General features: G+C 55.1%; 5 protein-coding genes across 27 annotated transcripts in view; 1 reads left to right on the forward strand and 4 right to left on the reverse strand.

Annotated features, from left to right (window-relative positions):
• Positions 1–572, reverse strand: part of LOC118881914 (nuclear factor of activated T cells 2 interacting protein) — a 9,511-nt gene extending 8,939 nt beyond the window's left edge. Inside the window, exon 1 of the mRNA XM_036827267.1 lies at positions 63–572. Coding sequence (XP_036683162.1) covers positions 63–449 — 387 coding nt within the window. The 5' untranslated portion in view covers positions 450–572. The remainder of the gene's footprint in view (positions 1–62) is intronic.
• Positions 573–6,653: 6,081 nt separating this feature from the next.
• Positions 6,654–13,166, reverse strand: CD19 (CD19 molecule). The gene is made up of 15 exons (XM_036826370.1): positions 13,045–13,166; positions 12,508–12,795; positions 11,981–12,184; positions 11,570–11,863; positions 10,425–10,532; positions 10,106–10,154; positions 9,694–9,782; positions 9,193–9,306; positions 8,966–9,070; positions 8,815–8,883; positions 8,651–8,710; positions 8,499–8,555; positions 7,836–7,928; positions 7,631–7,733; positions 6,654–6,772 (listed from the first exon to the last, which is right to left on the reverse strand). Exons 1-14 carry the CDS (start codon positions 13,133–13,135, stop codon positions 7,645–7,647), a joined length of 1,710 nt encoding a protein of 569 aa, XP_036682265.1. The 5' UTR covers positions 13,136–13,166; the 3' UTR covers positions 6,654–6,772; positions 7,631–7,644.
• Positions 13,167–17,586: 4,420 nt separating this feature from the next.
• On the forward strand, positions 17,587–29,402 carry RABEP2 (rabaptin, RAB GTPase binding effector protein 2). 10 transcript variants are annotated; one of them, XM_036826511.1, is made up of 15 exons: positions 17,592–18,191; positions 18,697–18,906; positions 20,950–21,173; positions 21,805–21,852; positions 23,630–23,740; positions 23,828–24,175; positions 25,108–25,203; positions 25,289–25,387; positions 26,231–26,515; positions 27,333–27,510; positions 27,661–27,672; positions 27,770–27,825; positions 27,922–27,975; positions 28,046–28,183; positions 28,626–29,402. In XM_036826511.1, the coding sequence occupies exons 1-15, from the start codon at positions 18,131–18,133 to the stop codon at positions 28,725–28,727; spliced, it is 2,022 nt and encodes a 673-aa protein (XP_036682406.1). In that variant the 5' UTR covers positions 17,592–18,130; the 3' UTR covers positions 28,728–29,402. The 10 variants fall into 10 exon arrangements, 9 of the variants coding, with proteins under 9 accessions (XP_036682406.1, XP_036682409.1, XP_036682408.1 ...); XM_036826514.1 differs by having other exon boundaries at positions 17,593–18,191; positions 20,950–21,107; XM_036826512.1 differs by having other exon boundaries at positions 17,594–18,191; positions 28,067–28,183.
• On the reverse strand, positions 29,241–45,684 carry ATP2A1 (ATPase sarcoplasmic/endoplasmic reticulum Ca2+ transporting 1). Of its 2 annotated transcripts, XM_036826496.1 has the most exons (23): positions 45,380–45,684; positions 45,030–45,047; positions 44,610–44,692; positions 43,120–43,224; positions 42,277–42,415; positions 40,265–40,345; positions 39,292–39,377; positions 38,849–39,146; positions 38,490–38,656; positions 35,578–35,666; positions 35,182–35,284; positions 34,802–34,933; positions 33,387–33,509; positions 33,043–33,261; positions 32,043–32,378; positions 31,625–31,845; positions 31,321–31,523; positions 31,043–31,128; positions 30,811–30,944; positions 30,581–30,698; positions 30,304–30,421; positions 29,973–30,017; positions 29,241–29,533 (listed from the first exon to the last, which is right to left on the reverse strand). In XM_036826496.1, the coding sequence occupies exons 1-22, from the start codon at positions 45,495–45,497 to the stop codon at positions 30,013–30,015; spliced, it is 2,982 nt and encodes a 993-aa protein (XP_036682391.1). In that variant the 5' UTR covers positions 45,498–45,684; the 3' UTR covers positions 29,241–29,533; positions 29,973–30,012. The 2 variants fall into 2 exon arrangements, with proteins under 2 accessions (XP_036682391.1, XP_036682390.1); XM_036826495.1 differs by lacking the exon at positions 29,973–30,017.
• A 4,034-nt stretch (positions 45,685–49,718) lies between these two features.
• Positions 49,719–57,934, reverse strand: SH2B1 (SH2B adaptor protein 1). 13 transcript variants are annotated; one of them, XM_036826510.1, is made up of 10 exons: positions 57,850–57,934; positions 54,855–55,882; positions 54,496–54,597; positions 54,177–54,268; positions 53,889–54,064; positions 51,985–52,188; positions 51,563–51,774; positions 51,251–51,422; positions 50,691–50,790; positions 49,719–50,511 (listed from the first exon to the last, which is right to left on the reverse strand). In XM_036826510.1, exons 2-10 carry the CDS (start codon positions 55,791–55,793, stop codon positions 50,493–50,495), a joined length of 2,016 nt encoding a protein of 671 aa, XP_036682405.1. In that variant the 5' UTR covers positions 55,794–55,882; positions 57,850–57,934; the 3' UTR covers positions 49,719–50,492. The 13 variants fall into 13 exon arrangements, with proteins under 13 accessions (XP_036682405.1, XP_036682401.1, XP_036682402.1 ...); XM_036826506.1 differs by lacking the exon at positions 50,691–50,790 and having other exon boundaries at positions 49,722–50,511; positions 51,976–52,188; positions 57,850–57,926; XM_036826507.1 differs by lacking the exons at positions 50,691–50,790; positions 57,850–57,934 and adding an exon at positions 57,455–57,773 and having other exon boundaries at positions 49,722–50,511; positions 51,976–52,188.
• Positions 57,935–58,516: the final 582 nt, after the last annotated feature.

Genomic DNA, 58,516 nt, shown 5'->3' on the forward strand with positions numbered 1-58,516 from the left:
CTACCCTCAACATTTCTAAACCCAGCCCTTCCGCGCTAGCCCTCTCGGGGACCCGCGGGCACCTTCTCAGAGTACACTGGAACCGCCGGTGCCTCCCCGGGATCCAGCAGCAACCGCCGCCGCCGCCTGACCAAGACCCGAGGGGTTTCAGCCGGCCGTGCGTCCGCCCCTTCGCTGTCACTGTCGCTGTCGTCCCGGGGCGCGGCCGGCACGGGGGGTTCCGGGAGCGGGACCTCGGCCGGGTCCGCAGCGCCGCGCGCCGTTGCGACCTCCAAGACATCCTCATCGCTGTCGCTGACCAAGTCCACAAGCACCGAGTCCAGGGTGCGCCGGGCTGGCGACCGTTGAGCGCCAGGACGCCGGCCACGGCCGCCCCGGGATCCCCGAGCCCCTCGGCCGACACCGCCGCCTCTGGACCGCCGGCCCTGTTTCCTCACTGGCTCCGCCATGGCACACACCCGGCTGCCACAGTCGCCCACCTCTAGCCAACTCGCCTGGCCCCCTCCAGCGGCTTCCGCCCTTCATTGGGCGAACTGCCTGCTAGTCAGCACCTCTCCCCGCCCACACCCTCTGGATCCACCTCTCCGCCTTTTCACTGGTCGCTGAACCCGGCCATCACACATTCACCACTGAAACCAAGGCGCCAAAGATTCCAGTCAGACTCGGCGCAATCGGCGTAGGTTTCGACTCGTCCCGGCTCATCCATTGGCCTGACCCTCCTTCTTCAAGCCCCGCCCACTGAGGAGAGTCTTTTTCCTGGTTGGTGGAGGAGCAGGGCATCCTGGGAATTGTAGTCTGCAAGCCCTCAGGCTAGAGTGGAGGGAGGAGTCCGGCTGGGAATTGCTTTTAGAAACCGCAGACCTCACGGGTATCCCGTTTATTCTTTCCCCCAACTGCTTGGTGGGCTGAGTAATTCCGCTCGACGCCGACGCCTCGCACACGACCCCTCCTCACGTGCAGAATCCTCACAATACGCCCCTGGACCAACACTTCAATACCACGCAACTCTCCGCATAACCTCCGACAGCATACATACCCTCCCTCACACTGGAGGTCCCGACAGACACTTTTCACGGGCAAAATCAACCCAACATACACTCTTGAAACACCCTCCCACAACGTACACCTAAGCACAACCCGCCTCACAAACAACACCTGGAAGGGCAAATACAAGTGAAAAATAAGAGGCTTGATTCTCCCTGTTGAAAATAAGGGACATGACTTCTCCCCCTTCTCCCTTTTCTTTCAGAATTTCTTTCTTGGAACTTTTCAAAATGTATGTAAATCTTTGTAATGGCTAACTAAGCCTCTTGCCAGTCTCATAACTCAGGAACTCCAGGACCTGGGAGACATTTTCTTTTTAATTGAAGTATAGTTGATTTACAATGTTGTGTTAGTTTCTGGTGTACAGCAAAGTGATTCAGTTTTCTATATATTTTCTTTCTCAGATTCTTTTCCATTATAGTTTATTACAAGATACTGAATATAGTTCCCTGTGCTATGCAATAGGACCTTGTTGTTTATCTATTTTATATTTAGTAGTTTGTATCTGCTAATCCCAAACTCCTAATTTATTCCTCCCCCCACCCCACTCCCTTTCCCCTTTGGTAACCATAAGTTTGTTTTCTATGTCTGTGAGTCTGTTCCTCTTTTGTAAATAAGTTCTGGAGCCATCTTTTTGAAATGCAAGCATCATGGGAAATAGCTCCCAATCTCTCCATCTCCCAGCTCCAGCGGGAGAATAACAGCCTAACTTCATGGAGGCTCTGCTGCAATATACAAAACCACCTCCCATCAAAAATACTGTAAAGCAACTATACTCCAATAAAAATTTTTAAAAAAAGAAAAGAAAGAAAACTAGATAAATCAGACTCTAGGAAAAAAAAAAAAAAGATGCCAGAAGATTGTCTTGCCCTTGGATAAAAGCCAATCACCATGATAAAGTTAGGATTATCTACGTGTGCCTAAAGGTGGTGTCAAGTCCTCTTACTTGAGGCCTAGTCATTGTTTATCTTGAAAACAAGATATGGGTTTTGAAATTTTATCTTGAAAACAGGATAATGGGTGGTACCTGCTTGGCTATATAAAATGGTGAGATTTCTTTCTGCTTTTGCAATCCATCTCTCAGGGGATTGCCTGTAATGTGCCTGGCATTCTGTTTAATGCTTATTCAATAATAAAACTGTTCTCTCAAACGTATGGACACCAAGGGGGGAAAGTGGCGGCGGAGGGTGGTGGGGGGGTGGGGTGGCAGTGGGATGAAGTGGGAGATTGGGATTGACACATATACATTAATATGTATAAAATAGATAACTAATAAGAACGTGCTGTATAAAAAAATAAATAAAATAAAATTCAACAACTCAAAAAAAAAAATAATAAAACTGTTTTCTGTCTCTACTACCTCTGTGTAGAGGTTTTCTGGGTTGGAAGAAGGTTTTGTTTTTCCATTATATTTCCCCAACACACCCACCAACGACATTGCATACCTCAGAGGCTACATATCCTCCACACATCTACTGTATCCACAACTCCTATACAACATGCACCCCGACGCAGCACAGATGTAACCGATCAGGACCCTATGAGACCTTCCCGGGACAGGCCCTTCCCCCATATCCTCTGCTTTAGCTCCTCTCTGAAGTATTGATACCTAGATAACAATATTTGATGCACACTTCCTAAGTTGTTTTACAGATGTGAAAACCCCCCACCAGGACTTCCCTGGTGGCGCAGTGGTTAAGAATCCGCCTGCCAATGCAGGGGACACGGGTTCGAGCCCTGGTCCGGGAAGATCCCACATGCCGTGGAGCAACTAAGCCCGTGCACCACAACTACTGAGCCTGCGCTCTAGGGGGCCGCGAGCCACAACTACTGAGCCCACGCGCCTAGAGCCCGTGCTCCGCAACAAGAGAAGCCACAGCAATGAGAAGCCCACGCACAGCAACGAAGAGTAGCCCCTGCTCAGCCCCCGCTCGCTGCAACTAAAGAAAGCCCGTGTGCAGCAACGAAGACCCAACGCAGCCAAAAGTAAATAAATAAATAAATAAATATTTAAAACGATGCTTTGCCGAAACCGTTTGGGGAGCTCCGGGCTTTTTAGTGCATGAGCCACCTGTCTCCTTGCAGGGCCCTGCAATAAACCTTTCTCTGCTCCCAACCTCAATGTTTTGGTTTGTTTGGCGTCACTGTGCGTTGGGCACACAAACTTGCGCACTAACACAGACACACCCCTCCTACACTTCACACCTCCCATATTGCCTCCAACTGCATGACCCCCATTGGCCTTAGAAATAAAAGTCAGTTATTTTACCAGCAAGAATGGGTTTATTCAGGAATGGCAGAGGAATTGCAATTTGGGACAAGGAAGCTATAGTGAAAGCCATAGGCAAATCCAACAAAGGTTATTTTATAGAGAAAAGGGAGGACATTGGGAGGGGTCGTTTTGAAGGAAAGTCCATTGGAGAAACGTGAGAGTTCAGGGTGATGATGGTTTCTCATTGCCTGAGTTGCTCTGGTAGTGGATTTCTTGTAGGAGATGCAATGTACATCTTTTCTTGTTGGGACCTGTAATTGATGATTCTTTCCTGTCCATGATTCTTCTGTTGGGGTCTTTAACTGACAGTTCTTCCTGTAATTGATGACAAGTGGTACAGCATGAAAGCTCCCCCTTCAGACTCCATTTTAGTGAGGTTTCCTTTTATTAATTTTCACTTCCCTGACACCTCACACTGTACATGCCACACCATACTTCACACATAACACCCACACAGCATACACCCAATACCACCTGTCTCTCACACACATAACATTCACATAACTTGTACTTCACACATCCATCCAGTACAGCATCTTTTTTTTTTTTTTTTTTTACAAATTAATTAATTTATTTATCTATTTTTGGCTGTGTTGGGTCTTCATTGCTGCACGCGGGATTTCTCTAGTTGCGGCGAGCGGGGGCTAATCTTCGCTGCAGTGCGTGGGCTTCTCATTGCGGTGGCTTCTCTTGTTGCAGACAACAGGTTCTAGGCGCTCGGGCTTCTGTAGTTGTGGCACATGGGCTTAGTTGCTCGCGGCATGTGGGATCATCCCGGACCAGGGCTCGAACCCATGTCCCCTGCATTGGCAGGTGGATTCTTAACCACTGCGCCACCAGGGAAGTCCCCCCAGTACAGCATCTTGATGACCACCCACATCCCATCCCATCCCCCTCCTCTGCTACACTGATATCCTCTACACACACACCCCAACTCAGCCCACACTTCAAGTCCTCCAAGTAGACTCAGCCAAGGTCAAGACTGAAAGCACACAACCCCAGCAGGTGAGGCTGCTTCCCAAGGAACAAAGACTCTGGACTTGGCAGAGTGGACTCCAAGGACCTCCTAGCCCTGGGAACTCTTCATCCACTCTTTATAGTAAGGCTGGAAGCATAGAGATTGCACCAAAAGCCCTTCTGCAGCCTTGGTCCCTACCTGGGAGGCCCCTGCAAACTAGGGGTGACCGTGGGGGCCTGAAACCTCTCTCAAGCCTCCTTCTCCCTAAATCTTGTTCAGGAACTATAAGTGGTCCAGTCCCTGCCAAAGAAACAGGTCATGGGGTGGGAATTTGTGAAGCTTTGGAGTGTGGCTTTCTTCTGAGCAGGTCCCTGCACTGGAGGAGTTCCTAATCCAAATATTCTGTGTGCCCTCTGGCTCCTGGGACACAGTAGGCCCTTAATAAATGCCAAATAATAATAATAGCTAATGTTCCAGTGCCTACTAAGCTACTGTCATGTGCTTTACATCTCATTTAAGATTCACTTAAGGTAGCTATCATTATTATCCCTATTCTACAGACCAGGAAACTGCAGCACAGAGAGTTTGAGTCACACAGCCAGAAAGGGTTGGAGCTGGCATTCAAACTCAGGTAGTCTGATTCCAGAGCACTGGGCTGGAGTTAGCACACCTCTGTTCCTCATCTTCTCCCAAGACTTCGCTGGGTAGCAGAGCTCACAGGATTAGCTCCAGCCTCTGGCCCCTGAATCTCAGGACCTGGCACAGTCCTTCATTCACTCCTCCTTCCCCACTCATTTCCTGAGCTCCTGATCTCTGCCATCCCCCGGCTGGGTACCAGGGGCACAGAGAAGACCCAGACATGGATTCACCCTTGAGAAGGTAGGATGTTTTCACCAGGAGTGTCATGTTCAAATGATTCAGGCACAGGCAGGAGACCTACATGAATGAAGCAGCCTGGGTGAAAGGCAATAGGGATTGGTGGGAACTTTGGCGATATGGAAAGCTTACATTAGCTGAAGGGTAAGTTCGGGGTGTGAATCCTGAGCTAGATCTAGGATATTTATTTATTTTTTTATTTTGTTTCTGCCACATGGACTGTGTCCAAGATGGAAGCCCAAGGAAATGCTGAAGGTTCACTTCCCATCCCCCGCATTCCAAGCATACATTATGCAAATATAACAAGAGGCATCGCTTTCTTTCTTTTCTTTTTCGTAATAGATACTTGAGCTCAAAGCAGGACAGAATCTCCCTGGTGCTAGAAATAACAAGGAAATCAAAGCCACAACATTGAGAGGGCAGCGCATGGGAATGCTGGGATCCCTAGGATTGGAGTTTTAATGCCCCCATGGGGACAGAGGTTAAGGCTGAGTCCCCAGGAAGAGCAGAGAGCTGAAACTAAGCCCCATGCACAAAGCTGGGAGCTGAGAAAGGACTGTCTCTTCTGGGCACAGAAGACAGAGGGGAAAAAAATCCATCCACAGGCCTTGGGATGCAGTTTGGAAAAAGTCACCACAGGAAATCAGAATCCCCAGGGTCACCAGAGTATGGGCTTGTAGTCAGACCAAACCCCTAGGGCAAAAGCCTGCTCTGAATAAAATGGTCAGAAACCTGTGTAGCCTGTAAGACTGTGGCAGAAGCCAAAGCAAGCTGGCCCCAGAAGATGTGAGTGGGGCAAAGGACTCCTGCAGGAGAAACACAAAGAAACTCCTGCAGGAGAAACACCCCATTGTACAGATGATGATAATCACCTCCTCCCCAATGTTACTTTATAACTGGGAACACTGAAGGTCATTGAGCTTGAGTAAGTTGCCTAAAGTCAGCTAGCAACTGAAGTATTGAATTTCTCTGTGCCTCAGTCTTCTCAGCTCCAAGGTGATAATAATTTTAGCGTACCTTTTTCATAGAATTGTCATGAAGATGAAATGAGATGTTACTTGTAAAGTATTTATTAGAACAATGCCTGGCACATCATAATAGCATTAATACAGTTAAAGTAAGTTTTAAAGGTTCAGAGATAAAGAAGGAATAGAGTCTCAAAAACAAACACAGGACATTATGAAGAAAGAACAGGTGCGTTAAGAAAAGGAATTCTAGAAATAAAAATATAGGTACTGAAAAAGTCTAGGCAATCTTACAGAGAGCATTGAAACTTCTGGAGCAGGAGAGGGACAAGGTTTCAGATGCCAGTCCTGGGTTTCAGAAGAGCACTGGAGCTGGGGAGACCAGGCAGATGACACCAAGACTATCAATGACTGAGTCCACCTCTGCCTGAGACAGGCAGGAATTTGGGTGTGGTAGAGCTTGCTACATAATGGTTTCAGGGCCTGGAGACTTTTAGCTCTGAAGTCTTTGTGTTTGTGGTTTATATCATAGGCAGTTTACCAGGCAGTAGGTACAATGGCTAGAACAGCAGCCAGATTTCTGGATTCAGCTCTGTGAAGTGCTAAGTGCATGACTTGGCCTCTCTGACCCTCGGTTTTCCATCTACACAACTGCACCTAGGAAGGGAGAGTGTCAAGAATGATATAGGCTCTGGAATTAGATGGCCAGAGTTCAAGTTCTGACCCCAGCATTTATTATCTAGGTAAGCCTTGGGCATGTAATTTAGGGTCTCTGCCTCAGTCTCCTCATCTATGAAATAGGGTTGTTTGTGAAGATAAAATGAGCTAATATATATAAACATACACACACTTAAAGTATACATAAAATACTCTGGTACAATCCTGGCACATAAGAGATGATTAGAAAGGTTAAATGCCTTCATTAATGTTAGAACATAGTAGATGCTCAATAAATGGCAGTGATGACTGCCAATTCCTGGATTGCTTCGTCTTCACTGGGCACCACGAATACAACTGCTGAATGAACAATGATTGAATGACTGGCTGGCGGGAATGGCAGGCAAGTGAGGGAGATGAGTGCAGGCCAAGCCCCAGGCGGGGAAAAGGCCCTGTGGTTCCGGAGATGCAGTTCTCCCTCCTCCGCTGGATTCAAGAGGGGATGGGAATACACGCATCCTCACCTTCCCTTCCCCTCCCACACAAGGGCACTATGTCACAGGATTGGAAGAGCTCACTGAGTTTATTTGGGGAGTGCAAAGGGGGCCGAAGTTTCACTTGTGTACACTGTGTGTGTACACAGATAACACGCATCCTGAGTAACACTGCTCCAGAGGCTGGCGCCATCTGCTGGGGGTCCCAGATTTCAGAGTCAGATGTGGATCTCAGGGGCCTGAGGAGGCCCATGCTATGCAGAAGAAATGGTAATGGGGAGCAGGCCAGGAGCCAGCACCCCACTTCCATCCCTATTCATCTCCCGTCTTCTTTCCCATCCCTGGAGGGCAGTTCCCAGCTCACCTGAAGGGAATCACCTAGTTGCTCCAGGTGCCCATGTGGCCCCCTCCTCGCCATGCTGGTTCTGGTCCATCGGGATTATCCATATTCTCGTAAGAGTCTGCATCTGGTCAGGACCAGGAAGGAGTAAGATATAAGTGGAGCTGAAAGTCAGCTGGGAGGGAGGAAGCCTCAGAGGACAATGGGAGACAGCAGGAGAAGCACCCACCTTCTTCATGACTGGGACCAGGCTGGGCTTGAACAAAGCGGAGCTGGGGGGCTGCATACAGGATCCCTCTCATATCCTCATAAGACTGGGACCCTGCTTGGCCAGGGGATGGAGAGTTGGAAGCCTGGGAGCCATGCTTGGGGAAGGGAAGTGCAGCCTAAGATACTGAGGGAGTCTTAGGGGCAGAGGAAAGTGGAAGGCTTGAACAATATTGTATTAGGAAGGAGTGACAGGGGTAGCATCAGGTTCTGGGCCCTTGTTTGTTGTAGGGTTTGATCACATGTGGTTAGATTATGGTCGTGGTCAGAGAAAAAGTGAAGAACGGAATTGGAAGGAGTCAAAGTCAGAGTTGTGTGGAGGTTGTAGAGACAGCTCAGGTCAAAGCTGAGGTCTGCATTGGGGCTGAGGTGAGCTGGAGGTCAAAGTCCAGGCTGGAACTGGGTTGGGGTTGGGGCTGATGTTGATGATGAGGGATGGGGTGAATACTGGGCGTCAGGATGGGCATTGGGGTCAGCGTTGAGGTTAGAGTTAGGAGTCAAATCTAAGGTCAGGATTGGGCTTGGGTTTGGGGTCAGAACCAAGGTCAAGGTCGGGCCTGACATTAGAACCGAGGCCACATCAACCCAATCTGGACAAGACAGGCAGGTCCCAAGCACTTCTCACCAAGGGAGGTTGCCTCCCTGCTGGGGTCCCAGGCTGACCCATGGGGGCTCAGGAAGTCTGGAGAAGGAAGAGGGAAGTCACTCCCAGCCTTCGCGTCACACACACCACCACCACCACCCACCCCGCAGGAATGTGACCATCCTCACACACACCTGTTGTCCTGGCAACTGGCTGGGCCAGTTCTTCATCCTCATTCTCATAAGACTCAGCTGCTGCCGAAAAAAGAGAACTCCAGGGACCACTCTGGCCCTGTAGGGGATCCACAGCCCTGTGGGTTCTCCCAAGTCTATGAGGCCCCACGAGTACCCCAGATTACCGTTGGAGAAGGAGTCTTCATCCTCAGGACCCAAGACCCCTTCCTCAGGGTTCTCATAGCCGCTGCCATCTGGTGGAGAAGGAGGGGGATCCAGGGAGGGCCCACAGCCCACCCCGGCTGAGAAGGTGAGGATGAGGGAGGGCAGTCTTACCCTGGGAGAGCTGGTCCTGCCCAAGGTTGGAGTCGTTCTCGTAGAACTCGGAGCCCTCCTCACTGTCCGGCTCCTCATAGGCCTCCGCTTCCTCTTCTTCTGGGCCTGGGGTTTGGGGATGGGGGTGGGAACCGGGTCACGGCCCCCCTCCTCCAGGCCCCAGTCCACTATTCCCGCCACAGACCGCTCCAACACCTCCCATGTGAGTAACCACCCCCCTCGATCACCGGTTCCTGGTGGGCTCCGGGACCCCGCGGCTCTGGCCTCCTGGACGTCGCTGCGCGGATTTCCGTAGGACGGCACGGTGGCTCCCAGGCCCGCAGCCCACCGCAGGGCGCGTCCTGGCGGGTGAGAGGAGATGGGGGCGGTCAGGGCTACGGGCAGAGGATGCTTCAGGGCCTGCTGGAGGACTCCGGGTCTAGGTACCCAGCCTTGAGCCAGCGGGGCGGGATCTAAATCTAGAGGCGTGGCCTGAAGTCTCGGGCGAGGTTCTGGGGTCAGAACCGGACTTCAGGTCCCGAGTCTGGGGGCGGGGATACGAGTTCTGGGGGCGGGTCTTGGTCCTGGGGGCGGGGCTCAAGTCTGGGCGGGACTCCGCACCATGGGGCGGGCTCTTTTCTGAAGGCGGAGCTCCGAGCTCGGGAAGGCTTGGAGCTCAGGGGTCTAGAAGGATGAGAAAAATGGGTGGGGCTCTAGCTCTGGGTCAGGGACCTGGCGGTGCCTCCTACCCGTGCCTGAGTGGGGAGTGGAGAGGGAGAGCATGTTCCCGTACTGGTTCTGGGCCCCGTTTCCAGGGGGAGGTGTCACTTTGAAGAACCTGGCGGAGGAAGGGGAATTGCACGGTGAGGCCAGGCCTGGAGGGGACTGGAGGGGACACTCAAGATTCAGGCTAGACCCTCAGAGGTTAAAATGTGGTCACTTGTTATGAGCACCTCTGTTCTGCCACAGCCTACAGAGGGGTCTGCGATCACTCGAAGGAGGACTTCACAGAGGAGGTAGCTTTGGTGCTGGGCTTTGAAGGTTGGGCAGTATTTCAACCATAGAGATGGAGAAAAGACACCCTGAGCAGAGGAAACAGCAAGTGCAAAGCATAAGGTGAAAGTGCAGGAGTGGGAGCCTGGAGGGCGCTGGCATCATTACCTTCTAGTGGGATCTGTCATTCGCTTTCTTTTCCTCCTCAGGATCAGGGCTGGTGGGAGTTAAAGGGAATGATCAGAGGAGGGACTCAAGAATGAAGATTTGGGGGATGCTGGGAAAGTCACTTGGAGGAGATGGGATTTCAAATTCCAAAGAGCTCGGGTAGTTTGGGGGAGGGGGTAGAAAAGGAGTGGGGGCAGGATTCTGAGGTCTGTGGGGGAGGTGTGGGAGGAGAAACAGATGGTTGTCAGACTGGCCAGTGTGGCCTCTCCTGAGGAGGGAGGGGTAAGTTTGGGAAGACCAGCTGGGGGACATGACTCACCTCTTCGAAGATGAAGAAAGCCCACCAGGCAACCCAGGCAGAAGATCAGATAAACTAAAGTCACAACAGGGACTATCCAGCAACCAGTCTCCAGTAGCCAATGCCATACTGCTAGGGGGAAGGAGCTATGAGTTGAAGACCCCGGGCTGGCATCTTGCTGTCCAGCCTCAAGACCTCAAAGGGCCATAAGTCTGGAGGGCTGGGGCAAGACACAGATCCTCAACATCCCAAGCTACAGGGAGGGCTCTCCTCCCTCCCTCTGAGGACCCGGAGCCTGGCACGGGACCTGGAGTGGCATCTGTTAAGCAAACCATGAACAAACTATGACTATAGTCAGACACAATGTTAGGATTAAGGGGAGCATAATGATCAGCTTCCTGCTGCAGTTAAGGACAGCCATGGTCAACGTAAAGGGCAGAGTTGAGTTCACAAGGTTAGAGGTGAGACGCGGCAATGTGCTGCTGAGGTCGAGTTTGGAGGGAAAGTTCAGGATGAGTTTGAGAATTGTGGTTGCAGTAGCATGGTAGGATTGAAAGAAGGGAGACAGAATGGGCAGAACATTATGGCCAATTTGATGGACAGGTGAGGAAAGGAAGGATGCCCAGGTTGCTGGCTTGGGCACATGGGCAGGTGGTAGTGCCCTTCACTTCTAGGGCCACCTAGAAGACTGTGCTTGAGGAAGATATCAAGTTTGATTTTGTACATGTTGAGCCTGCAATGTCCATGGGACATCAAATGGCAATGCCAGGAGTTGGTTGGGTGTGGGGTGTATGGAACTGAGTCACCAAGGCATGGTGGCCTAAGGAGCCATGGGAGTAAAGGAGGTCAAACAGGAAGAGTGTGTAATCAAGGGTGAGAGAGTGTAGACAGGGATAAGAAGAGGGCTCAAGGCTCCAACAGTGAGGAATGAGGGAGGAAGGAAGCCTCTCCCAAAGTTGATGGGAAGGAACAACCAGTGGTAAAAGACCCAGAAAAGTAATGTCTTGGAAGCAAGGGAGGAAAAAGTTGGGGTCAGTGTTCAGTGTAGAGGTTGGGGCTCGGGATGAGGCTGCTACTAGCCCTCAGGTTGGGGAACCAAGGTTGCCGTGCTTCCGGTTCTTCCCAGTAGCCCCACTCAGATGCCCCACAATTGGGAGAAACTCTACCTGACTGGGCAGTAACCTTCAGCTGCACCTGGGTGGTCACGTTGCCATGGTTACAATGATAGATGCCAGCATCTTGAGCTGTGGTCTCGGGCAGCAACAGAACAGCCTTTCCCCCGAGGGTGCCCATGACCCACATCTCTCTGAGTTGGGCATCCTCACTCAGGTTTAGGCTCAGCAATTTGATGCTAGGCTTCTTGGGACGCACATGGATCCAGGAGATGGGGCCTCTGGCCAATGAGGTACGGGATGCCCCACAGGACAGCGAGAGTGTGGAGCCAGGGGCCACAGTGAGGTCTGGGGCAAGGAGAGCCAAGGCTAGGAAAGTGTAGTCCTTGGGGGTCTCCTCCCCTGCACACCCTCCAGTTCCCAGTTACCATCCCCCCACTTCCTGGCATCTCCCCAGCACCTTACCATGGTTGTTGCTCTGGTTCAAAGTGCCGTTAGGTGGGGCACAGGCAGAGTCTGTGTGTAAGATCTCAGGGCGGTCCTTGGCCCACACATAGAGCTGGGACCTTGTGGGGTGACCAGAAGAGGGCCTGGGGCCCTCTGAGGACCTGTCCCCCAGGCCACAGCTTGGGTCATTTAGGTCTGAAGCATTCCACCGGAACAGTTCTCCTGGGAAGATACCCAGAACCAGATACAGAGACATCTAGGAGAGGCAGAGAGATACAGAGACCCAGAAAGGCAGAGGCAAAGACCCAGAGAGAGACAGAGAAACGGCGACTCAGAGAAAAGAGTGAAAGACAAATACAGAGCAGCGCAGTGTTGACGTCACGAAGCCACAGCAGTTTTTAGAAGCCACCTAAAACTGGCTCCCAGCTTGTCCCTCGGACCCTCCAGCCCCTCCCTCCAGATCCATTTCAGCTGCTGGACCTCCTCCATCTACGGTGGGCCTCCCTCTTCTCATCCAGCCCTCCCTGCCCCAGCCCGGACCTCACCGCTGCCCTTCACGCTGACCGTCCAGCCAGGCTGCCAGGCTTGCTCAGAAGAGGGGCCTGGCTGGCACAGGTAGAAGCCCCCCATCTGGTCGGAGACATTGAAGATGAACAGCAAGGTTCCCTGGGGCTCCTTCAGGGTGCCCAGGGGCCCTACATGGATGCCCAGGCCTGGTAACCCTAGGCTCAGCTCTAAGAAGGGTGTTGATTGGGAGCCCCGAAACCAGGCCAGCTGCTCAGGGGGACCATCTGAGAGACCTTCAAGGCATGGCAGCACAGCATTGCCTCCCTCTGTGGAGAGAGAGAAGGATGGGGGTGGGGAGTGAGGAGCCCCTAGCCCCCTTCACGCCTCACACTGGGTTATAAAGCCGACGACCCCACCAGCTGGGAGTGGATACGTCCTCAGAGTCCTTGCAGTCCTCCCCTGAATTTTACAAATAACAAAATGGAGGCTCAGAGAGGGTAAGTGACTTGCCCAAGGGCACCCAACCGGAACCCAGGTTTCCAGCCCTTCCATCCATCTCTGCCCTCCGGACATACCTTTAGCCTCCAGTAGGTGTGTTTCCTGGGGCCCGACTCCCATGGGGGTAAGGAACAGGAGGAGGAAGAAGAGGAGGAGAGGAGGTGGCATGGTGGCCAGACTCCCCGGGACACCCAGCTTCGCCGCGCGGGGGATGCTGGGGCAGGCGGGGACCTGGTGGGCACTGAACCATGGACGTCTGTGGGGGAGGACGGGCAGTCCCCCCGGAGAGGAAGGGGTGGTCATGCCTCAGGCCCTTTCTCCATGCACCCCTCCAGAACCACAAAACTCGCCTCCTCCCCGCTACCGTGTTTTATTTTCATCACAGCACTTACCACCATGTGAGATGATCTTATTTGTATGTCTCCTTTCTTGATGGATTTCTGTTTCCCCACTAGAAAGCCCCTTGTGGCAGAGACTTTGTCCTGTTCACAACTGTACACACAGTGCCCTGGAACAGTGCTTGGCACGTTATAGTGTAGGCACCAAGGAATATTTGTTGAATGACTGGGTCCAGGCTCTCTCCTTCTCCCCCTCCTCCCTCCTTCAACCCCAGGCTCTTAGTTCATTTCCCTTCACACACACACCCCCTTCATTCATTCAACCAACATCTCTTGGGCCCTTCTCCACCTCCGTACAACCAGCCCATCACACATACGGTGGGATCTGGCAGACCTGAGTTTGAATCCTCCACCTCCGCCACTTGGCTAAATGTCTTCATCTTTCTAAGCCTTAGTTTCTTTCTCTGTAAACTGGGGATAATAACCGTAGTCTCAAAATATGGTTTGTGCTCTCAGGTCCCTGGGGCCAGGACGACACCTCCACACTGTGACAGTGTATGGCCTGTTCTTAATTGCTGCTAATTCGATGATGACCCCTGTCCCCGTTTCCCCAAAGTATCAGCCAGGCCAGAGTGACGTGTTACAGATGAGTGAAAGAGGAGTCCCTGCTTCCCTCAGAGATAAAGGGAGCCGAGCTGCAGTGCTGCATTGGGCTTCTCAGCCTCCAAGATCTCCTCCCACTTCCAGAATCCAGACATAACTTTGCATGTTCCCCTTCCCCAGAGAAAAACAACTGTCAGAAGGGGAGACACACTGCCCCCTCGCCCTTCTTCACCTGAGATGGATCCTGGCTTTTCCTCATCCTGCTCTACAGTGCCCGGTAGACAAGTGCTATGTTGAATACAGACCTTGTTAAGACTTGTCCTGTAGCTTGGTATTACAGATGTGCTATCAGTGCAGTAAGGTGAAGGCTGTCTACCCAGAGAAATTCATAATTTATATAAGAAAATAAATTTCATAAATTAAAAAAATATATATTGTTGTGGAGATTAAACAGGATGATATACATACGGCACTTGTAGCCCAGCACAGCACATAGCAAGCGCTCTCAGTTCATGAGAGACAGTGTCCATTAATAGCTAAGGGTTCAAGCCATTCTGCCACTGGGGCTCCTTTGCAGCGGTACTGAGGAATGACTGATGGTTAATGCCCCTTTGTCTCCCAGTTCTTCCCCAGGAAGCCCCTGCTTCAGTTATGGAAGGAACCCATTTAGAAGTGGGAAAATCGAGCCCTCCCCCGCCACCAAAGGCAGGGTGTTGCCTGAGATCACACACTGGGCTGGTGGTACAACCGGGCACCAGAACCCAGGCGTCCTGACTCTTCAATGTGTTCTTCTGCCACATACCCCTCCATGTCTCCTCTCTCTCTCTCTCTCCTCCCCCCCACCCTGCCCCACCCCCTCCATGTGAATCTCTGTGTCTGTCACTGCTGCAGTCACGGAAGGAAAAGGGCCAGGGACCCAGGAGACCTGCTTTCTCAGTTGCTGGTTCCCAGGCCCGTCTCACTGGGCTGTGGCTTCCTGTTTGCCTTAGGCAAACCCCAGGGGACCCTCCGGCTGGCAGGGCCCCCACCTCCCTTTGGGGGTGTTGGGGTGGCTGGGGTGGGGGGAAGAGAATGGAGCCGGTGAGGGGGCAGGACCCCATCTGCCTTTCCTTCAACAGAATCTCTCTCATCCCTTCACTAGCTTCCCAGCTGCCTCACAAGCAGAGCCTTCTTGCTAGAGCATGTCAGCTCCCTGCTTAGAACATTCCAGCGACTGTTATCTGCCTAAAATAAATATTCCAAAGGCCTGGGGGAGGCTGCCCGTGACTACATTTCCTACCTCAACTCTCCGCCACTCTGCCCCTGACTCAGGGCCTTTGCACTTGCTGCCCTTCTTCCTGGATCTACTCTTGGCTCTTTGCTCCACTGGCTCCTTTCCATTGCTCAACTCTCAGTTCAAACATTGCTTCCTCAGAGAGGCCTTTCCTGACACCCCAGGTACTTTGAAATTAACCTCACACGCCTGTTTTATTTCCTTCCCAGCATTTGCCCCAGTCCCAAAGTCTGCTTGTTTATTTTTTAGTCTTCTCATTGGCCTCCTGCCCTAGATTATTCATTGTGCTACAACAGGGGTCTTTACTGCCTGGTTCACTGGCATCCAGTAGGTGCTCAATAAGTGTTTGTTGTATAAATGAAGGAAGTTAGTTATGGTTTCCGAAGGGGAAATGAACGGGGTTGGGGGGGGATAAATTAGGAGTACGCAATTAACAGATACAAATTACTATACATAAAATAGATAAGCAACAAGGATTTAGTGTATAACACAGGAAACTATCTTCAATATCTTGTAATAACCTATAATGGAAAATAATCTGAAAAAATATATATATATATACAACCGAATCACTCTGCTGTACACCTGAAACTAACATAATATTGTAAATCAACTAAAATAAATAAATAAATAAATAAATAAAAAGGGAAGGAAGTTAGGAAGAGTGACAGAAAACTTTCTTTTCTCTTTCCCCCACGTACTCAGTCACCAAAGCTAGTTCATTTTCTATCCTCAATATTTCTAGAGTCAATTTTCTCTTGTTTTGGACTCTTCTCAACCAGAACCATTTCAACAGCTTCTTTCGTGGGCTCTCTGTCCTCTACCTCCTTTACTTCCCACCCACATTCCTCACAGAGAGTGTTTCCTTGGAATCAGCCGTGTGCTTCCACTGCTCAACAGCCTTCAATGACTCCCAGGGTCTCTCGGGTTAAAATCCAAGCCTGATAGTTGACCGGAACCTATTTACAGGCAACATTTCATTGCCCTTCCCAAGAAACCCTGCCACATATCCAGGGAGTCTGGACTTTATTCTGAGGGCAAGAAGCTCTTGGGGATTTATAATCTAGGAGTTGACCTGGTCAGATTTGCATTTTCTAAACTACCCAGGCTGCCGTGGGGTGGGGAGGGGAGGGGGTTGGAGGGAGGCCAGAGAGTAGACAGTAAGTAGGAAAGTGTCATTCATTCATTCACCAAATATTTATTTACTACTGTTTATTTACCCGGCACTGTGCTAGGTGCTGGGAAAATAACAGGGTACAAGAAAGACAACGCTCTTAATCTCATGGAGCTCTGATTCAAGTCTTGGGGCACAGAAGGCTAAGGGGGTAATAAACAAGTTAACCAGTAAACAATTGGTTAACCCATTGTTAATAAACAATAATAAGTTAACCAATAATCAATTTCAGGTGGTGAGAAGTCTCTATGCGATCTAATGGTGGACAGGTGATAGAAGTGGCTACTTTAGACAGGGTGGTCAGGGAAGGCTCACTGAGAAGGTGACTTCGGAGCCAAGACCTGGGGTGGGGAAAAGCTTGATGTGTTCAGGTAAGGTCATGTTTAGTTTGTAAAGAAACTGTCGTACCCTTTTCCAAGTAGCTATACCGTTTTTACATTCCCATCAGGAATACATGAGAAACTCAGTTTCTCCATCCTATTCACCCGCATTTGGTATTATCACTTTTTAAATTTTAGCTGTCCTGGTAGGTGTGCAAATAGGAAATCTGCACTTCCCTAATGGCTAATGATGTTGGATATCTTCTTTCATGCACATATTTGCCATCTATGACATCAATGAAATGTCTATTCCTGTCCTTCGCCCATTTTTAAATGAGACATGACCTGTTTTACAAAGATCACTCTTAATTGCTTTGAGAATTAACTAAAGGGGCCAAATGGCAACACAGGGGGAGCCTCTGGCAGCGTGGAAGTTCAGGAAAGAGATGATGGGGACTGGGCTAGTGGGGACTAGTGATGGTGGGACTGGGGCTAGGTGTCAGAGCTGAAGATGAAGAAAAGGGACCCGTTCTGGAATATTCAGTCTTTTGGAGGTAGAGCTTACAGGACTTGCAGAAAGACACGAAGAACCAAGGACTTGCAGGCTTCTGGAATGACTTTCCAGAGGGAGAAACGGGTTTGGGAGAAAGGGAATCAAGGGCTCTAGACTGAAGTTGAGTTACCTGTCACCGTCCAAGGGAGAAGAAGTCAGGTCGGCTGTTGGAGGGGAGAGGTCACAGATAATGAGAGCTTGACCTAGGCAGCGGCCGACAGAGGAAAGGAGGGATTTGAGAGGCACTGGGAGGTGGAGGGAAGATTAGCAGGAAGCGGTGACCGGCTTTGAATATCAAATGGGGGTGGGACATGGACGTTTCTGACTTCTACGGACTGACTACGCGGGGGACCCAGCGCCCAGAAAAGTGAAGTCGACCCAGCAGCCCTGTCCCGAGGGACGCTCCACGAAAGCGGAGGTGCAGGGAGGCCAGACCACAATTCGCTGTAACGTGAGCCAAGCTCTGGCGGAAGGGCAGCCAGTGACCGATCAAAGGGGTCAGCTCCGGGGCTTGGGAGAGACCGCGAGAGCTTCGCCCTCCTTAGGCTGAGGCAGTGGGCGTCCCGGAGGAGGTGTAATTTGAGCAAAGCTTCCAAGGTCACGCGGAGACGCCCAAAGGCCTTTGACGAAAGAACTACTTCGGGGTTTGAAGGGCAGTCGTCCTTCTCGAGCACCGCTGCCCAACAAAGAAGGCGGGGAGGGGCGGGACCTGCGGCCGCGGCCGGGAGTCCACTCGGAAATCTTCGGCCGAGGCTCGGCCACCCCTCCCCAACTCCGGCCTCAGCCTCGAGCCCAGGGCCGATCCGGAAACAGCCGAGCGGATCCGGAAACAGCCGAGAGGACCCGGAAGCGGTGAGCGCCGTCACCAGGGAGTGCGGGAACCCGCCGTTTGAGCGGAGGCGATGGCGGCACCTGCGCGCCCGGCCGCGGGCGAGGATGGCCGGCGGCGGCAGCCGGAGGCCGGTATGTGAGGACGCGTCCATACACGCGAGGGGCGGCGAGGCCGGAGGCGGGGCCGAGCTCCGCGTCGGTGGGTGGGGGGTGGTGGGGGGAGCCTGGAGAAAGGGGCGGGACCACGCCGCCGGGGGGGGGGGGCGGGGAAGACGGAGGGGGCGTGGTCTAGCGATTCTAGGGAGAGGGCCAGTGCCAGGTTAGAGGTGGGGCCCAGTGTGGGAGGGGAGGAGCCAGGTGGACAAGGGGCGAGCCACTAGAAGGGAGGGGTCGTGTCAGAGGAAAGAGGGGATTGGGTGAACCGAGGGAGGAAGAGGCGGGGCTCTATGCAACACTAGGCAGAGCTAGGTGAGGAGGAGTCGGGGAAGGGGAGGGGCCAGGTGAGTGGGGCGGGGCTAGGTAAAGGTGCAGGGACCTTGGCTGCTGTACCAAGTTGCAGAAGTTGAGGATTTGATGCCCTGGGAATATTGGGAATCCGAGAGTGATGAGGAAAGAGGCTGATCCCTGTCCTTCACAGCGCTGGACCCCCAGCCCCCGGAGGGGGCAAAAGTTGAGGCCGAGTCAGCGGAGCTCGACCGGCTTCGGGCTGAGCTGGCAGGCGCCCTGGCAGAAATGGAAACCATGAAGGCTGTGGCCGAGGTGAGCGAGAGCACGAAGGCCGAGGCTGTGGCTGCAGTGCAGCGGCAATGCCAAGAGGAGGTGGCCTCGCTGCAGGCCATCCTGAAAGGTGAGGCAGGCACTCCTCCCAGACTCCCTCAGCCCCATAAGGGGGAGTGCATGACAAGAAAGGGGTCAGGGGGCATAACCTACACCTGTGGGGTAGATTAGCAGGGCTGCCTAGCGCAGGGCAGACCCAGGGGCTCAGAGGGAGACGCGCCCTTTTCTGATTTGCATAGCGGCGCTGCCTGCGCTAGCAGCAGCTCTGTCAGTTCCAGCTAAGTTTAGCTCGGAGCTGCTACCTGTTCCCTGGCCCCATGTCGTGTCATTTCTTGTCCCTCACTGATGACTGATCAACCCTGAAAGTGAGCAGCTTCTCAGTTCCCTGAGAACTCGTTTGAGCCTCTGGCCTTCAGACTTGGCCCTGGGCCTAGGCTCTGTAAGTCTCATCTGGTTTCCTTTCCTCCCCAAACACCCCTACATCTGCGCACAACCTCCCCGCCACCCCGCCCCACATGCACCGACTTCTCTCCCTCTCATCCTCTGTACTTGGGATGCATCCGCTCCCCTTGTCCCAGATCCCCCAGCTTCTTTTCCTCCATTCCCCTTCTCCTCTAGTCCAAGGCCAGAGTCTCTGCAATAGCTCCCAGTTGCATCCCACCCCTTTGCTTCCACTGCCACTGCTGTAGCAAAGCTCTCGTCAACTCCCCCGGACTGTTGTCCCAGCCTTCTTACAAGTCTCCCTCTATAATCTGTCCTTGACATTGACTTCCAGAGTAAACTTCCTACAATTCCCATCCCACCATGTCATTTCCCTTTCTAACAACTGCTCCTGGCTCCAGACTTCTCTGGGGCCATGGTTCCCCACATTTCAGGCATCCCTGTGCCATCTGTGCAACATGGTTGTCCTTGTATGACTTACCCTGTCATCTACTTAATATTGTTCTTTAAATAGATCCACTTTTTAAAAACCTATATACATTTATTTTAAAGGGAACTTCCTGTCCCTATAAGGAACTGTGTCCTAAATAATAATAATAGTAATAATAATAATAACTAACACTTATTGAGTGCCAGGCACTGAACTAAATGCTTTATGAGTATTTAATCTTCATAATAATCTCTATGAGTTACGCACTATTATCCATCTCCATTTTACAGAGGAAGCTCTGAGGCCCAGAGAGGTTAGATAACTTGCCTAAGGTCATACAGATAGAAAGGAGGTTTGAACTCAGGCAGTCTGGCAACAGAACCCTTACTTCTAATGTTAGTACGTGTTAAAATAAATAACTATGCAAATGAAAAATGACCATGTTCCGCCCAGCATCCCTTTACCTCCCACTGACATGTAGGATAAATCCCAAACTCCTTGGTGTGGCATTCAAGGCCTTAGCAGCCATTCACGGCCACCCTCTCCACCCTTCCCAGCATCTCCTCCTACATCTTCACTCCAGTTTTTCCAATGTGCCCACCATGCCCCAGCCACACCATCCACCTTCCCACCTGTGAGCCTTTGCTCCTATTACTTAATGTGTCCTTTCCATCCTTCACCACTTGCTGGTGTCTCTCCTGGACAGGCAGGCAGAGCGAGGGGCTCTTTCCTTTGGGATCCGCAAGCCCAGGAGTGGTCCTTTCACGAGCTCTCCTCACACTGCTTCGTAACTATTTCCACGGCTGTCTTCCTCATTGGACTGTGGGCTCCTGGTGTCAGGGTTTGTGTTTGATTAATTTCTCTATTTCCAGAGCCCAGCTCAGAGTCTAGTCCAGAGTGAATATTTATGACCCTTATTAGATATTGATTGTTATTGGTATGTATTAATAGCAACAGATAGCCTATCTTTAGCATTTATTATGTACCAGGAAGAGGGCTGAACCCCTTCCAGATATCATGTCATTTGATCCTGTAACAAGCCAGTGGGATAATCCCTGGCCGAGGACATTATGCAGAGAGGCTAACTGATTGCCCAGGACCATCCCACCACAAAGTCCACTGTCATCACTGCTATGGTAAATTGGCTTGCAGAGAGCGGCAGTGATGGCGCGCCCCCCGCTCGCCCCCAGGTAGGGCTGGCGCACTGACCCTCCCTCTCCTCTGCCCTTCCTGTCTCGCCAGACTCCATCAGCAGCTATGAAGCCCAGATTGCGTCTCTGAAGCAGGAGCGGCAGCAGCAGCAGCAGGACCGTGAGGAGAAGGAGCGGGAGCTGGGGCGCCTGAAGCAGCTGCTGTCCAGGGCTCACCCCCTGGATTCCTTGGAGAAGCAGATGGAAAAGGTTGGGGTTGGGACAGCCTACCCGCCCCCTCCTCCGGGATTTGGAAATATGTTGAAGCAGCCAAAGGTGACCGTGGGGCAGAGGGATTATCTGTGTCCCACTGCCACATCACTGGGAGCAGGGCACCCAGTAATAATTCTAGGTATAACATACACGAGACCTGTACTCAGCATGGTCCTGGCTTGCCACTTACTAGTGGGATGGCCAGGTGTGTTTACCTCCCAAATTAAGAAGAGTCATGTAGGGAATTCCCTGGCGGTCCAGTGGTTAGGACTTGTGCTTTCACTGCAGGGGCCCAGGTTCGATCCCTGGTCAGGGAACTAAAATCCTGCAAGCCACGTGGCGCAGCCAAAAAAAAGAAAAAAGTCATGTCATGTAGAGGGGAGGGAGCTAACATTTAAGGATACCTCTCATGCACTAGGCATTGCAATACTTGCTTGACAGACTCAAGTCTCCCCAGTCTTTCCCCTAAAAGAGGGGCCCATTAGATCCATTTGACAGATGAGTAAGGTGAGGCTCAGAGAAGTTTAGTAATTCTCCCCAGGTTATGCACATAAAAAGGAGCAGATCTGGGATTTTCAAATCTAGGCAGTCTGGTTCTAAAGCTTTGCTCTTAATCTCTGTGGTATATTGCCTCCATTATTCTTGTCATGAACAATTGTAGGAAGCACATACTACCAAACTCTTCATCTTTCAGAGCAAATTCACATCTTCCCTCATTGGATCCACACAGCTGCCCTGTGAGGTAGGTACTTACCTCACTTTATACGTGAGGAAACTGCGGCTCAGGCAGATGGAGTAAGTCGCCTGGTTAGAAGGACAAAGATCAAAACAGGAGCCCAAGAAAGGAAGGTTCCAACCCATAGTTTGCCAGCAGAGGGTTGCCAGCAGTAGCAACTTACTTGCATTCAGAGTGTTCCTCAGGGAGCGGTTACACAGGGTGGTGAAGGAGAGGGCTCCGCTGAATTAAGACTACCTGGTACGGTGGAAGGAGCCACAGGCCCAGAGTCGGGAAGTTTCAGTCCTGGCCTTGCGTCCATCTACTGCGTGGGCATCTGCAGAGCATGCAGGCTTACCCTACCTGTTGCCACTGTGCACGTAAGAGATTTGGAGGGTCAAACTGAACTTGTCTGAGACGGGTTTTTGAATGATTCAAGAGGTAGAAATGGCATGACTTGGAAGAGGATGGATGACTGGCAGATTTCTGCCTCAGACAGCTGGGTGGATAGCAGGGTCATTCTCGCCAACCTAGCGTTTATGGGAGGAGAAACGGCATCATGAGTTGGTTCAGATTTGGCTGTACTTGGACAGAGGAGCCTGTGCAACATCCAGGTGGAGGTGTCCAGAGGCTGTTGGCTGTGCAAGTTCAACAGGATCCCAAACCTGAAAAGACTGAAAAGAAGTGGCCAGAAATATGCCGGTGATGGGAATATGGGAAGACATATTGATTAGGACAAAGTTTGAAAACCCAAATCAACAGTGGCTTAAATAAGATAGAAGTCTGTTTTTCTTAGAACCAGAGGTAGACATTCCAGGACTGATGTGGCAGCTCAATAAGTCAATAGGAACCCAGACTCCTCCTATGTTGCTGTTTTGCCATAGGTAGCCTACTGCCTCATGGTCCAAGATGACTGCTTGAGCACCAGCCATCACGTCCACATTTTAGCCAGCAAGAAGGAGGAGGAGGAGTAAAGAAAAACACACCCTCTCCCTTTGAGGAGTTGTCCTGGAAGTTGCACCTGACACATATGCCTACATCTCATAGCTGGAACTTAGTCATATGACCATGCTTAGTTATAGGGAAGCTGAGACATGTAGATGGTATTCTAGAATTTAGGTCATGAGCCCAACTAAAAATGTGACGTTCTATGATAAAAGAAAAAAGGATACATGATGTTGGGGAAGAAAAGTATGTCACGCTACAAGTGGGCAACAGGAAGGTAGTTATGACTTTGGCTCTGTACCGTGTGACCTGGGGCAAGTCATGTAAGCTCTCAGAACCTCTGTGTTCCTCTCTCTAAAATGGGGGTGGGAACTTCCCTGGTGGTGCAGTGGTTAAGAATCTGCCTGCCAATGCAGGGGACATGGGTTCGAGCCCTGGTCCTGGAGGATCCCACATGCTGTGGAGCAACGAAGCCCATGCGCCACAACTACTGAGCCTGCGCCCTAGAGCCCGCGAGCCACAACTACTGAGCCCGTGTGCCGCAACCGCTGAAGCCTGCGCGCCTAGAGCCCGTGCTCCACAGCAAGAGAAGCCACTGCGATAAGAAGCCTGTGCACTGCAACGAAGAGTAGCCCCCGCTCGCCGCAACGAGAGAAAGCCCGCGCGCAGCAATGAAGACCCAACACAGCCAAAAATAAATAAATAAAATATTTAAAAATTAAATAAATAAAATGGGGGTGGACGGTGCCTTCTTGGGAGGATTAGAAGAGCTGACGTGCTTGGAGGGAAAGCTCTGAACAGTCCTGAGGGTCCTGCAGTCGGGAGGGGGGACAGTCACTGCCCAATCCCCCTTCCTCAGGCCCACGAGGACTCGGAGAAGCTGCGGGAGATCGTGTTGCCCATGGAGCAGGAGATTGAGGAGCTGAAGGCGAAATTGCTGAGGGCAGAGGAGCTGATCCAAGAGATCCAGGTGAGGGGGTGGCCAGGGGGCGCTGAGGGAAGAAGGGGCGCCGCAGGACCCTGGCCCCCCAGCCTCTTCCCTGCCCCCTCTCCCTAGAGACGTCCCCGGCATCCCCCTTCCCTGCACGGCTCCACGGAGTTGCTCCTGTCCCGGGACCCATCTCCCCCACTGGAGCCTCTCGAGGAGCTGAGTGGAGACGGGGGCGCGGCGGCCGAGGCCTTCGCCCACAACTGTGATGACAGCGCCTCCATCTCCTCCTTCTCCCTCGGCGGTGGGGCCAGCGGCAGCGCCTCCCTGCCCCGCAGCCGCCATGGCCTGAGCCCCGAGCAGGAGGAGACAGCCTCTCTGGTGTCCACGGGCACCCTGGTCCCCGAGGGCATCTACCTGCCCCCTCCCGGTTACCAGCTTGTCCCAGACAACCAGTGGGAGCAGCTGCAGGTGGAGGTGAGTGGAGTGGGCGGAGTGGGCTGCCGACGTGCACCCATCCGTCTCTTGCTTCAAGTACTTACTGAGCACCTACTATGTCCAGGCCCTGAGCTAGAGCTGGGGATCCTACGGTAAAGAAGAAAACTCCCACCCTCTTGGAGCTTCCTCTAGTGAGGGAGCCAGGCCCAAACATGCACATGGGCACATGAGGAAGACAGTGTCACAGGGTGAGACACCCAGGACAAGACTTAATAGGGTCGTGGGGTAGAGACTGGCAATGCAGGAGACCATCCTGGCTGGAAAAAGAGGTGCTTTTTGAAGATCGGGGACCAAAGGAACTGCAGGTTCCAAGGCCCAGGGGACGGACAGACCACAGTGTGTCTGAGGAACAGGAAGGCCACAGAGGAGGGGAAGAGATATGAGGTCAGAAAGGCAGGCGGGGGTCACAGGAGGTCGGCCTTGGCCTTGGGGCCAGCCATGGAGTTTGCATCTTAGAGGAGAAGCTGTAGGAAGCCTCTGTGGCATGTCAGGCAGGGAGAAGCCTTCTCTGCTCTAGGCTTTTAACAGGTCACTGAGGCCTTTGGGTAGGAATGGACTGCAGTTGGGGGAGGGGGCAACGGGAGAAGCAGGGTGGTGACCCGTTGGGAGGGCAATGCTTGACATAGTTTAGAGAAAGGTAGTGACTGAGACCAGGAGATGGCAGCAGAGGTGGAGAGAAATGGGTGGACTTGGAATCTACTTTGGAGGCCGCCGGGCAGGGCCGGCTGGTGGGTTGGAGCTGGGGAGTGGAGGACTTAGAAGAGTCAGCATCCACTCCTGGGCTTTTGGCTTGAACGACTGGGTGGATGATGGCACTGCCCACCGAGGTGCAGGGGGCAAGGCGTGAGAGGTCTGGTGAGGAGGGAAGGCCTCCCCTTGGCGGTCGAGGCTGAGGCCGGCGTCTGTGGCAGGGGCGGCAGCTGCAGAAGGACCTGGAGAGCATCAGCCGGGAGCGGGACGAGCTGCAAGAGGGCCTGAGACGGAGCAACGAGGACTGCGCCAAGCAGGTGGGTTCAGCCTCTGCTCCGCAGGGCCTCCGCTCCCTGCCTCCTCCTGGCCCGGCCTCACCCTCGCCCCCCCTTCCACCCACAGATGCAGGTGCTCCTGGCCCAGGTCCAGAACTCAGAGCAGCTGCTGCGGACCCTGCAGGGGACCGTGAGCCAGGCCCAGGAGCGGGTTCAGCTGCAGATGGTGAGGGCTGGGGGCCGGGACGGGAGCGAGAGGAGTGGGGTGGGAATTGGTTGAGGGGGGCACGTGGAAGGTTGAGGCACCTGTTCTGCCTTGCCACCTGCCCCTCCCGCCCCACCAGCCGTTCTGGCTTTGCCCTGGAGTTGGTGCCAGGTGGGTAAAAGGGTTTCAAGGGCACCTGGTACTGATTCAGAAGAACCCACCACGCACTCACTCTGTGGTCTTGAGCTAATCCCACAAGCCCAGAGCCTCAGCCTTGATGCCTTGAAATTGAGATAATGCGTCCTAGCTTGCAGAGTTGTGAGAATGAAAAGCAGGGATTGCAAAATCAGATACTTCCTGAGACCAGACAGGAGAGGCAGATGATTGAACTGGGCCACGCGTGAGGCAGGAAGGAGCAGCAGGGCAAACCAAGAGACCCTGTAAAGGGAGCTAGTGCCCCTTGACTTGCTGCCCGTGGCGCGTAGGAGTGCAGGCTTGATGCTGCCTGGTTTTCTCATCTATCAGGAGAAGCCAGAGATCCGGATGTTTGTGTGTAGTCTCCCAGTTTTTAATGTTGCACTTGTTTAAGGTTTAAAAACACCCATATGGACCAAATAAAACACCCGATGTGGCCTGTGGCTGCCGCTGTGTGACCTCCAAGTCATCGAGGAGGGTGTAGAAAGAGCTTGAGGGAGTTCCCTGGCGGTCCAGTGGTTAAGACTCTGCGCTTCCACTGCAGGGGGCCCAGGTTCGATCCCTGGTCAGGGAACTAAGATCCCGTGAGCCACGTGGTGTGGCCAAAAAAAAAAAAAAAGAGCTTGGGAGGCAAAGATGCTTACTAAAGGGTGTTTCTTTCTTTCTCAGCCTAGAAGGAGGGCGTGGGCTTCCTGGCTCTCCTTCCTGAACACTGGGAGGAGTGTTCAGGCTTTGGCCTCACGGGAGACTGGAGACCCCCTGTCCCCTCATCGCCTCGTCCTAACTGTCCATCCCCAGGCAGAGCTGGCCACCTCGCACAAGTGCCTGAGCCACGAGGTAAAGCGACTGACTGAGGAAAACCAAGGGCTCCGGGCTGAGCAGCCTCCGTCTTCAGCCCCCCGGGGCCTGGAGCAGGATGAGGGCCAGGAGGACTCGCTGCCCAGCTCGCTGCTGGTAAGGGCGGGGACAGGCCCTTCCTCTCCACGCACAGCAAAGCATTGGCCTGGGGCCACGGGAATCGGGGATGGACCCAGGCTGCTGTGTATTAGCTGCGTCACCATGGCCAACTCACTCAACTTTTCTAAGGCTCAGTTTCCTCCTCTGCCAAATGGGACCACACCCCGTCCCAGCATCAGCACGGAGAGAAAATGAGTTAACAGAATGCTTGACGCAAAGGAAGCAGTAATTTGGCTTGTTATTTTTAAGTGATGTGAGATCCACAAAATTGAATTCATCATAATCTTTGGTTCATAACAAGCTGTCATCGTTGATCTGTGCGTGGCCTCTGCTGATTGAATTTATTAAAAATATGAACATCAGCCGGAACCCTTGCCCACCTTGAGAACTGTAACTGACATCGCCTTCCATGCGCCCCGCCCCGTGTTCCTTGGCTCTGTTTCTGCCGTCCTGAGCTTTATCATTCCCTTGCCCTTCTTTGGGATTGTTTTTATTACATATACACGTCTGCCTAAACCGTGGAGTGCTAACTTTAGTTGTTTTTAGTTATAAAAACTCAGAATCTTGCTCTGGGTAGTCTCTTGGAGCTTTCACTCAGCACCGCTCCTGAGGGTCCTCCACCCCGGGTTGTGCTGCGGGAAAATATTCACTGCCGTCCCAGGGTATTTGTCCAGTCTCCCCACGATGGTTGTTCGGGTTGTTTCCTCTGTTATGTTTTCTTCCTTCTTTCCTTCCTTTCCCCTCCCCACAATCCCCTTCTAGCCGCTGGCCCCCAGCTGGCCCCGCACCCAGCCCGTGACTTGCATCCTTCCAGGAGCTGCGGCAGCTCGTGCGCCGCACGCAGCAGGAGGCGCGGGCCCACCAGCAGGCCCAGGAGCATGAGGCCGAGCGGCTGCGGATTGAGATTGTGACCCTGCGGGAGGCACTGGAGGAAGAGACGGCGGCGAGGGCCAGCCTGGAGGGGCAGCTGAGGGTGCAGCGGGAGGAGACAGGTGAGGGAGGAGGCGGCGAGCCACCCCACCCTCGCTCCCCGGGAGGCTGAGTCCCCACCCCCTCGGGGACTGCCTGGGCACCAGGAGGGGAGAGAGGACGCAGTGCGAGAATGATGAGCCTTGACCTCTCTTTCTTTCCTTTCCGCACAGAGGTGTTAGAGGGTGAGTATGGGCTGGAGCCTGTGCCGGACCGGGCGGGGCGGGGCGGGGAAGGAGAGAGGGCGTGGGCCTGACGTCTTGGCCCTGCCTGACTTCCCAGCCTCCCTGTGCAGCCTGAGGATGGAGATGGAGCGGGTCCAGCAGGAGCAGAGCAAGGTGAGGCAGGACCTGGGCCGGGCCGGGATGGCGGAGGAGGGTGGCAGCGTGGAGAAGACCCTCACCAGCCCCTGCTGCCCTTTATGTCTCCCTTAGGCCAGGCAGCAGGAAGTCCTGAGGCAGCCACCGGGCTCGGGCCGCACAGAAGAGGTGAGGATCGGGGCGATATTGAAGGGGTTACCCTGTCCAGACATCCTGTTTCTTCAGCCCAGGGCCCCAGCTCTATGTCCTGTGCCCCCAGGCCCAGCTCACAGACCTCCTCTCGGAACAGAGGGCAAAGATGCTGCGGCTGCAGGCTGAGCTGGAGACCAGTGAGCAAGTGCAGAGGGATTTCGTACGACTGTCCCAGGCCTTGCAGGTACGGCGTGTCCCCTCCCCACCAGACTGGCATGACTCCAGGTGACTTGTCCTCCGTCTTGCAAGGATAGTCTTCCAGTTAGAAGGGGCCTCTCCCTCCCTCTGGGGCTGGCATGGTCCTTTCCTCTGAGCTAGTGCTCAAAAAACGTTGAAGATCTTGTGCTTCCATCTTTGTCGGTGGTGCAAAGCCCGTGGCCCAGGGCCTGGCACGCCGACGTGCCCCATGCTCATCATGTCACTTCCACCTGCCCCTGCCCACCCTTCCTCAGGCTGCTCTCTTAGGATCCATTTCTTCCCTTGAACCCATTTTCACTGGGGGTTGGGGGAGGTGAGGCCCCTGGGTACACTGGTCCCGTGCTCTTGCCCCTCAGGGGGCTGGCCGATGGGGTGGAGGTTGCATTTTCCCACCGAGGGCCCTCTGCCTCCCTCGCCGGCCCCCACAGGTGCGCCTGGAACGGATCCGCCAGGCAGAGAGTCTGGAGCAAGTGCGCAGCATCATGGACGAGGCGCCCCTCAGGGACGTCAGGGACATCAAGGACACCTGAGGGGCCAGCACCGCCCACCCTGGGGGGAGACCGTCTTTCTCCACTCCTGAACCGTGAGGCCGAGGCTTTGGGGGTCTCAGGATGGAGTCTTCACCCTCTCCAAGCCTGGGGTTGAGGTGACGGGGCCACCACTGCCCTGTCCCTCCAGCGCCTCCTCCCAGGGGTGGCGGGGCCTTCTGCTTCCAAAGATGACCCCTGGGTGAGGGTCCCAACCCCCTCTGGAAACCAGAGGGGCAGGCTCAGCCCTGTGGCTTTCTGGCTGCTATGCTGCCTCCTGGGCTCCAAGCCTCCCGCCCCCGGCCCCCACCCAGCCTAACAGCCATGCCTGTTACCTCCGTCCCCTTCCCCAGGCACAGCCGAGGTGTGAGTGGTGGCTGGGAGCCCTGGGTCATGTCCCCGGGTCCCTCCACACACGCGCCCTGGGACAGGTGGCTGCTTCCTGGACTGCATGACACTAAGATGCTTGTCCCCAGGGGCCCGAACCAGGCCCCAAGGTGTGCACGGAGACAAGACCAGATTTTTCTGTCATTTATTTTCAATAAATAAGCAGCTCAGCTCAATCAGTCGCCTTGTCCCTGCAAGCCCCACGGGGTCAGGGAGGGGAGGTTTTACAAGGGCAAAAGTGGGGGGGGCGGTTGCTGAGGGGGAGGAGACGTGAAGGGGACATTATGTTTATAAACAAGAATGTTGGGCTGGGGGGCACGTGGTGGAGGCCTGTGCCACAGCTCTGGCTGAAGACGCGTCACTATCAGGGTGGGGAAGGGAGGGCAAAAGGACTGGTTACTTCCTTCTTTCATCTTCTGGATCTGGAAGGAGAAGGGGAAGGATGAGACTGGTGGCGGGGCAGCACAGGAGAGAAGTCCTTCCCAGCTCCCTACCTGTCCCTGTCCCCCAGCACACTCACCTGGAGGCCCCCCCGCCACCCCCACTCACCTGTGTCCCCAGCCCCCCCCCCGCCCCCAGCCACTGCAGCCCCAGCGGCAGACGGCTCAGCGGCCAGCCAGCGCGACGCAGCACAGCCCAGCAGACAGTGGTGCCCGGGGGCGGGCAGTGCCGGCCCCGCAGAGTAAGGGCAGCAGCCCAGCCCCACTTGGAAGCACGGCAGTGGCAGCGGCGGCAGTGGTTCCAGCGGCAGTGGCTCCAGGTGGAGCTGCGAGGGCACGTGACCCCGGCGCCGCCTGAAGGGGAGAGGGGTGGGCAGGGGGGGCACAGCAGCTAGGGCACGGGCAAGAAGGGGGGTGATACCTGTGACACGGCTCAGAGAGATGGAGGAGGGGGAAATGAGTTATCCTACGGCCAGAGAGGACAGAGAGACAGCCATTATCGAGGGAGGGAGGTGGGCGCAGGGGACCAAGAGGGCTGAGGAGGCTTTGGGGCGCCAAGGAGACCGTGTCTGCCCCGGGCTCGGAGGAGCGGGCAAAGGGGGGGCAGGGGCTGGGTGCGCCCCTCGGCGGAGGACACGGGGCCTGCTGGGGCCCCGGGAACTCACCCACCTGACAAGGAAGCGGGGCAGGCGCCTTCGCGGCCTAGAGGGAGGGCCCAGGGGCTGACAGGGCTGGGGGCGGTGCGCTCTTACCCTCCAGGTAGTTCCGAGCAATGAACTTGAGGAGTTCATCAAGCCCAATGACTGGTAACGAGATCTTGAGGACCATGAGCCAGTGGGCCACGTCCAGGGCCTGCAGCTTGAAGATCACCTGGGAGGAGGCGGGAAGGGCAGTGAGAAGGAGCCGAGGAGCTGCCACTGCGCCAGCCTGACCCCGCCCTCCTCCCTCTGCAGGGGTCGTGGTCGCGGACCCCTGCAGAGGCCCCCTGTTGGGGGGGGGCAGGCGGCCCCTGGCCAGAGGAAGGCTTACCGGCAGAGGGTCCACGTAGAGGATGATGAAGTGGAGGGACATGGAGAGGCAGATGGAGCCCAGCAGCCAGATGTTCGCCCAGGGCGGCATCCGCAGGAGGGACTGGTTCTCAGACAGGCTGCAAGGGGGCGGGCCGGCGGAGCCAGGGGTGGAGGCACAAGGGGAGAGAAGCGGTGAGCAGGGGAGGGTGGCCTGCAGATGGCCGTGGGGGGAGGGTGCGCGGACCCCACCTGTTGAGAGCATTGCACATCTCGATGGTAACCAGCACGGACAAGGCCATGGTCATGGGCTCGGGGGCCTCGAAGACCTCACAATCCACACCCTCAAAGTCAGCGTTGTGCTCCGTACACTTCAGGAAGTGAGTCTGCAGGAGGAGAGGGGAGAAGCTGGGGTCCTGAGGAAGCCTCCACGCCACCCTCCTGCTCCCCTCGCCTCCTCCCACCTCCCTCCGTGCTGCCCTACCAGCTGGCTGTAGGTGATGTGAGGCCCGTCCTCAGCGTACAGGAACCACCAGACTGCTGCTCCCACCGTGGCTGCACCCACGTAGGCTGTGGTGGAGAGAAGATGGGAGTTGGGGGCCCAGGGCTGGGGAGACGGGAGGAGTTGAGAGGGCCTCCTGGCCATGAACAGCCGCTGGAGGAAGAGGGCCCACCGCAGTGGCTGCTGTGGGGAAGCTGGTGTCCCAGAGAGGGGATCAGCCCTGAGGGTCGGCAAGGAGTGTGGGGTCTCATCCTGCTCACCCCCAATTGCCATGTAGCGGAAGAAGAGCCAGCCACTGATGAGTGGCTCCTTGGGGTTCCGGGGGGGCCGGTCCATGATGTCCAGGTCTGGGGGGTTGAAGCCCAGGGCTGTGGCCGGGAGCCCGTCTGTCACCAGGTTCACCCACAGCAGCTGCACGGGGATCAGGGCCTCAGGCAGCCCCAGGGCAGCTGTCAGGAAGATGCTGCCAGAAGGAGGAGGTCACACGTCTGTCTTGCCTCCCAGGCCTGTGGTCACCCCCCACCAGCCCCGAGTTCCTCCTGGATGCCCTTCCTGGCTGCTCACCAGACCACCTCTCCCACGTTGGAGGAGATGAGGTAGCGGATGAACTGCTTCATGTTGTTGTAGATGGCGCGGCCCTCCTCCACGGCAGCCACGATGGTGGAGAAGTTGTCGTCGGCCAGTACCATCTCGGAGGCCGTCTTGGCCACGGCGGTGCCGGATCCCATGGCAATGCCGATCTCCGCCTTCTTCAGGGCAGGGGCGTCATTGACGCCATCACCTGTCTGCGGGGAGGGAAAGAAGGTGGGCGCCGGCCCCCTCCTCGTACCCTCCTTGAGACTCTCCCATCGGGGCCCGAATCCCTCCCCTCTGTGCATCTCACCAGGGCCCCCGCTCAGCCCCGTCCTCCCTCGGTCCCCAGCTCCCCAAGACGGTCATCTCAATAGACGCTAAGCAGACCGCCCCACGCCAGTCTTCTCACCATCGCTGTGATCTCATCGAAGGACTGCAGACACTCCACGATCTTCGACTTGTGGGAGGGCTCCACGCGGGCAAAGCAGCAGGCGCGTCTGCAGGCCTCCCGCTGCACGGCCAGGGGCAGGTCATCAAACTCCCGGCCAGTGTAGGCTCGGTCGGCCACATCCTCGTTCTCCTCGAAGATGCCAATTCGTCGGCAGATGGCAATGGCTGTGCCCTTGTTGTCCCCAGTGATCATGATCACTCGGATGCCAGCGTCACGGCACAGGAGGATAGAGCCTGTGACCTCCTTGCGGGGCGGGTCCAGCATGCCCACCACACCAACGAATGTCAGGTCCGTCTGGGGAGACAGAGAAGAGAGCGACAGGGTCAAGGAGGAAGCTTGGGGGGAGCTGAGGGGAGAGCTGTCCCTGGGCCTGGTGTTTAAACCTCAGTGGGGCCTCGAAGCTCAGGGGTGGGAAATGTTCACATGTGTGCCTGCAGGCCTGGCGGTGCCAGGCCCATTGTAGGTGGCAGATCGTGTCTTTCATAGAAAGAACTCGAACTGGAAGTGAGGGAGGTGGTTTCTGCTTTCAGCAGGGCTGCTCACGTGGTCTACAACTTTGAGCAAATCTGTGTTACCTGCCAGGCCACACTGTTCCCTCTATAAAATGGAGTGGGGCTTTGGTGCTATTCAGAGAGCAGGTCCACTACAAGATAAAGAGCTAATGCCAGAATGCAGGTTGATGCACGTCCTTAGAAAACCTCACTGTGGAAACACGTCAGCTAAACCCGAGTGTACTTAGTGACCTGGCTGGCTTCTGTTCTGGAGCAAGCACCTCACCTCATCTCAGATGGGTCCACGGACCACACACCAAGTAGCCCTGGACTGGATGATTCCTAAGGTTCTTTCAAACTCTAATGTCCTGTGATTCTAGGCCCCGTGACGAAGTAGGAAATGACAAGGGTGGCGGAGGGGGTGAGGCAGGTGACTCTGGGACAATGGGAGGCTTCCGTCTGCTCACCTCGTACTCCATGAACCTGGAAGAGTCATCCAGGACCATCTCCTCTCGCTTTGGGGGGGTGTCCCGGGTGGCCAGGGCCAGGCAGCGCAGGGTGTCCCGGCCACCGCTCCACTCCTTGATTACCGACAGAATCGTCTCCTTCACCGGCCCTGTCATGGGCACCCGAGTGGTGCCGACTCGCAGGTAGTTACAGCGTTCGACGATCCCCTCCGGGGCACCCTAGGAGAACAGAACGGTATTCAGAGACTACTGTTCCTTCCAGTGCACGGTGAGCGGGGCAGGGAGAAGAGAGGAGGGTTCAGGACTGGGAAGAAGGGGGGCTGAGGAGCACTCGGATCCCTGACCTTGACAAACATTTTGTTGCCCACAGCAGCCCGGGATTTCATTGGAGAGCAATAGACAGACATGGACTTTCTGTCCCGGGAGAACTCCAGGGTGAATTCCTTCTTCATTAGCTGGCGGATCACCTGGGAGAGAGGAGACAGGGAGGGAGAGGCCAGATATGAGACCGGTGGAGAAAGAGTGATGATGCTATGCTAGAAGGGAAGAGTCCCAGACCCCTTAAAACATAGTCAAAAAGGATCTGGAGGTCAGAGCAGACCCCAAGCTGAGTCCGAGATAAAGCTAAGTCTGCTGCCTACAGCAGAAATGGAGAGCATTCCAAGGCTAGTGCTGCCAGTGTCTTACTGTGTTCAGGTTAAAGCACAATAGAAACAGGATGGCGTAGTGTGGCACTGTCCGATAGAACCTTCCGTGATGATGGGAATGTTTAATAATCTGGATGGTCCAATACGGTGCAATCGAACAACGGCTACTGAGCCCGGGGAATGTGGTTAGTGCAACTGAAGAACTGAGTTTTTACTTTTATGTAATAATTTAAATGTAGACAACCACATGTGTGCGTCTACAGACGTATGTTGCTAGACAATGGAGAGCTGGTACCTGGCACGTAGTACTAAGCACTCCATAAAAGTGAATGTGCCAAATGCATTCTAGATGTTTCTCCACAAAACAAAAATAAAAACAATAAATAAAATTAAAAATAATTTGATGTTTTTATTATCATTTGTAAATTTTTTAAATGAATCCTTTATTGATAAATACTTAGGTTGTTTTCATTATTTTTGTCATATTAAATAAAGCAGCAGTGAGCATCTTGCCTCTATGAAAAAACAAAAGGAATGAGCCGTGTGGGGAATATAATATAATACCCCAGAGGAATTCAATATAGACATTCAGTAAATATTAATAGCAAGAACTTGGAGTGATTGTCACAGAATTGGGCTTGTTCACCTGGACACGGGGAAGCAGAGGCATATGAGGCAGTCATATTTCCCAAATCCTAAATCAGGTCTTGTGATCTGATAAAAACAAGTGTGTTTCTAGAGACAGTGGGTAATAGTTGAAATTGGGGCTGTCCCAGGATGGGTCACTTGTGGTTTCTGTGTCCAGCTCTGTCCCTTTCAACTAGGGACACGACAGGAAAAGTGATCTTAAATTCTTCCAGGGAGGCTGCAACCGGGCACCAGGAAGAGCAGTGTAAGTGCAGGTGCAGTAGGTCCTACCCCAAGTCAGCCTTGCCAAGGAAAGCTGTGGAGAGGCTCTCTGCCTGTGCCGGCTGGGTCCCAGCATGGGGCACAAGGCCCTGACCAGCCTGACCCGGGTGGGGATGGGGGGCCCTGTCTCCTGAGGTTCCTTAGGTCCTGGCCTGTACAGTGTGGGCTGGAGAAGGACCGTGGGAGGGAGTGCCTAGACTCACCAAGTTGCAGGCGTTGGCCCTCTCCACCTTTGAGAGGTTTCTCAGCTCAGTGTTGAATACATTCATCTTCTCCACCAGGGTGGTGAGTGCCGTCTCGGTGGCCTCGCCCACCTTCTCATAAACACCTTTGGCCTGAGAGGGCAGAGGAGGAAGAGGAAGTAGGTGCCCTGGGCTCCCAGCCCCGTGCTCCCATCTATCATGCCCACCTTCCACCTAGAACGGGAAGGGAGCAAGCCACTCTCTTCCCCTTACACCCAGGAGAGGGCTTGGTACAAGGGACCCCCTTCCCCTGAGCCCTTCCTTGCGGCCTGTCGAGGAGGCCTGGACTCTGAGCCAGCTGGAGGGGGAAGGAGGGGCGGCTTCAGGAGCGGAGAGGTTACCTCATTGAAGTCCAAGGAGGAGTCATTGCAGAGGGCACAAATGGTGGCTAGCTCCACCAGCCCATCATACTCCCCTGTCCGGACTGGCTTATCATTCTTCAAGCTGGCGGCCGGGTGGGGAGGAAGGAAGGGAAAGAGACAGGTAGAGAAGATAGGGAATGAGATGCAGAGAGAGCACGGGGAATGCAGCAAGGAGATGGCAACCAACTTGGAGATCAGGTGGGAGAGAGAATAAGGTTGGGGAAGGAACAAGAGAGAAACAGGAAGACAAAACTAGAGGGAGGCCCCAGGGAGAGAGGATATGTGTGTGTGTGTGTGTGTGTGTGTGTGTGTGTGTGTGTGTGTGTGGTGGGGAGGGGCACGACTAACTGGGAAGACGACTTTGGGGGAACTTACACCTCTCCTTCTGGAGCATAAGTGGAGCCAGTGATAGAGAACTTGTTCAGAAGGCAGATGTCCCCTTCCACCTTGTCGATGATGAACATCTGCAGAGGAGAAGGGCATGCACACAGATGTTTAACTCTCCCCATCCCTGAAGGCAGTCTGCACCGAAGGGGCCCGTGCCCCGAGTGTCCCTCTACCCGGCCATCTGCACGGACTTACCCAACTTCCCACCATCATCCCCTGATTCATCCTTCCCTTTTCCTCCCTTTTCCTCCCCTCTCCCACCACTCCCTTGCAAATCATTCTCTATGTTCTGTGTTCATGGCCTTAAAACAAAAGGCCATGCTGGAGGTTCTTACAGATCAATTAGTAAAATAAGACGTGCATCACAAGGTGTGGTGGCCACCAGTCTACCTGTCAGTACATGGCCCATCTACAGCTCCAGCCTCTTGTGGCCAGATCTTCCAGTTTTGCAGGAAGAACTAGAAATTCAGGTTATTTTCCTATGATATCCCTTGACTTTTCAAATGTGGGCAATTAATTCATCTTTATGAAACATGACAGAAGACCAGTGGTCTGGCTTTGAAGCCTGTGCTTTGGAGGGATGTAGATCACACAGAGCAGAGGGGAGCAGCCCACTCTGAGCCAGAGCACGCGTGGAAGGGATGGGGCTTAAGATGTGCTCCAGGATAAAATAGTTCTGTGGCCAGGTAAGTTTGGGAAACTCGTTTAAACTGAGTGAAATCCACCCTCTCTATGGTCAGCCTTCTCTGAGGCTTTCAAATGCCAACAGGCATGTGGTACAGCCTTTCTCGGCCTGGTCTGACCACACAACCCTTGATTCTTAGGACACCAATTTCTATTTCACAAACATGCTATTCCAGAGAACTCTGTTTAGGTCAGGGGTTCTTTGCCTGGGGTCCATGGATGACACCCTGGACCAAGGGGGTCTGTGAACTTTGATGGCGAAACAAAAATTACATCTTTTATTTTCTCTCTGACATTTAGCATTTCCATCCAATTATGAATGGGGGCAATGGACCACATTAATATTAGCAAAACCTGTGACTTGGCCACCAATATAATCACAAATACTCTCTTGTCACGTTGTATTGTTGCAGGGCTCTCAAAATAGCATTTATGCTCATCACCGCTTCAGCGTTATGGCAATTATAAGACCCACTGCTGGACTTGCTACTTAATACATTAATAAAGAAGCATACGCTTTACCAAATCACAAATCTGTGTGTGTTTTTTTTAACATCTTTATTGGAGTATAATTGCTTTACAATGTTGTGTTAGTTTCTGCTGTATAACAAAGTGAATCAGCTATACGTACAAATCTGTTTTTAAAATATTTTGATTGCTGTATTTCAATCATTGGTTTCCTCTGTAATCCAATGTATTTTTTTTAATAGAGACACTCAATTTATTTATTTTTTAAATGCATAGTTTTTTTTAAATTTATTTATTTTATTATCTATTTTTTTTTTTTTTGGCTGCGTTGGGTCTTCATTGCTGCGCTTGGGCTTTTCTCTAGTTGCGGAGACCGGGGGCTACTCTTCGTTGTGGTGCGTGGGCTTCTCGTTGCGGCAGCTTCTCTTGTTGAGGGGCACGGGCTCTAGGCACGTGGGCTTCAGTAGTTGTGGCACGTGTGCTCAGTAGTTGTGGCTCGTGGGCTCTAGAGCGCAGGCTCAGTAGTTGTGGCGCACTGGCTTAGCTGCTCAGCAGCACGTGGGATCTTCCCGGACCAGGGCTTGAAACCATGTCCCCTGCACTGGCAGGCGGATTCTTAACCACCGCGCCACCAGGGAAGCCCAGTCCAATGTATTTTATTTAATTTATGTTTTTGGCCGCGCTGTGTGGCTAGCAGGATCTTAGTTCCCTGACCAGGGATCGAACCCGGGCCCACAGCAGTGAAAGCACCAAGTCCTAACCACTGGACCACCAAGGAATTCCCAATCCGATGTATTTTAGAAACAGAATCCTGTGTGTTTTATTTTATACATTGAAAATATTAAATGTAGAGATCCAGACTGCCAAAGACTCCAAGGCGGGACTTCCCTGGTGGCGCAGTGGTTAAGAATCCGCCTGCCAATGCAGGGGACATGGATTCCCGCCCTGGTCCCGGAAGATCCCACATGCCGCAGAGCAACTAAGCCCGTGCGCCACAACTACTGAGCCTGTGCTCTAGAGCCCACGAGCCACAACTACTGAGCCTGCGTGCCACAACTACTGAAGCCCGTGCGCCTAGAGCCCGTGCTCCGCAACAAGAAAAGCCACTGCAATGAGAAGCCCATGCACCGCAATGAAGAGTAGCCCCTGCTCTCTGCAACTAGAGAAAGCCCACGCGCAGCAATGAAGACCCAATGTAACCAAAAATAAATAAACAAATAAATAAATGTATATATATAAAAAAAAGAGTCCAAGGCACGGAAAAGATCAAGGGCCCTGGTTCAGGAAATGCTGTTCAGGATTTGTGTGGCTGGGCTTCCCGGGCCCTGTCATGGATGACCACTATGGAGGGTAGTCTGGTGCACAGGCAGGCACTCTAGGGCCAGACAGACTTGGGTTTGAAACTCAATTCTGCTCCTTATTAACTGTGCACTGAATCTCCTAGAGCCTCAGTTTCCTCCTCGGGAAAACTGGGTAAACAAGACCTTCCCCTGAAGGGCTGCTGTGGGGGATTAGAGATAACACAGGGCAGCATCTAGCACACGGATGGAGGCTGCAGGGGGCTGCCTGCCTGGGCCAGGGGGGCTTCTCTGCTCCCTCTCGTAGCTGGCAGGATGGCACTCTCTGTGCCATCTAAGCATTTCTTTCTCAGACCAAAATGAAAAGCTACCCATGACGAAGGGGTAACCACAACTTTGGAGGGCTCATTTCACCTCCCATCTAAGTGGGAGTTGCCACCCTCCCCTGACCTTGCAGACAGACATCTGGTTCGTGGTGAGGGTGCCTGTCTTGTCGGAACAGATGACAGAGGTGCAGCCCAGCGTCTCCACGGAGGGCAAGCTCCTCACAATTGCGTTCTTCTTTGCCATCCGGCGGGTGCCCAGGGCCAGGCAGGTGGTGATGACTGCAGGAAGGCCTGTGGCGAGGAAGGAGAGGGGGTGAGGGAACGATACCGGGGGAGGGAGGGAGACCTAGTGGGGTAGGCTGAAGAGCGGCTCCCAAAGATATCGGGTCCCAATCCCTGGAACTCGTAAATGTTACATTATTTGGATAAAGGATCTCTGCAGATGAGATTAGCAAATGGGAGGAAAAAGAGAGGTTGCCCTACCTTCTGGGATTGCAGCCACAGCCAGGGCCACGGCAATCTTAAAGTAGTAGACGGCACCACGGATCCAGGAGCCCCCATGGATGGGATCGTTGAAGTGGCCAATGTTGATGAGCCACACGGCCACGCAGATGAGGGAGATGACCTTGGAGAGCTGCTTCCCAAACTCATCCAGCTTCTGCTGCAGAGGGGTCCTGTCCTGCTCTGTGGCGGCCATTTGGTCACGGATCTTCCCAATCTCAGTGTTCACACCAGTAGAGGCCACGATGCCTATGGCCTTACCGGCTGCAATGTTGGTGCCCTTGGAGGGGGAAGAAGAGGCAGGGAGTCAGGTGACGCCCCTCATGCCGCATCCCCCCAGCTGTGGGTCTCATCTCTTTCCACACCGCCATGTCTCTCCCAGACCAGGGCCCCCGGCGCGCGACAGCTGGCCCTGGAAGCCTCACCGAGAAAAGCATGTTCTTCTTATCCTGGTTGACAGCTCGGAGGTCGGGAACAGGGTCTGTGTGCTTGACGACAGAGACAGACTCGCCTGTGGAGAAGGGGCAGAGGGGTTTTCAGATGACATCATTTCCTTCTCCCATACTTCCCACCCCTAACTCTCTGCTTGGCAGGACAGGGCCTGGTAAGGACCAAGCAACAATCCTGGAGGAAGTCTGGACTCTGGAGGAAGGCCCTGGAGGCAGATGGGAAACCCACTGCACTTAAGAGTGAAAAGACCTTGACCCCAGTCCCAGCCTGACCACTCACAAGCAGCATGGCTTTGGATCACTTAGCCTTGGTTTGCTCTTCTGTAAAATAGGGACAAGGATGTGTACACTTCAGAGCAAGGTCTTGGTGAAAGTCAAACAAGCTGACGTATGTGGAAGTGCGCTGTCAACTGGAGAGCACGTTCCTGGGAGGGAGAGGCCCCCACCCTTGGGACCTTGCCTCCTTCACCCGAATGGCAGGAGCTCAGGCAGTCACCCTGGGCCGGCCCACCCTGCCTCCTTGGACCATGGAGCATGCTCACTGGCTCTTCACCCTCTCTCTCCCAGGACAAAAGGAGAAGCAGCTGAGGTTTTAAGTGTATCTGAACCCTGCATCCTATCCCAGAATCTCTGCTTCCTCAGTTGGGGGCTTCTGAGGAGGCAGGATAGTTCTCTGGGGGAGCGTGTCCGTATGTCCGTGTGGAAGGGACGGGTTGATGGCCATCTGGAAATGGGGACAAACATCCCGCCATTTCCCATGACCCCTTGTGTTCCAGGCTTAGGCAGTGGGCAAAGCTGAGCAGGGCTGATGTCACTGCCACTCCGGGGCCAGGAGGGGGCCCTACTGCTGAGGGTCCCCTTTCATCCCTGTCTGTCCACTCAGCTCCTCCCTCATCAAATCCTCATTCCCCCTCCCCCTTGATGCCTCCCCTGACCCTGGTCAGCAGACCTGTCAGGATGGACTGGTCGACCCGGAGCGTGGTGGACTTGATGGTGAGGATGCGAATATCTGCGGGGACTTTGTCCCCCACTGTGGAGAGACCAGAGGAGAGTGAAGTCAGTTGAGATGGGAGTTTTCTTTCTTCCTAAGAAAAACCCAGTCTTTGATGACCTCACCTCATCCTTCAGGTCTCAGGGAGGTCACCCGGGCTGTGCTCCTGTCACCCAAGCAAGCACCTCCCTCTAACACTCACTCCAATTGTTCCCCCCTGCTGAATGTTTTTCTCCCTACCAGGCTGTGAGCCTGGCAAGGGGAGGTCTGGGCACACAGTATGTGCTCAATAAATGTACCCTGAATGACAAAAAATCAGGGAAAATCAGGGACAATCCTGTCATCTAACGAGAAATGAAAACTGAGGCCGGGAGAGAGCAAAACAGAGAGGGAAACACAAGGGAGAAAGGAGAGGAGGGACAGGCAAGAAAAGAACTAGAGAAAATAGGGTAAGTCTCACAGACCTGCGTCTGTGGAGGAGAACAAAGTGGAAGAGCTGGAGAAGGCAGCAAGCAACAGGAGGAAAATATGGGAATTGAGAAAATCAATGTCAACCCAGACAAAAGGTGGAGTGAGAAGCAGGAGAGGGAAGTGTGAGAAGGATGGACGCAGGAGGAGAGGGAGGAGCAGCGGAGGCAGAGGGTGCAGGCCTGGCAGGTCCACATGGAGGGGATGGGACACACATCAGAAGCCTGCCGGGCCCTGGTCTGAGTATCTGGGGAAGGCAGGAAGCCACGGTGAGTGAGCTGGGGAGACGGCAGGAGAGAAGGGGAGTCTGCAGGAAACAAGGCTCTGGGGGGGTGGGGGCAGGAGGGCACCATACACAGCAGAGAGCTGAGAAAACAGGGAGGGGTGAGGGCAAGGGATGCGCACAGAAGGAGGGGGTCCACACAGGAAACTTCCTGGGGAACACGGCAGATGCCCCACCAGACTTAGAGGCCTCCAAGGAAGCCAACTGCCTCCCAGCCTCATCCCGGCTGGCCCCAAGGATGGTCCTGGGGATGGGGTTTGACTGCTTTCCTTTCCCTGTCCCCAAGGTTCCTCCTCCGGTGCCAGAGGAAGCTGATGGAGGAGGGGGGAGGTCAGCAATGGAGTTGGGCGGGACACCCTGTCACCCAAACTGAAGCGATATTTATAGACATTCATGGCGCTGACTCCAAACTGTCACCGTGGCAGGGCGGCCCTGTGATGGGGCACCGGAGTCTTCAGCCCACCCGCCCTCCCTGTCACCAAGCTTCCCAGGGTGGGGACTTGGGTATCTGGTGGAGGGATGTAGGCCTAGAAAGACACATCTTCCTATGCCAGGGGCCGGGAGACATGGGAAGGCCTGCACAGGGCAAATATAAAAACCGCTGAAGGGGGCAGAATTCCAGTAATCTTAGCCTCCCGGCCCCCACCCCTCCCTGGTCAGGCATTAAGTGTCCCTCACCGGAGAGGCGGGGCCCTCCTTGAGCTCCCCTCCTCCCAGTCCCGTGCTCTCTGCTGGGGCCTGAGTTTCCCTTACATGGTCGGGGGCTTGAGCCTCCAGCCCCCCTCCTCCCTTCTACCCTTGCTCCTTCCCCTTTGAGAAGCCTCAAGGGTACCGAGAGGTCAAGATTTAAAGCTGACCAAGCTTGGGGGTGGGTGGAAGGAGAGGGAAGCCAGGCCTCAGGAGGGGGGTGGAGACAGGGCCATTGGCAGGGACTGGGTTCCACCTGTTACTTGCAAGTGCTGGGTGAGAGGAGGGGGAGCAGGGGTCTGCCTGCAGCGTCAGGGACAGGACTGGCTGTTCCTGCTGAGACTCTGATGGAGAGGGGGTGCTGTGGCCACAGTGCCCTGGGGTGACCTCCTGAGGAGTCTGGGAAGGAGAAGCAGAGACTCCACCATCCTGGCTACCTCCTGGACACTGGGGATCAGGGCCCGACCAGCCCCCAACATGCACATCTTCTTGGCCTCGAACCCATCCTGGACCACTCGTCCCCATCACTCACCAACCACCTCCACGATGTCTCCGGGGACAATGTCCCGAGCCTTGATCCTTTGCACTGACTTGCGGTCAGCCCGGTAGACCTTCCCCATCTCCGGTTCATATTCCTTCAGAGCCTCAATGGCATTCTCTGCATTCCTTTCCTGGGGGGACAGGGTTGAGGAGAGGAGGGTGAGCAGAGGGAGGAAGGTCGTGGAATGACAGAGGACTGGTCAGGGAGGAGGGGGAGGTGTAGGGATGGAGGAGCAGGGGCCAGAGTCCTAGGGGAAGTAGGGGCATCACAGAGAAGGAGGCAGGTTATGCAGTCCTGGCTCCTGGCCCAGGGGAGCAGACAAACCCCACATGACGGTTAAGGAAACCATCACCCACAGCTGAGAACAGGTAAGGGGGTTTGGGGGAGAGAAGGAAGGAGAATCAAAGAAAATCAGAAAGCAGGGGACAGGAAAAGCAGAGGGTGGTATAAGGTAAGAGAAAGAAGCACATCAAACTAGCATTTACTGAAATCCTCCTTTATGCCAGACACAGGGCTGGGCACTTTCACACTCATCATCTTGTTAAATTTCACCACAACTCTGAGGGATAGGATTATGAGCCCCATTTTATGGATGAGGAAACTGAGACTCAGAGAGATGAAGGAACCTGCCCAGGGTTGTACAACCAGCAAGTGACAGTGGGAACACCAGTCTCCTGCCTCTTTCCAACATTCTGTCCCTTTTCTGAATTGGGCAAAAGGACCAGAGAACAAGGCAAGCCCAGGGTAAGTGATGGAGGAGAAGGAGACAGGGAGGGAGGCTGGCCTCATGTCCAGTGTCAGGATGTGAAGGAATGAGGCGGGGTCAAAGCTAACCTGCCAAACCCCCACGATGGCATTGGCAATGAGGATCAAGAGGATGACAAAGGGTTCAACAAAGGCGGTGATGGTCTCTTCGCCTTCCTCAAACCAGGCCAGCACCTGGGGAGCAAGGGAAGGGAGAATAACAGGTACTAAAGCCCCTCAAGTGAGTAAGGAGAGGAAATGGAGGTGAGAACATGTGCAGGAGCAAACAGGGCAGGGCATCACGGGGGCACTGCAGCCCCACATCCCTTTAAGGGTCTACGTGCTCCACAGCTCGAACTCACATAAGCGCGGCCACTACTGTTATTCAGCGGGTGCAGGCCGGCACAGACATGCGCAGCTAGGGGATTAACTGGGAATGCTTTCAGGTTTCCCTGACCAAGTTACTGGCTTGTAAACGAAGCTCAGGGGACACCCAGGCCAACTACCCCCGCAGCCACATCCATCCCCCGGGAGCCAAAACTCAGTAGGAAAAACCCTGTGGTCCTCGCAGGCGCCCGGCCCACCCACGGCCCACCCCCAACAGCCCAAGGCAGGGGAGCTCCAATTTCATGAGGGAGCAGGAGTGGGGGATAGTGTTACGGGGCCTCCTGTGCACACCCCACCCCAGCTGTTGCCTCTGCCAGGCAACAGCCTCAGGCAAATGTCAAGGAGCAAATCTGAGAAGGGAGAAGTGAGGCCCTGCCAGCTAGCACTCAGGGGCCCAAGGGGCCTCCACTAAAGACACCAGGGGACAGGGAGACTTTTTTGCCTCCAGAGTCTTGTCTTCCAGGACCACTAAGATGTTAAGGAAGAAACTCCAAAACGCAGGCCGGCCTGCTGGGATGGTGGGTGCGGAGGGGAGCTCCAGGGCAGGAGAGGTAGCAGGGCCTTGAGACCCGGTGGCGGCAGCCCTGAGGCTGTGAGGGGGAAGGGGAGGGTCAGGTCAGGTAGGTGACGAGGGGGATCCTGGGAGTTCTAGCCCTGATGGGGGGAGTGGGGAGGTGAGGCCCAGAGACAGGCGAGGCTCTGGTTCTTTGGCGTCACCCTCGCACCAGCAGCTCTTTCCCGCCTCTACGAGGGGAGTCTCTGCCTCGACCAATCAGCGTCAGGAGGGCGGGGCAGGGGCGCCAGGATGCTCCGGGATTGGTGGAGCAGTGCGTGCGCCCCCGGGGGCATGCTGGGAGCAGCGGTGGCCTGGGAACAGCAGCAGCGTCGGAGCCGCGGAGCCCAGCGCTCGGGGGGGTAACCCGAGCCCTCGGAGCTCCGGGGGCGGCTTAACTTCAGTGTTTTGGCTGAGAACACCCTTAAAGCTTAAAATAAAACCCGCCTGCGGGGTGTGGGGGAGGGCAGAGGAGTATACAAATCAGCGTCACCCCACCTCCCTCATTTCTGGTCTGTAGAAAAGGATGCTGAATGCTTGGTCTACAGGAGCCGATGATTTGGAGCTGCCCTCCAGCAGACTCTCCAGATCCCCCCAACCCACACTCCCAGCCTGCCCCCAGATGCCCTCCCACACTTACAAAGGAAATGCAGGCGGCCAGGAGAAGGATCCGCACCAGAAGGTCTTCAAACTGCTCTAGCACCAACTCCCACAGGGACTTCCCTGAGGGAAGAGGCAAGGGGAGGGGGCCCCCCGGGGTTAAGGTCTAACGGATGAACGGCTGGGACTCCAGGTGCAGGCAGGCCATTTGGTACTGAGAAAAGGGCTGAGAGGAGCTGGCCCGGAGTCCAGAAAGAGGCTCCTCAAAGTGGTGGGCACTTGTTCAAGGATTGGATGCCTCAAGGAGAAAGTGCCTGGAAACTTCTGCCCCCAGCCAGACTCTAACCTTTGGGGAGGAACAGTTGCCCCAGGAGTTGGAAGGAAAGGGCAGGGAGAAGGGAGTGGGGCACAGAGGGGAGGAGGTGTCATTTATGAGAGCTCAAGGCTTCCAGTAACTTACCTTCCTCTGTAGGGAGCTCTGCCCAGGGAAAAAGAAGAAAAGGACATATTCATTTGGCGTTCAGTCTAATGCCGCCCACACCCAGGACTTTGTGGCTAAGGTAAGAGAATCAGGCCACCAAAAGGGCAGCTGAGATTCACCAGGGTTATCCCATAAAACTTCCCAAAAATCAGGGTCTCAGGGACCCTGTTTTCTCAGTATCCTCCCCTCCCTTGCAGTCATTGGACCATGTCCTACCTCTTCCCTAAGATACCCTGGAGGGAGAGGCTCCAGTGTGTTTGAGCGTGAGTCTGTGTGTGTGTGTGTGTGTGTGTGTGTGTGTGTATGTGTGTCCATCAAGGGACACTTACCATTGTGGCCGTATTTCTCCAGATGCCGCTTAACTTGGTCCGGGGTAAGGCCTGTAGTTTCGCTCACCCCAAAATAGGCCAAACATTCTTCTGTGGTCTTGGAGTGTGCAGCCTCCATTGTGCTCCCTTCCTGGGGGCCAGGGGGCGGTGTGTTCCTCCTGGGGGGTTCTCACACGTCGGCGGCCTTCTTCAGTATGTCCACCTGCCTGTTTGTCTGGGTTTCTTCCTTTTTCTCTCCTGCCCCCCCAGTTATTCTTCCCTCCACGGAGCTCTGACCCCCGTTCCACTTGCAGCAGCCAGCCACCTGCCCCAGCCCCCAGCTGGTCCTTATGAGGGAGTGGGGGGGGCCAGGCTCCCCCCTCCCCCAGATCAGGGATTGGCTGGCTGAGACTCTAGCAGGAGGGGTCAGAAGAGAGAGGGATTTCTGCTGACAGAGGGGGAACAGTGGGGCTGCAGCCTGAGATGTCACTCATGAGGGAAGCTAAGGTGGCCCCAGCCCCAGGGAAGGGGGGGCAGAGAGAGACTTCACTTTCTGTCTCCTGCTACTGAGCCCTCCCCCAATTGCCTCGACTTCTTCAGCCGCACTGAATTTCCTGTTCCAACCTCACCCCTTCCAGTTCTTCCCTTAAGCCCACTTCTCCTCTCAGGCCTTCACCGTTCCCTTTCCTTGTGTCCCCTTCCCGTCTCATCCCCCTGAACCTGCCTGTTTCTACTGCCCCAGTCTCCTCCTTTCTCACTTAGCTTGTTGAAAGGGCAGCAGAGATACTCCAACCCTCAGGGGATTGAAAAGGGGGAGAACATCCCTTGGGGGCGAGAGGAAGTGGCTCTAGAGGGACAAGGGGAAGTAGGGAGGGGAGAGGGTCAAGGGGACAGGGCAGAAGATGGTAACCCTACCCTAGGGAGGGGGTGCCGCAGCCATCAACAAGGGATTTAGTGTCCAGGCCCTGGTGAGCAAAGCCAGGACTGCCTGTCTCTCCCCTAAACCCCCCCTCCCCATCGCTCTAACTCAGCCACTGGGAACAGAGCCTTCAGGGCCCCGCATCCCTGACAGGGAATCCCCCCCCCCAAGAAAATGGGATACCCAGGCAGCTGGGTAACCCAAGAGCCTACAGAATGTGCTGATGGCAGAGGGAGAGGGATCAATGTTTCAGAATGGGGGCAGGGGTCACCCCAAGTCATGGAATAAGGGTCACCTCATCCCACACCATGCTCTCTTTAACCCACGGGGTTTCCATGGCAGACCCCACGTGGCGTGTGGTTGCACTCCGCCCTGGCCCTGAAGTAGCTGTCCTCAAAGGGAGTGAGGATCGGAGCTGTGTGCTCAGGCACACCCTGTCGGCAGAGGGCTGAGGGAAGGGGCTCGGGGAAGCTGGATAAAGCAGAGGCTCCAGACCAAAGGAATGGACGGCGGGCAGATTGATGGGGACAGGTCTAGGGGAAATAAGGACAGTCATAGCTGGGGGAATAGAGACAGGGCTGCCAGGGTCAGAGGGAAGTCTGAGGAGCAGTGGGGAAAAGGGACAGCAGGGAGCTGGCATGCGGCAGCCAGGTGGGTGGGGGCCCAGCGCTGGGTGCAAAGCCACAAGCTGTTGCTGAGCGGCTGGCCTCAGTATCAGCTTCCTCAGAGAAGCAGCTGCTCTGAACACCCCACCCCCATCCCTGCTCTGGGAGAGGGGCGTCTCTTGGTTACTACCAGCTGCGGGAGGAACAGACAAGAGGGTAGCATGGGGTGTGGGCAGGGGAGGAAAGGAGGGCAGAGAGGAGAAAGGCTGAATGAGAGAATGGTGAGAGGTCAGTGAGGGGAAGCAGGCTTATGGCCTTGGCCTCAAGTCCTTCCTCCATCTAGGCCTCAGTTTCCTGAAATGAACAGTGAGGGGTATAGGCCCCTGAAAGGGTTCTCAAGGTCGCTTCGCCGTCTGGCACTCAAGTTCCTAAGCAGACAATGGCACAGGAGACAGGGGGGCAAAGGAAAGGGAAGCCCCACTTTTGGGGGGTGGGTAGGCCAGCAGGGGTGGATGGCACTGGAGGATTTAGCCCCCCATACCCATCCTTTCCTCTGCCTGGACCTGGGGGAGGGCGGTCTCTCGGGTGAGTTGAGGACACGGCGCTCCTTCCCTCTCCCTTTTCATGGGTCCAACAAACCCCTCCCTGAAGCAGAATCCTGCTGCGATGTGCGGGTGTGAGGGCTCAGACAACGGTGTGAGGTGTTGGAGGTCACATCCTCCACCTGGCCCAGCACCCACCTTCTTAGGACAGAGTCAGGCTCAGCATCTGCCAAGCCTTTTGGTGGTGGCTGGCTTCTCCCCGCCATCACCTAGAGGAGTGACAGGGGCACTTTCTTAAAGGAGCAGGAATGCCCAAACATGGAGAAGGGGGAGAAGACTGGACAGATCTCGGCTTCAAGGGACTGGAGAGCATGAGGCCGAGGAAAGGAAGCAGGCTTTACAGGGCACTGCTGCCAACAGGGCTCTGTAAGGTTATTCATTTCTGCCTCCCCCAGCTTCCTAGAGGGGAAACTGAAGCCAGAGAGGGAAAGCCACCAGCCAAGAGCTGTCAAAGGATCACCATCAGGAAGGCTGGGTGTGAACTGGGATGGAGGCGCGTGCTCTCTTGGAGCCCTCACCTAGGGTCTCCAGGCCCAGAGGTGGAAGGAGTTCATCCCCTCCTGGGCACTGAAGCTGAGAATGGGAGAGGTGTAGTTCTGAAGGACACAGAGATAGAGCCCGCTCGATCCCCGACCAGTTCCGAACTGCAGCTGAACCATCCATAGACAGGCTTAGAAGGAAAGTGTCTTAGGCTCCTCCAGCCAAGACATGCAAATCTTGGGGGTGTGGGCGGGGGCGGTGAGGAGGCCCTTGTGCCCTTCCCCCGCACATCTTCAGAAGGCAAGTCCCTGAGGGCTGGCAGGGTTTAGGGGGAGGGGGGAGCCTCGCAGCACCAGTTGCTGCTAGATTAGGAGAGGATCAGGTCCTGCTTACCCTGGGGCGCCACAGCCTTCGCTCGCCATCTCACTTTGAGAACACAGCATCCAGATCCCCAAACCATCCCCCTCCCTTTGCAAGGCCAATCCTATCCCCAGTCTCCTGGGGCCAAGGTTTGGGGTAGCCCCAGGGATTAGACAAAACCAGGAGAGACAGCAGGCTTCCCCCATCTAGCCCCCAGGCTGGGTGGCCTGTGAGCCCAGCTGTCTCCTGTCCATCTCCCAACAGGATGCAAGGCCCAGAATAGCAAGGTCATAAGCATGGTCATAGGGCCTCCTGGGGGTGGGGGCAGAGGCTGAGGGGCATGGAAGTGTAGACTCCACACTGCCCAGGAAGGAAAGTGAGGCAGAGTGGTAAGAGGCAGAGCTGGATGGAGGTGGGGAAGGGAGAGGGCCAACAAAACAGGTGGGATTCTTCATAACCCGGCCCCTCCTTGTTGGCACCCACAGAGCTAGGAAGCCCAGGCGTGCCCTCGGTTGGAGGAGGGCACAGTCGCAATTCAGTCCAGAGAGGAAAGCCTGGGTTTAATGGGGGGGGGGGGGGCGCAGGGAGGAGGAGGAGATGTTGCAAACTCAAATGCTCACAGGCCTAGCTAGGCACATCATGTGAGTGAAGTGGGCTGGTGGGGATGGAGCAGATGTAGAAGGTGGGTACCACGTGAGGCTGGATCTTCTAATTTTCAAGAGAAGCCAGTAATCTGAACTTTTATGTGAAATTCCAATGGAAACATTGTCCAGGCCAAGCAAGTCATGTCAGCAGCTCCAACCTAGATGAAACTTCCCATTTTACAGATGAGGATATTGAGGCCTGGAGAGGCTACACCTTGCCCAGGCCACACAGCAAATGAGAAGCAAAGGCAGGAGTGGAAGCCAGCACTCTTTATCATCTATCTGGCAGCTTCCCAGCTTGGCTCTGAGAAGGGGGGCAGTCAGCCTGCCCTTGGGTCCCTCTGGCTGCCACATTAAATCTCTCCCAACACAGCCACTGTGCCCCCAGCCCAGCCCCCCTACAATCTCTCTTGGCCTGCTTTCTCCCTAGGGTAGGAAGCCTTAACTGAAGAATTCAGAGCAGGAAGGCTCCTTGGAGGTCATCAATCCTGCCGTTCACTGTCCTGTCCCATTAAGAGAACTTGGCTGGAGACCCCGAGAAGCACCGTTTGGCTCTGCACTTACCGCTCAAGAAACAGGACAGCCCCCAGAGGAGTGATGGGCCGAAAGCACAGGTCTGGAGAGCAACAGGGACTCAACCTGACACAGCCCTCCAGTCTCTTAGCTCTGGAGCTCGCAAGACTGAGTGGGCTACCTTCCTGACCCACCGGTCCCAGTCCCCACCGCAAAAACTGGCCACAGCCATCACGATGGAACTGAGATAAACCCTTTTATTTATTTATGCTTCTCCATTTTGTTTAAAACAACAAGAACAACCACCTTAATATAACTGACAGCCCTTCCCTGGGACCTCACCCTTCCTTGGGCTGAGGAGTGGTTAATGGGGAAATGGCCCCCAGGGATGGGGCTGACCATAAGAGCCCCTTGGGGAGGTAATGGAGCCTGAATCCCCTGCCCAGGGGACGGGGCACCTGTAGTGTATGAACTGGGGAGTTAGCAGGGCTCTTGAACCTTTTTGTACCAACATATATGCCCTTAGCCGTCAAGGGTCAGGAAGCATGTGGGGAGGGGATTCCCACTGCTCCTCTATGTCCCTGCCCAGCCCCAATCTCACGAACTGAGGGCTGGGGAGCAAGAAGAGTGGAGAAAGGGTGGGGTAGGGTATCTCACACGAAGGAGTACTGGTTATTTATGGCTCTGGGATGGCCCCCTTCTTCTCCATCGCCCCCTAATGGTAACTGCTGGAGCTGCACCATCAGGGTTACCCCGGGGGCCCCACCAGCTCCAGCGCCTCCCTGGGCCTCCGTGCCTGGTGCTATGGCCTCTTCCATTTCAACCACGGGGACCAGCTCAACCACGGGGACCAGCTCTTCCTGGACCCCTCCACTGCCCGCTTTCTCTTTCTCTTGCCTCTCTTTGGCTGCTGCGGCTGTTGCTGCCGCCACTTCTGGCGCCCCCGACGCCTCTTCTGCCCCAGGATGTGGGGGATCTGTCCATGAAGGGGGTTCAGGGGGCTGGGGTGGGTCATGGGAGGTGCTCGGTTCTGGATAGGAATGGTAAGAAGACAGACTGATTGTGGAGGGAGGCAAGCTCTTGTAGCAGCCTCCCCTTCACTCATCCCCCCAGGAGCCATGTGCTATCTCCCCCGTATCCCATCTCCTGAGCAACCCCCATCCATGGAAGATGGATCATGGGCGGCGGTGAGAGGAGGACCACACTTACACACAGTCACTCGCTCCGAAGGGCATGAGGGTGGAGGAGGCATCGGGGTAGCATCGATCTCCCTCGCACACCCCTGCATGGCTCCCGGCCTGCTCCCGGCCTGGGGGGGAGGGGTAACGTGGGGACAGATGGGACGTTGGGGTGGGGAAAAGGGAGAGATCAGACAGGGACATCAGACATCAAGGGAGGAAGGCGGGGGATCAGACCGAGCACCCCCAAGAAGGGCAGGCCCAAGGCAAGGTTGTGATGAAGGGCAAAGACAAGGCCAGGGAGGATGGATCTAGGAGACAGACAAACGATGGAACAGAGGGTCCGATGGAATGGGAATGCGCCAACCCAGCTCTCCACTTCCTCCCGGCTCCAGCACGGAGCCCCCTGCCTTCCTACATCCCCGTGTACTCCTCTCCCCGAGAAACCCAACACACAGGAAACTTCTCTAGCCCTCTCTCCCTGACAAAGCCTCTCCTCCTCAAGCCCCCCGCCCCGTCTTTCTGGCACACACACCTCCTCACTTCTTGGGTGCACGGGCACCTCCTCCCCTGCAGACCTGCTCTGCTCACCCTGCTGTCGCTGGGAGGACACGACATAGCTGACAAGGACAACGTCACTGGAGCCTCCAGACTCCAGAGGGATGGGGTGCATCCGGAAATGTTCGAGCATATCAAAAATGGACTGGAACCACAGGTGCTGAACCCGGCACTGACCTTCCTCATTCAGCGAGAGGCGCAGGTGCTGAGGGCGGGATGAGTGCGGTAAATAAAGCAGGAGCCCGAACCCCGCCAGTCACAGAACCCTTCTCCCCTGATGGCAGCGTTCCCCACTCTACCCACAGGCCCACTGCCTACCACGGAGCCTTCTCCTCAGTCACTCACCTTGGCCTTGCCCTGGAAGTTGAAAGTGAGGACATATTCACCCCGTCTCGTTTCACTCTGACGTACCAGGAAAACGCCATGGGAGCCGGTACCTCCAGCCAGCACTAGCTGGGCAGCCTTGAGTCGAGAGAGCATCCCGTGGAACCAAGGATACCCTGAGAGGGGCTGATCCCCCTCACCTCCCTCTGGCTCTCCCTGGAACAGTAACGACCCTTCAGGAAAGAGAGAGGAAAGGAAACTGAGGTGTCAGGGAAGCCTCCCTCATCCTGGGAGATGAAAAGCCTTGCTTTCCCCTCATATGTCACTCCTCCTCCGTTCCCCCACCAGCCCCCCAGGTCAGATCCCTCAAGATCCCAAGACAAGAGTTTCTGGCAGGTGGTCAACCAGGCTTGGAGGCAGACACACACTCACACCTCTGGTACCTGCGGCTGTTTCCGGAGTGTCCAGGGGTGGGTAGGGGGCCGAGAGGGGATGAACTGTCCCTGCTGGGGGTCCCTCTTCAATGGGGATACGGGGGGGCAACTCTGGGGGAAGCAGTTCCATTGAGTCAAAATGGGAGGCGGCAATGGAGGCAGAACTGGGGGAGATGGACGCTGAGGGGCGGTCTGAGAGGCCCCCATATGCCCCTGGAAAAAAAAAAAGGAGGAGGGCAAAATTGAGAGCTCGAGAAGCTACTCTTTGGGAGGATTGGTCTGCTTGGGCCCACTTCCCCACCAGCCAGGTTACCCTGGGTACACTGGTGGTCAGCTGGCTGAAATGCTGAATCTTTCCTCAGGCACTGAGCCCTGATGATTTTTATCAATGACTCCTAACTTATGCTTTACTCATTGCTAAAGGACTGCAGTTATTCCAACAAGGTCCTAGAATCCTAATGTGCCTACATCTCTTCTGAATCAACAGTTGAAATTACAGCTATAGTCGCAGAGGTGGGGATGGCGGTGGGTAGAATCCCTCAAATATTTTCATGTTAAAAAGGGGTCCTAAAAGGGGTCCTAAAAAAAAAAAAAGAAAAAAAAAAAAAAAGGGGGTCCTAAAACCCCCAACTCTGAGAGGCATCAAAGATTCTCCTTCTGTGAATCCCCCCAACCTAACCAACCTGATCTTCAGATTAACTTGTATTCTTGTGTCCTCCGCTTTAACCCAATTATCCCATCTAATTCTTCCAGCTCTCCGGGGCTCTCCCCATCTCAGGTCTCTGCTCTCCTAGCTTCTCCAAGCCATGTTCTTTTCTCACCTCGCCTGTATAGAATTCCTCGTCTATCCCACCTCCCATGATTCTCCTCCTCCTCTGAGCTCCCAAGGCTTCTTGCTGGTGCCGCTCAGAAGACACGAAGCACAGGGTCTCCATTTGGGAGTCCTGCTTTTTAGAGGGAGTGATGTCTTGCCAACTCAGCTAGACTGTGAGCCCACGAGGCAGCTCTGAGCTCCTCATCCTGCCCCAGAGCCTAGCAGAGGGTCAAGGATGTACTAGGGCGCTCCTGAGGGTCAAGGATGTACTAGGGCCTCTGCTAAGCAGCAGGCATGAGCCTACAGGCACGTCGTACATAATCAGTGCTCAGAGGATGGGAATATGCGGAGTGCAGAGTGCCATGGCTCAGGCAACAAGTTGGCATAGCCGCTGTCTTTGTCAGTGACTCTCGGATGACCTCAGAAATGCCATTTCTCCTCTCTGCTCTTAGCTGCCTGAGAAACGAGGAGATTGGAATGGACGACCTGTAAGGTCCGTTCTGGCTCTTAACAGTCTTTAATTCATTTGTTTACTCATTGCATACAGCCTGTGTGCTAGGCACAGTGAAACTGAAGCTCAGAATGGAGGATCAGAAAAAAAGGGTGTAGTGGAGTCTAGAAAGGTGAGCTGGGGCCAGGTAGACACATCTTTGTGTGTTTATGTATGTGGATAGCATACACGTGTATTTAAAAGTAGGGAGTCAAAAGAAAATCTAGTACCGTCAACATGCGCAGAGAGATGCAGAGTAAGAACAAAACAAAGATATGTACAGAGCGTTCTGGAAGCTCTGGAGAAGAGAACTGTTACCTCCAGCCAGAGTGGTGGCCAGCACAGGCTTACAGAAAAGGGGACAAGGCCGGGCACAGAAGGCTGGAGAGAAGCGGCCTGCAGCTCGTGTGGGGCTGTCGATGGTGACGGTTCTAAACTGTAAACTGTGGTCAGGCACGTTCGGGGACAAAAGTCAGACATTTGGTCGTGGCAGCTGAGGAGCAGGCATGGGGTGCACAGCAGAGCCTGGAGAGAGGGCCTGGGCCTGATGGCCGGGGTTCTTGCGTGGTGGGTCCCAAGGTTCACAGCTCTCTAAGGCTCCACCCTTACCCTGCGAAAGGCGGTCGCTGCTCTCGCTGGGCCCCAGCAGCAGCCCCTGGCTGGGCAGACTCTCCGAGTGATTCAGGCAGGGCAGCTCCAGGCTGTCTGTGTTCTCCCTTGTCAGGAATGAGGTTCCAGGGGCCAGGGGGAGGGTCATGGGGCGGGGACTGGTAGCAGGGCAGGGTCTGCAGAGACAGGGAAAATGGTGCTGGGAGGAAAGTCACCAGGGGAGAAGCAAAAGGCTGCTCAGCGCCCTCACCCCCTGGTCCCCTCAGTGACAGAAGACGGGCTCCTCACCCTGGGCTCAGGCATTCTTGGATGTCAGACACCCAGGCCTTCACGTGTAGAGCATCAGCTGTCTCCAGGATATACTCCGAGGGGCCTTCCACCTATGGGGACAAGAGGAGGCCCACAGGCCACTCCCAGGTCTCGAGGCCTTAATTCACCCCCAACAGGAACGGGAACGTCCTCCCTCTCACCCCTCGTCCCAGAAAAGCTGCCGCCCCAGGGACACACCGTCAAGGTACCTGGCACATGTGCCCCTCCTTGCATCAGTATCCCTTGCTTCAATGTGCTAAGAGTGCTCCGAGTGGACAGGGGAGCCCAGGGCTCCTACCTTAACCACAAACGTGTTCTCCCGGTCAGGCATCTCCAGGGCTGTGGTTGTCCGCACATCGGTGATCGTAGAGCAGGGAATGCTAAGTCGAGGCCGAGACGCCTAAGTCAGGAGAGAGAACAAGATCCAGATTTTTGGTGCGCAGAGACCAGCTTTCCTTTCCCTCGAGATTCATCTTTCCTTCCACACCCCGAGGGAGTTAGACAAATAACACTACTTTCTCTGTCCTGCCCATGCTAGGAGCCCAGAGTCAGGAGCTAGCTTTAAAAATCCAAGTAAGCAAAGCCAGGTGTGTGGGCCACGTCCCCAGCACTCAATCCCTCGCTCCCAGTCACCCACCCTCCTCCTCTGGTCCTCACCTTGGGTGGTACAAAGAACTCCAGACGACTTCCTCCTCCTCCTTCTCCTTCACTTCGAAGCAGCAAGCGACACTTCTGCCACTGAGGTTGCCCTCCTCCCCCTGAGGTAGGCCCCGCTGCCCCTCCTCCCCGGCCCACTCCAGCTGGGTCAGGGGCTGCCTCTTCAGCCCCCATGAAACTCAGCAGCTCTTCCCTCTGCACCACGCCTCCTCCATCCTTCAAGGTCCCCCCTCCCCGACTGAGTCTCAGCCTCTCAAAACGGTGAGTCCATCTGTCCCCAGGGGATGTTCCATCGCTAACCAGTCCCCTACCAATGGTCCCAGCCCCGCCAGAGGAGTTGGAATTGCTGTTTCCACCTAACACTGGGGGGCCCGATGAGGTCTCTAGGGGCCCCGCTGGGGAGGGAGGGTCAACAGTCCCCCGCCACTGCAGGATGCCGCGGACTGAACCGCGGACCGAGCGACCCACTGAGCGGAGGGAGAAGCGTTTCTTTAGCTTCGGCTTCGAGGAGGTTGTAGAAGAGGAAGAGACTGAGGAAGGGAGGGGGCCGGCCAGGTCCTCAGATGATCGAGAAGGGCCCAGCACAGCCAGGGGCCCGCCCACCCTGCAGCTCTCAAGGGACAGGTCCTGTGGCGGGATCTCCACACCAGGACTCAGAGGAGCCAGGATGGGTGGCGAGAGGGAGCCGGAGGCCCGGGCCACCTCGGCTTCAAAGTGCTGCAGGAAGAGCTCAGCAAAACGGCGGGAGAAGGCAGCCTCGGCCCCAGGCCCTGCGTATTGGGGGTGGGAGGCCAGGTAGAGGCGAAAACGGCGGGCAAAATCCAGGGCAGCCGCCCGGGCGTGGGACTCGCAGAACTCCCGCCAACTCGGGGGAGGGGGTGGGGGCAAGGGGGGAGGGGAGGGCGAGGCCCCATCCTCCGGGGAAGGGGCACCATTCATGATGGCCCCCAGGAGGTGGAGAGGGGGAGCCTGTGGGGAGGGGCAGCAAAGAGGGAAGCGGCCAGAAGACACAGGGTGAGCGGCAGCAGCTGCAGAAGGAAGAGGCACATACATCGAGTCACTGCTGAGGTGGGACCGGGGCCAGAGCCCCACCCCGAGCCAGACGCCCTCCTCTGGTCTAGACTCCTCAAGAGAGCAACGGGGATGAACACCACGCTGCCACCCTTCCCTTCCCCAGATCCTCATGCCCCACCACCCCCAGGTCTAGCCTGCACCCACCCTGCTGCCTCCCCAGTCCACTCTCCCTGGCTTCAGCTCCAGGAGTGGTGGACGGCTGTGCAGCACCTTCCTCTAAAAGGGACTCTTTTCCACGTCACCTCCCTTCTCTAAAAGCATCCTTCAATATTATTACGTGCCTCCCATGTGCCATTCTTACCTTTCCCTGTGAGAGGTTTTAACAACCTCTGTAATAGATGAGGAACCCGAAGCTCAGAAAAAGTTTCAGAACTCCAAGTCTACTGTTTTTCCCACCGCACAGTCCTGACTGCACCAGCCTCAGTCATCGCCCCTCACTGCCCCAGCTCTCAGGGGAACTAGGCCTGCAGAGCTTAGAGACCCTGCCTCATGCATCCCGAGGTCCATCTCTGAGAAGGGAGGCTGCTCGTTAAGGAGGATGGATGGATGACGGATTCAAACAACTGTCTTGAAAGCCGACCCCAGGGCCCAGCACCCAAGCACTGTGTCAAGGAGGCTTGGAATGCCCAGAGCCCACTTCTTTGGTGCCCCTCCAGGCGGGGGCCCAGAGGCAGCAGCACCAGGTGAGGACAGACTGTGGGTTGGGTCCAGGCAAGTCTCTGCTGGCCACAAAGTAAATAAAATATAACAGGGAGCTGGGGCCTTGGATTTTTCACCTCCCTCTTCTCTCACAGGGGAGCGTGCCCTAAAGGCTGGTTAGCCTGATGGTTAAGGCCATAGGTTCTGGAGTTAGGCTTAGGATGAAATTCCATCTCTGCCACCTATTAGCTGTGTGATCGTGAACAAATTACATGTCCTCTCCGAGCTTCAGTTTTCGTATCTATAAAACAGAGCTAATGATCCCTAACCCCTAAAATTGTTGGGAGAATTAAACAGAACATGTCCCTGCTTGACACAAAGTAAGCACACAATAAATGACTTGCCGTTATTACTATCTTTATGGGTTCCAATTTTCTCAAAGAGAAATCAGCGAAGGGAAGAGCCTTCCCAACGTCTTACAACTAGCAAGTGGCAGAGCTGGGCATGGAATTTACAACCCATGGCTCTTCTGTTAGTGTTCCTCCCCCATATTATATTGGAAGATGACTGGCACCAAGAATGGGGTGAAAGCAGTTCAGGCAAATCTCCCCAAACCCGAGACTCCTGCTCAGACCCGCGGTCAGCGCCCCCTCCCCTTTCTCCTTGACCTAGACCCTACACACTCAGATGGCTCCAACCGTAGGGACAATTCCAAACCAACGAGAAGACGCCAGGAGATAAAAGAGTCATGGAGCACGCGGGAACCGAGCCAAGAGGTGCAGACACAGCAGAGAGACCAATCTCCAAGCAGAGGCCACCTCAGCTCACGCCGGCCGACCCAACCCTCTGCACCACAGGCAGACCCAGCCCCCTTCAGGCCCGCTGACCCTGCGGTTCCTGAGCTGGTGACTCAGTTTCTCTTCTGCCAAGCAGGACTCAGGCACCTTTTCCCAGTGCACCTGCCTCTCGGCTCAGTTCTGATATTTCCCGAAGGGCGGGTGGTGGAGGGTGCAGGCTCCGCTCTGGCTCGGACCCCCCTCCGGACCCGGTGGTCAACCCACTCCGACCCGACCCTCCTCCCTGGACACCCTCTACCCGCCCATTCCCCGGGGCCGCAGCCTCCAGGGAAGCAGCCCGCTCTGCTGCACTCTCCGGGGCCGGGCGCCCCTCCTGCCTCTAGCCCCCCACGCCCGCCCCCACCCAAGGCTCCTCGCAGGCGCCGGGGCCGGGTCGCGGAGAGGGAAGAGGGACTTGAAGAGGGGGGTTCCGGTTCCGGTCCCACCTGCATCTCGGTCCCCGCGGTTAGCTCCGGCGGCGGCAGCAGCTCCCGCTCCCTGCCCCACCCCCCCCTCCGCGACTAGCTCCCAGCCCGGTTCTGCGCAGGCGCCGGGACCCCCTTTTTCCCGTCACCGAAGGAAGTGACCATAGAGAAGAACGAGGAGAAGGAAGGGCACGTTCACACTCAACTTCCGCCATCCTCCCACTGCGTGCCACCCTTCCAGAGCTGAGAAGGTGGGAGTCTCGGAGGGCTCAGTGACTTCTCCAGTTGCGCCTAAAAGGGACCGCAGAAGCAGCCATAGGAAGGGGTTGGGTCCCACCAGAGCGTCCTCCCAGAGGAAAGTCGGGACCGTAGGGCGCAGTCAACCATAGAGAAGGCACCTTAGGGGAATAGAATCCCGAGGCCCTGATGAAGGCTAGAGGAGCCACCGGTACCGGAAACCAGCGAGTTGAGAAGGCTTTTTGAAGGGCCTGCTGTAGCCTAGAGCGCCCAGCCGGGCTGCAGAGGGGTTCGAGGACACCGCCCCCAAAGAGCTGGGGGAGGGAAGATGCGGGTGACCTTGGTGAGGCCCTGCGAGGAGGCGGAGCCTGAACTTAACGACCTTGGCTTCTCTGAGGAAAGTACTGGAGGTTCTAGGAGGTTCCAGCTCTGAACTGGGAAATAAAGGTTG

Source organism: Balaenoptera musculus, chromosome 15, assembly GCF_009873245.2.
Source record: "Balaenoptera musculus isolate JJ_BM4_2016_0621 chromosome 15, mBalMus1.pri.v3, whole genome shotgun sequence".
NCBI lineage: Eukaryota > Metazoa > Chordata > Mammalia > Artiodactyla > Balaenopteridae > Balaenoptera > Balaenoptera musculus.

Bases quoted from the DNA above. Each gene is read 5' to 3' on its own strand.
- CD19 (XM_036826370.1), bottom strand. From the start codon at position 13,135: ATGCCACCTCCTCTCCTCCTCTTCTTCCTCCTCCTGTTCCTTACCCCC. The intron at 12,796-13,044 runs GTATGTCCGGAG...CTCTCTCCACAG, and splicing joins ACACCTACTGGAGGCTAAAG to AGGGAGGCAATGCTGTGCTG. The intron at 8,884-8,965 runs GTAAGACTGCCC...CTTCTCCACCAG, and splicing joins GCAGGACCAGCTCTCCCAGG to ATGGCAGCGGCTATGAGAAC.
- ATP2A1 (XM_036826495.1), bottom strand. From the start codon at position 45,497: ATGGAGGCTGCACACTCCAAGACCACAGAAGAATGTTTGGCCTATTTT. The intron at 40,346-42,276 runs GTGAGTGATGGG...GTCTCTCCACAG, and splicing joins AGACATCGTGGAGGTGGTTG to TGGGGGACAAAGTCCCCGCA. The intron at 33,510-34,801 runs GTGAGTCTAGGC...CCTCTCTCCCAG, and splicing joins GGGCCAACGCCTGCAACTTG to GTGATCCGCCAGCTAATGAA.
- SH2B1 (XM_036826497.1), bottom strand. From the start codon at position 56,039: ATGAGGATCTGGGGAAGGGAAGGGTGGCAGCGTGGTGTTCATCCCCGT. The intron at 54,269-54,495 runs GTAGGAGCCCTG...TTGTCCCCATAG, and splicing joins AGAACACGTTTGTGGTTAAG to GTGGAAGGCCCCTCGGAGTA. The intron at 54,065-54,176 runs GTGAGGAGCCCG...CTGTCTCTGCAG, and splicing joins CAAGAATGCCTGAGCCCAGG to ACCCTGCCCTGCTACCAGTC.
- RABEP2 (XM_036826511.1), top strand. From the start codon at position 18,131: ATGGCGGCACCTGCGCGCCCGGCCGCGGGCGAGGATGGCCGGCGGCGG. The intron at 18,192-18,696 runs GTATGTGAGGAC...TGTCCTTCACAG, and splicing joins GCGGCGGCAGCCGGAGGCCG to CGCTGGACCCCCAGCCCCCG. The intron at 24,176-25,107 runs GTGAGTGGAGTG...CGTCTGTGGCAG, and splicing joins GGGAGCAGCTGCAGGTGGAG to GGGCGGCAGCTGCAGAAGGA.